The following is a 69,140-nucleotide window of genomic DNA, read 5'->3' as shown; positions in this document are numbered from 1 at the left end:
TGTGCCGAACAAAAACACACCTGCAATGCATTTATTCTAGGTTATAACCTCTACGCCAACTGGAATAAGGAACTATAGCATTGATACAACAGGACTATAACATACAATATATAACTGAACCAATACAGACGCCATTGGCACAAACGATCAGACAGGCCAGTCTGGGGAACATCCATGTGTGTCGCTGGAAGTACTCCCATCAAATAAAAGTATAAGGACATTGTCTTACCCAGATCCCTACAGCCACGTTGAGCATGAAATACGCCACAATCACGATAATATCAGATATGTTGAACTGCTGCAATGGTTCCTGGGACGTGGTAGAGTTTGGTTCCATGGCTCCCGTCCTCTTACTTTCCCTGTACTGAGTGGAGAATCTCCTGGATGTGGAGGGGTCAGTGCCAGAACTGCTGACTACAAGGAACTTATTAGCAGGTTGGGGTAATTGATCATTAATCCAGCTGAACAGCCGCTGCTGATGGAGGCTTTCAAGCAGACATAAGTGACCCAAAGTACAAGTCTCACATTTATCACCCGGCCCACGGCAGCATCTAAACAAATAGTTGGATTCTTCCGGCCAATCAGGAAGCTGAACTCTTCAATATCCCTTTTCCATTCAAGGGAAGAATTGAGACGTGACGCTGAGCATCCTAGGGCCATAAAAAGGGGGTAAGAGCAGTGCTGTGGCACAGGGATTTATTGGCGGCACTGCCCCACAGCCCTGGCTTCTGGCTAGCCTGGAACAACACCTTGCTGTCAGGATCGCTGCTGTTCTTGGTTCTGATTGGTGAATAGCTCCATCCAAACGTCAACCAATCAGCATGCTGACAGACATTCACTGTCTGGTTGCAGACTGAGAGGCAGGTAGAGAATGGTGCACTGGGATTGGTGGATAGTTCCAGCCATTAACCAATCAACATGCTGACAGCCATGCAGAGCGCACGCTCCCAAAAAGGGGGCGCGGCCTCAAGAAAAGGGGACGTGGCCTCACGGGATGCTGTGAACTCCGGCCACGCCCCGTTTTCGCCGCTGAATAGACGCTGTGCGCATGTCTATTCTTGGCAGGCTGGGGGGGCTCCCAACTGTCCCCCCCCACCGCGGGACTATGACGGCCCCGGGCGGGACGCAGGAACGTCCCCGAATATCGGGACATTCCCACGGTAAGCGGGACAGTTGGGAGGTATGTGATAAGCACCAGCCGTTGGGAACGGATTTTCATCGGAAATTAACATTGAACGGAGACTTTCCACCATATTCCTGATGAACGTTTAGTGTTTTTAGGTGGTTGTAGATTTCCTCTGTCACAATGCTGGATGCTAGACATGAATAAATAGTTGCTAGGGGAAACGTCTCCACTGGTCCACTTCTCCACTCTTTTCATTACTAGATGTACATCAACCCCCAGATTTTAGCCCATGAACTCGCCTTGCATCTCATGCCTCAAAAAACTGAGCACCTCACAAGTCCCTCTTCATCCCAAGCCGAGAACTGATTCTTCTTCCAAAAACCTTCTAACGTTAAATATGGAACAACCTGTCCACATATTGCACAACACGTACGGATCCATCACTATTTTATATTTAGCTACGTAAGCACAGAATGAACACAATACCTTGAAGGTGGCCTCCCTTCCATCAGGGCCTCGATGATGATGTCACTCGATGATGTCAGATGACGTAAAAAGGCCCACATCATCTACCCAGCATGGAACTCAGTTAAGCTTGGATGACACTGGCCGATATGTTGCCCTTTCGATTAAACGGTTGATACATCGTAAGCCCGTCAGCAGGAGTGTACCCCCAATATGCAATGAAGTTCCACTGACCTGGGTCTGCTGGAGGGGCCCTGGGCCCGCTCCCCCCTCAGTGCCGTGTGCTGATCTAGGGAGACATCTGCAGTATCAGCCTGTTATTGCTCTCCCTCTTGTTTATTTTTTTTTTCACTGGGTGTGGCCATGACCCCAGAGGGCCCGCCTCCACCTGGTGGCCACACCCCCTCCCTTCTTACCGGGCCCCGCTGACCTCTCGGCGCCCCTGACTGCCTGTACAACCTGAGAGAATCTAACCAAGAGAGCAAGAAGTAACTCCGCCCCCTCCACCATTTAAAAAAGAAATTGTAAATAGCTGGAAGTTCAGTGTCCCCCGTGGATTCAGAGAAAGGCTTTACGTATACAAGGTATATGTAGCTATGTTTCTTTTCCCTGGGTTGGGAATTTGCCAGCAAGAGGTGTTTAATGTGATTAAACAGTAACCAATTCCAGTCCTGGAGCACTTGCTTTTGGGAAGTAGGAGAAATGTCACCCATTGCAGACAGCACCATAGAGCCAGGCGGCAGCCGGGTGCTGTGAACAGGCCTGGATAGCGCCACATAAAAGCAGGGTTGCCTACTTTTAAAGTGTCCTCCCCAGGAGAAGCCGGGCACCGGTATCCGGGAGGGACCCGATTTTCAGGAGCCTCCTGGCCATTTCAGGAGGGTAGGCAACCCTGTATAAAACGTCATTTGTTCAATAGGATATCATTCAGCCAAGTTCATGCAAACAGGACTGGGCTGTCCCACAGGGGGTGCAGTGGTGATGGGATTGGGGGGGGGGTATTCATACCTGATTACTTGATGTGCCAATTTTTGCATGTAATAAATCACATGCGATTTATCACATGCAGTTCCCGGCGAGCTGTAGGCAGAGGGAGCAGTGAGCCACGCGGGAGGCTTTTTGCGGAGAGCAGGGCAGGGGACGCAGAGGGCGGTGATGGGACCAGAGAGCCAGGTAGGGGAAGCTGGGTGGTGGGCACGCATAGAAAATAAACCCTATACAAATGAATGGTCAGCCAACGATTGGCTGAGAGCTCTCAGCCAATCATTGGCTGCGCATTCATTTGTATGGGTATTTACCCACCCACTGCCTCTCTGCGTCCCCTGCCCGCCTCCAGGCTGCACATAAGATTTACCAATCCGTCCGACCTCCCGACTTGATGCGCACGGGACTGGACGGCACTGAATTGGGCCCAAATCGCATAGTGAATAGGGGTGATCGTTTTGAATGTTCCGATTTTTGAAAACCTAACCGTTTTTGGCTTTTAAATAAAATAATTTGTGTATTCATCTATTTCACTCATTAAAATAAAATCGCCAGTTAAGTTGTTAATATCACAATCTGACAAATTCACTGTGATAATTTATCGCCTTGTCCGGTTTGTTTGAATTTATTTATTAGTTTTATATTGAATTGATTGTGTACACCTGGGGTAGCCAACCCTAGTCCTCGAGAGCTACCAACAGTGCATGTTTTGCAGGTCTCCTCACAGAGGACCTTATTCTGGTTCAGGCTGCCAAAACGTATGTACGTTCCGTATCAGCGTACGTTTCCCGTACGCGGACGGTGAGCGAAAGTCCACCCACAAAACATCCGCATACGGACGGCCACAAACACCGACAAAGGGGAGTGGCGTACACTTGAGCATACGCCACCGTACACGGACGGATCACCTCTTAGACACCGACAACTGGCGTACAACAGAGTGTACGCCACCGTTTACGGACGTCTCTCGTCCGTTTTCCCACCGACATCTTGCGGCAATCTGAGCGTACGCCACTGTGCACGGACGGGTCTCCCCTGTTTTCAATGGAAAACTCAGCGTATGACACCGATCGTGAGAGTGAGCGTACGTCCGTGCACGCTGGCATACCCTTCACATAATGGACCTGCTAATCTAGCCTTTCAACTATGATTAAGACAATTAAAATAATTATTCAATTATTGTTTTCTATTACCTCAATTGTCTACCTTCATGAACAGCCTAATAAAAATACATTTTAACCCTCCTTACATGTATATTTATTATGTTCTAATGTTGCATTTTATTCACTATCTATGTGTCCCCACATTGCTGTTACTTTTAAATCAAGTTATGTTGGTGTTTCTGTGTATGTACTAAATTATGTCCATAATTAGTTTGATCCGAATTTTTACTATGTATACCTACCCTGATGTTATGTGTGATGTTTTAATCTAACAACATTAAACATTCATGCCTTTTCACTATGTGTTCTTTAACTCAAAAACACACACATTCACACAGCAATCGTTACCCCTCACCTCAAATTACAAATATAAATGACATTACACATCTGTATGTACCTGCCCGTACAAACCCTCTAACATATTTATGAGTAACAACACATACAACTTCTAACTGTACAAAAACTTTTATTTTTTTTAACGAAAATATAAAACTTCAACAAAAAATTAAACGAGGGCCTCCAGTTGGCCAAAGAGAATGGACAAATATAGGAGGGTCAGGAAGATTTCCCTCATTATCCGGGCCACCTCATCCTGGTGCTGTTCAGTGTCTGTAGTGAAGGGAAAAATGAACATTATAATTAATATAGAATATACCCAAATCTTTGCTGTATTTTAACATAATAATAAGTTGTGAGTTAAGTGTGAAGGCCACATACATTTTTCTACTACACTGAAGATGGGTATGCTGTAAACACGGTACAAAAGACTATGTTTTCACACACATACTGTACATATTACATACCATGAAATAAATTCCTCCTTTTTGGATGAATGTATGCCGTATCACAATTGGGAGGTTTGTGCTGGGGGTTACTCACCTGTAACCTCACAATTAACCAGTGCTAATTAAGGGTTATGTAATTGTTGTGGCTTAACCACTCCTTACTTGTTGGCCATTGCTGTACAAATTATAGGCCTACACCTAAGTTCGAAAAGCATGCATCCGCATGGCCTCACACACTATTAACAAACCAATCTATAAATTAATGTTGCACATCATGCTGGGAAGTGTAGTTACACAACAGCTGGGCCTACATAACTTGAACACCACTACTGTAGGATATGTCATTGGATGTACTGTTATGTCAATTACTCAAGGGGTGAGGCGTGCCCACCCTCAAAAAATACACCAAGGGGACCCTTGTTCCTGGAGGAGGACAGGCCACACCTCAGGGTCGCACTGCAGTGATATGTTGCAACGAATGATGATGTTGGATACACATATGTGGGTGTTGTGATTGTTTATGTGTAGAAATGTGTATGTCAACATTAGGCACATTATTTACTTACGGCTAGTTGTGCCATCCTGGTCTCCGCTGGATGGGTGTCCTGTGGTTCTGGATGGGGGGGTCAGGAGCAAGGGGGATGGGATGGGAGTTGGGATAGAGGTAGTGGGTTGGAGTGGGGATTGGTAAGGCTTGGGGGTGGGTGGTGGGGAGTTGTAGGGGGGTTGAAAATGGGGTGGGGAGGGGATGGGGGTAGGGGAGTGGGTGGGGTAGGGGAGTGGCTGGTGGAAGGTGAGGTGGATATGGGGTGGGCACCAGCAGGCCCCAATGTCTCCTCCTCTTCCTGGAGCATTTCGGCCTCCTGCCGGGCTGCCTCCTCCCGGGCTGCCTCCTGTTGGGCTGCCATGCGTGCCCTGGCACGTGCTGAAATGTTCATGTTGATGGTATAGAAATTGAAGGTTGGGTTTCATGAAAATGGGGGAAAGAATAATTCACATTAGTCATGCTCATAACATTCCAAATGAACATTTAAGATATATTTAATACATTTATCATGCTAATCAATAGATATGCTACACACAAAATCAGACCGTATACATATACCCCCCTATACACCCACATACTCATGCACATATTTATAAAAACTACAGAAATCATTGCTAACAAACGCAGACATATTTGTAGATATATACTTACATCGCCCAACGTGGTGCCGAATTGTGCTTGGCAGCACTGGCTGCCGCCGCCACAGGTCAGACGAGCGCCGCTCCACCTGCCCCAGGCTTCTGCGCACGGCGGTCCGGGCGTAGATTAAGCGGCGGGCAGCGTTATACGCCCGCCGCTTCTCAGCATTTGATACATATGGGCCCGTACCCAAGGCCCCATCCAAAAAGGGGAAAAAAGGGCCAAAATCACACCTGGGTCACTTCCTCTGTAATTGGACCCCAAATTTGTAATTTGCACTGGGGATCCACTTCCTGAGTTGGCCATCTATCCATTTTCGTGCGAAGGGCAGTAAACTGCTTATTTTGACCTCTTGAACTGCAGGTTTTATTTTTGGTGGTGTGTATCGCGCTTAGTATTCTGCCTGGTTGTTGCAGGTCGTATTCTGGTGTCCACATTTCTTTCACCATTGCAGTTGCAGGGTAACACATGTTTGGAGATAGCAACCTCTTGTTCTGGCTGATTGTTATTTTTGTAAATATTTCATATTTTAATTTTATTCATGAAATAAAATTTTCTAATAAGCTGTGATGCTAAACAATAAATAAATTTTATTTCACCATTACAAAACAATTGTTGTATGTGTAATTTCTTGTGTGAAACAAATACTACATTTATGTGTACTTACTGACCAGTGTATTTTTGTGCATTTATTGAAGTGTTGTAGAAGTTTCCCATGTGTAACCCTCTCCATGGCCATTCACATGTTCATATCCAACTTTTCCCAGCTAATTTGTTTGTGTCTTCACATGTGCAGACCAACTTAATAGGTGAGAAAGCAGTTTCTGTGCAGGTGAGGTAACTCCTACATTAGTAGGTAAAACCAGGTCCAGTACAATGATTTCGACATGGAGTGGGTGAGGTAGGCAAACAAGGCGCAAAAGGGACATTTGTGTAGGAATGCAAATGTGTCCTCCCTAAAAAACCAGTCAGGTCTTGGTACAGGTATGTTAAATATGTGTAAGTCGACCAAACATGATAAAATTGCTTGTGAACAAACATGTTTAAATATTGTAACATATATGAGTTTTCAGTGTCATAAGCAGATGTAGGAATCCTTTGTTAGAGAGATGTGATTGCAATAATGTGATTGGTGGCATTTTACATCCAGAGTGTAGTAAAATCCAATTCATAGCAGATCAGAGTGGTACAGTTCTGTATTTTGGGTACAATACAAAGATTGTGTGCAAAATAGTGGCCATGGCCTTAAAACATTGCTGAAACATCCTTGTAGCTGTTAGATGTGGTTTATGTATTTGTATCATAAATACAAAAAAAAAATTGTATTAGAGTGAAAAGGTTGACACATGTCGACTTGTGTAGATTGAGTGTGCTGCTGTTTAAAGTATATGAAAACACTTACTGAATGTGTGTAAATGGTTTCCAAATACCTACCTTAGCATATATAAGCAGGTCTTAAAAAGAATCTTAACTAAAATTAAACTAACCTTTACATGTAGAGAAGTATAGAAAGATAAGCTTCCAAGGTGTTTGAGTGCTGTGTGTGGCTTGCAGGTAGTGAAATCATGGTTTGGACTTAATAGACTGCAGCATTGGTTATTACATTCAGGTGTATGTGTTTGAGTAGTAATCAGCGTTAATTAGCAGACCCAGGCGTCCGCTCTCATGTGGTATCTGTAGGGGTGATCTGGAGGTGGCGGCCGCCTGTTTTGTGTCCGAAATGCACAGTGCTTTCGCCGATGGAGCGGTAGTAGCACCGTACATTGTGCACACCCCCGTGTACGCCCATGTTTACGCCCAGTTTCCATCATTATATCGGCCGCTCCCCTCAACACGCCCATATGCCGCCCACAATGACCGTACTCTTGCGGACAGGTTTTTTCGCACGGAAAGAACCGTCCGTGAGCATTGTGGAGTCGTCGCGCCTGCGCATTGCGGAAGGTACGCATGCGCAGATCAAAAAAAATCCCGGAACGTACGCGTACGGCCCAGCCGCCCGAACCAGAATCACAAGTGAGCTAATTAGCTCCATCTGTGTATCTTTTAAAATGTGTCAGTGATTAATGAGTGCAGCAGCTAGGTTGTCTGGAAATTGTGAACTGTTGGTAGCTCTCGAGGGCTAGGGTTGGCTACCACTGGTGTACACGACGGATTAATGTCTGCTCTATTATCTGTGGAGAGCTGCATACACACGATGTGCAATATTTACCCGCGTAATCCGGTCCTCTAAGGGTGCGTTGTTTCTTTACCAGAACTTGCACAATATTGGGAGAGAAACAGGTAGGAGGGAAAAACATAATTTGCTGACAGCTCTACAAACAGCAGAGATAAGAGAGTGTATGTCTGTGCTGTGGTGGTTACTCACTTCTAATGATGCAGATACATTAGAGGCCAGTAAGCATGCATGTGATGAATGCTGTAAATGGGTGTAATGGAGCAGAGGTCAGGAAAACACGTACGCAGCCCTCCCCCTTTGTACCCCAGACCTGTACACTCAGCATAAAGGATGGACATCTGTGCACGAGGAAGTTTATCAGTGTGTACAGGACCCTTCTCAGCAATTACCAGCTTCCTGCGCAGATAGGAGCTGCCAGCTTGTTGGATGGGATTTGCTTTAGGTGTTTTGGTGAGGTATGTATGTCAGCAAAGGCCCAGCAATGACGTCTCCTCTAACCGTAGAAGGTTTTCCTGGACCATAGGCCAGGCATGGCCAAACGATGGCCCTCCAACTGTTGTGAAACTACAAGTCCCATCATGCCTTGCCACAGTTTTGCTATTAGGGAATGCTAAGGCATGCTGGGATGTGTAGTTTCACAACACAGTTGGCCATGCCTGCCCTAGGCAAAACGTCAGCTTATCCGACTTTCCAGAACCTCAGGTGAACCCGTGGAGTTAGCGTCTTATGTAGGGTACACACCAGGACGACCCGCTCACGATGAACATCGCGAGCGGGTAGTCAGTGTCTTGTCCGACCCGCTCACGGTGACGCGCGGGGGGGGGGGGGCACGACCCGCTCACGATGTGCACTATGAGCGGGTCCGATCCGATGGCGATCGGCACCCGGCTGTATGGTCGTCATTGAGATCCTACCTGCAGCAGGTAGGATCTCAATAACGACCGACCCACGGGACCGCGCATCGGATCGGTATCGGTCCACACCAGGACAGAAAAGGGCCCAATCAGCACACAATCTACATCCAATTGGTCGGAATTGGATCTAGATTGAGGGGATCGGGCCCTAGTCGTCCTGGTGTGTACCCAGCATTAGAAGCTCATCTCCGGCCATTTGCACCAAGTTCAACAAGGATGCCTCTTTTAGGGGCATATTTACTAAGATGGAGTTTTTTTTTTTTTTAAAGATGGGATGTTGCCAATAGCAACCAGATTCTATGATCTTCTAAATAAATAAGTAGAATTTGATTGGTTCCCATAGCAGGGTAAATGTACCCCTAATGGGTTTATTTACTAAGATCGGCTTTCTATTTCACATGGGATGTTGCTATGGGTAACCAATTAGAATCTACTTATTTATTTAGCACCTTCTGGAAGATAATAGATAGAATCTGATTGGTTGCCCGTAGCAACATCACTTCTGAAATAGAACTCCCATTTTAGTAAATTTACCCCATCAAGAGTCATTTTAAATTGTGTGATAGACCCTAGGGGCACCTCCCGGATTCTGGAGCCCCTGTGCAGCTGGCTGAAGGTAAAGGCGGCCCTACATAACCTACAACTATTACACACCGGCAGCGTAATAAAGCACTGGTACAGTATAGCAAGTTGCTGGGTTCCTGTAATCCACAGCTGTATCCATGAAATCCATTATAGTTCCCATTGCAGTATATTCAGAGCTGGATATAATCTGTGTGAGAGCCGACCACCCTACACTCCAGGATACACGAGCTCCAGGACAAGTCCAGGACCACACCAGCCTCGGGCCAGTTTTAGGACCAGGCCACCCAGTAATGACCATTCGGTGTACGCCACATCCAAATGGAGACTGAAAGCTTGCAACAATTTGGAATAAGCCAATAGACAATATAGGCCAGCCTTAGTCCTCACGGCACACCAACAGTGCAGGTTTTCGTGATATCCAGCCTTCAGCACAGGTGGTTAAATCAATATAGCTGAAGTACTAATAAAATCACCTGTGCTTAAGCAGGTATGGATCGGAAGGTCGTCAGGGTCCTTAGATCGACCGCCAGAAGGTCGACAATACAGAAGGTCGACATGTATCCCTAGTGGCTGTTAGGGCATGAACTACTGCCTGTTCTTGGACCACAGTGGGGAAAAATAAAAAACCCGTGTCAATCTTCCATCGGTCAACCTAAGGACCCTGTCGACCTAACGACGCATCCCACTTAAGCATGGATATCACTAAAACCTGGACATTGATACCCCTTTCACACTGACAAAAATTTCCAGGGTTATTGCACATGCATCAACCCGGGAAATTGGTCAGTGTGAAAGGGTCCTGGTAGATTATGCCGGGTCCAGCGTTCCGGGATTTCAATCCAGGTCTGAGCAGGGTTGGACCCTGGACCCTCGCGGGTACTGGCACATTGTGAACGGGTATCCCAGGTCAATGTGACCCGGGTCCCTTTCACTGCAATGTAAAGGAGCCTCTGGGAGATGCCCAGCACCGCCCCGGACCCGCCTCCAGATGATGTCACCCACCCGGCTTTATGCCGTGTCGGGCGGCTAGTGTGAAAGCGCTTGCAAACCAGGTCGCGCCCATGATTTTGTACCGGGCCTGGTGTAGAGTGTAGCAACAGACTGCTCACTTCTTTAAAATGGCCTGTAGAGCATAAGCTAGTCTCCCTTCTGTACCCCATTGGTAGCCTGGGACCTTCACTACTTCTACACGCTGAACAGAGGTGGGCATTTGTTCCTGGCTGTCATGTATTTTCTCTAAATTATTCGATTATTAAAAAAAGAGATGCGATTCCCCTTGCAAGCTGCAGCCACTGAGACAGGACCATAAAGGTAGGTGGTTGTACACGCCACCAGAGGGACATCCTGCAAGCCTGAGAATTGCTTAGCACAGCGTGCGAAAAATAGCTGGATCGACAACTCGCTGCAAATCCATTCCCAAGCTGCTCACCATGGAATGATCCACCAGTGTGTGCAGCCCAGGACTTACTCAGCGGCTGCCATAGAAACAGGCTGATTGGGGCCTGAGCTGACGTCACATGACTTCCCCTCACACACCTGCGTTTTCCCTGACACTCCCAGAAAACAGCCGGTTACCGCCCCCCAAACGCCGGCTTCCTGTCTATAAACCTGACAGAAAATTACAGGATATTATCAAAGGGAGGCCTTAAATAGACTGTGCAGGCAAGACTATATAGTACAGATCTGTACAATAGATGCTGCACTACACATCTGTACTATAGATGCTGCACTACAGGTCTGTGCAATAGATGCTGCACTACAGATCTGTACTATAGATGCTGCACTACAGGTCTGTACAATAGATGCTGCACTACAGATCTGTACAATAGATGCTGCACTACACATCTGTACTATAGATGCTGCACTACAGATCTGTACAATAGATGCTGCACTACAGATCTGTGCAATAGATGCTGCACTACACATCTGTACTATAGATGCTGCACTACAGGTCTGTACAATAGATGCTGCACTACACATCTGTACTATAGATGCTGCACTACAGGTCTGTACAATAGATGCTGCACTACAGGTCTGTACTATAGATGCTGCACTACAGGTCTGTACTATAGATGCTGCACTACACATCTGTACTATAGATGCTGCACTACACATCTGTGCTATAGATGCTGCACTACAGGTCTGTACAATAGATGCTGCACTACACATCTGTACTATAGATGCTGCACTACAGGTCTGTACAATAGACGCTGCACTACACATCTGTACTATAGATGCTGCACTACAGATCTGTACTATAGATGCTGCACTACAGGTCTGTACAATAGATGCTGCATTACAGATCTGTACAATAGATGCTGCACTACAGATCTGTACTATAGATGCTGCACTACAGGTCTGTACAATAGATGCTGCATTACAGATCTGTACAATAGATGCTGCACTACAGATCTGTACTATAGATGCTGCACTACAGGTCTGTACAATAGATGCTGCACTACACATCTGTACTATAAAGTCAAAATCAAATGCATTGTGCCTGTCGTGCAAGTCAATCCTGATTGATCGAATCGGGATCTAATCGCAAGACAGCCGCACCGTTTGTACACCCCATAAAACGGATCACACTGCTCCAGGAGCCTCCCCTACAGCCCGGCTTTGGCTAAAGGGTAATTAGGGTAGTGGAGAGGTGGCCCCAATAACTGGTAGAGGGTCTGGAATCTAGGTTGGGCTAGACTGTCAGCCTTGGCATGCCAGTGTCCCTGGCATTAGACTATGTACTATGCTGTAACCTGCGATTACATCATAGTACATGGAGGAGGTGGTGCAGAGGAAGCGGCATTTGGTGGGAGCAGTATTTGGAAGGGGGGGTGTCCTGTATATTTTATTTATTAATTAACAGTTTCTTATATAGCGCATACAAATTACGCAGCGCTTTACAAAGCATAGTTTTGAGCAAAAACACATAACGAATTACATTACAAGACAGTTTAGGACAAGTACATGGTTAATATGGATAGTTGCATCAGGGGACAGGACACTGAAGCAAGCATCAGGGTGGCAGTGGTTTATACTGTATATTAAAAAAAAAAGCACATAAGGAGAGAGGGCCCTGCTCGTGAGAGCTTACATTCTAAACTGAAAGTAGCTAGCCTAGGAGGCGGGGTAGAGGAGGGGAGGAGCCAGGGCTGTCTCTAGGCAGTCAGAAGTTTTATCCTTTCTGGTGCTGGAAAGGTCGTGACCTCACTCTCTACCCATAGGTTACACTATATTTGGGGATGCCGTCAGCATCCTGGCGGATAGGATGTCGGCATTCAGTATACCGACATCCACATGCCAGCTGACATCAGTAGGGATGGCCATCGATGGTGTTAAAATATGCTATGGATGACCATCAATATTTTTATCTATCAGTGGTCATCCATTTTGGTTGACTGACTGGCCTGTGGGCCAATTAAAACATGGGGGTGGGTGCTGGGGGGGCAGAGCTATGCTCCGTCTCCCGGCACTTTGAAAAAATAAATAAAACAAAAAAAATCGGTGTTGCTGTGCCATCGATGGAGGGAAACCATTTGTTTCTCCCCCATTGATGGCAAAAGTATTCAACATCGGATAAACTATCCATGATTTCAAATCATTGATGGTCATCCCTAGCTGTCAGTACACTGGTACTGGAACTTCAAAGTGGTCAGGATGCCCACCTGCAATATCAGCCAGCATCCCATTAGTATGCCAGGGCAGGTTAGGGTCAGGCTGGGGTTAAGGTTTAGGCACAGGTGAGGGGCCTGAAGGTTAGGCTGCAGGGGGAGGGAGGGTTAGAGGTCAGGGTACAGGAGTTAGGTATAGGCATTGGTGGTGAGGGTAAAGGTCAGGCTGTGGGGAGGTTAGGCTGCTACAAGCTAGGGTTAGGTCACTTTGGATTCGCCATATCGGGATGCCGGTAGAAGATCTCTGGGATATCGCATGTTCACATATAGAGGTGCATGAGGGTGCAGAGTGTATATAGTGGGGGGGTGCAGAATATGAAAGAGGATATAGGTGTAGTGTATATAGGGGCAGTATATGGCAGTGGTGGTGTGCAATGTCCGTGTGACAAACTGCTTCATTGGGCGCCCTCCAGTGGTCCCCAGCGGTACCACAGAGGTGAGAGACAGCCATTTATACTGTGTGTATATAGATGCAGATGAAATGAATCCTTTATAGTTGATGTAACATTGGATCCCACTTACCAAGGCTACAATAAGGTGTTTCTGAATGACTCATTCCATGACAGACATGAGAAAGACATGAGAAAGACATAATAGTTTGGCGATACTAAGATCCCCAGACTTCTGCCTTTGTTGGCACAGCAGATACCACCTGTGTGAATTCCAATTCCATAGTGGAGGCTGCATCACAATGAAAAACGCTGACTCATTCCTAAAACAGAGATTGAAGAACAGGCGTGTACGCAACGCAAATGCACCAGCGTCATGGAAGGACAATCTCATACAGGTAAGGGGGGTTCACTCCAAATAGATTCTGCAGTTATCAAAGGACAAAAACTCTACCTTACGGGGACAAACATGCATTACCAAAAAGTAACCTAATATACAGTTTAAGACTTCATTGTGCTCAATGAGAATGCCCAGCTGGGACTGGACAATAGGGGATATCTACTAGGTTAGCAAGCCTTCACTCTTAAGCCATGATAACAGTCCTTGTCCTACAGTGGGGGACAAGTCAAAGCCCAGAACGTTCTTCAACGCTCCGGTCAGCAAACTACAGTTCTTGCAAGGAAGGACCATCAAACATCAGACAATGCTATGGCTATGGCTGGGGCTTACCCAGTTCACCAAGGGAACCCCAAGAGCTAAAAGTTCTAACCACCGCAATAAACTTTTCTCCTGATGGAAGAAAACCAGGATAAAGGATATCAGTGAACAAAGCCATCACCTCTGTGCTATGTTCGCATCATTGTCTGTCTGCGGACTGTGGGCAGGTAGGGATGACCAAATGTTGCCTTATGCATCATTGAAGAGGCCAAGTTCATTCTGCTCCAGGAAGAGGGATCCACGTTAATGTCTAGAAATCTGCAACCGCTTCTTTAGGGTCATATTTAATTGTGCCATCATTGCTTAAAAAAAAAAAAAAAAAAATCACTTGCGGCACAGGCCATTGTGTTTCTCATATACATTTGAAGGTGAGATGAGACGCGATTTCTTTTTATCACCCCTACCCCCTTGCCTCTGGAATCCTTGCAGCACATTCCCCCCCCCCCCCCCAATGACAAATTAAGCAACTGGAAATTCCTTATTAGCTGAATTTGTGACCCTCTGAAGTGCGCACTTCTTTCTCCAGTTTTCTGGGTGATGATGTTCTGCAGTAGCAGGGTATGAGCGTGTGACTCCCCCCATTTGGGCCCGGGGGCATCAGCAGGAAGAACTACATCTCCCAGCAGCCACATAGACCACTAGCCCGGCCAGAACCGAAAGAAGTACTTATTGTAGTAGTAGTACGTTTATTTATAAGGCGCCGCAAAGTGTCCGCAGCGCCGTACATAGCAAACAAAAAACAAATGACAAGGTAACGTACAGGGTGTGTTGAAAAATACAGTATGAATAGGGGTATAGCTGGTAGAAATAAAATCAGCATCAGTTCAGAAGTAGGTGTCAAAATTGTCGAGGAGACTGAAGAAGAAATAGAGGAAGGGAAGAACAGGACAGGAGGACAGGTGAGGTAAAGAGGTAGGGTGAGTACGTGAGGCAGGAGGACCCTACTCATAAGAGTTAACATACTAAAAATAGGTGGGTGGACGAACGAAAAACAACAGGATAAGTAGGAACGGAGGCAGGATAGGAGGATCAAAAGAGGTTAGAAGGGATAGGCTAGTCGAAAAAAGTGGGTTTTGAGGGAGCGCTTGAAGGAGGTAAGGGAATCAGACAGCCTGATGGGTGGCAGGAGGTTGTTCCAGTGCAGGGGGGCAGTGCGAGAGAAGTCTTGGGACACGTGAGTGGGAGGAGGTGATTAGGTGAGAGGTCAGTCGGCGGTCAGCGATGGAGCGAAGAGGACGGGAGGGAGTGTGGATAGAGATCAGTGAAGAGAGGTAAGGAGCGGTGGAGGAGAGAGCCTTGTAGGTGGTGGTGAGGAGTTTAAAGAGAACTCGGAAAGGAATGGGGAGCCAGTGAAGAGATAGACAGAGGGGGGAGGCGGAGGTAGAGCGGCGGGAGAGGAAGATGAGCCTAGCGGCAGCGTTAAGAATGGTTTGGAGAGGTGCGAGGCGGGTGAGAGGTAGCCCAGAGAGAAGGATGTTGCAGTAGTCAAGGCGGGAGATGACAAGAGAGTGAATGAGAATTTTGGTTGCGTCAAGAGAGGAATGGTCTGATGCGTGAGATGTTGCATAGGTGAAAGCGGCAAGACTGTGAGAGAGCACGAATGTGGGGGTGAAAGAGAGGGAGGAGTCAAAGATGACACCGAGGCAGCGCGTTTGGTCGGTGGAGGTGATCTCGGTTTCACCAATGCTGATGGAGATAGTTGGAGAAGAGGGGATGTTCGGGGGATGGAAGATTAGAAGTTCAGTTTTAGCCATGTTTAGTTTCAGGGAGCGTTGGGTCATCCAGGCTGACAAGCTCACATACTCACAGTAAAAAGTTTTTTTTTTTATTGTGGCCAATTGGGTACCCCCCCCTTAAACATTAATTTCCTTTGTGTGTTCCCTTCAAATAGTGAGGATTCCATAAGGGCTGAAGAAGGTAAAAATTAGACGTTAGACTCTGATTAGGTCCACCCACCGTATCCAAGTGCCCATCATCATCAGGTGGGTCGTGAGCACTAAGATCTTAATGTTAGTAATGCACCTGATGAGGTCACCGTGACGCAGTGGCGAACAAAAGTTTTGATTGTGAAATTGCAACATTTACTATCTTTACTAGTGGTGCTTGGTAACTACGGCGTGCATCTGAAGTGTTTCTTCTTTCTGTGTGGAACTACAAGTCTCAGCATGGTAACAACTTTTATTTTTGTAATTAGACTGCAAAGTCTCTCCCACCCACCAGACTTACATTGGCGCAGAGCTACCTTGGCATATTGGAGGCTGTTCCAATATTGGAGGCTGTTCCAATAAAATATCAGTTATTTCCCAATTTATGAGCATTTTACTAGTTTAACGTGAGCCGCATTAAGCAACAGAAGTGACCAAGCGCAATATACTAATATATCACTTTGTATCTTCTATGCTAAAGAAAAGCTTTTATTTTTTTTAATTATAAATTCCTTTATCCAATAACAGGAATTTGATGCGTTTGTTTGATGCCACTAACATATGAATTTATAATACATTGGAATAGATTATTTATTACCAGTTATTAATATTGCACACATATTTTCCAGCACCTTCCAGAGACTGTGGGGTAGATTTATTAAGCTAGGTGAAGTGATAAACTGTCTGGTTTTTATCACCGGCCAATCAGCTCCTACCTGTCATTTTTCAAACCAAGCTCTGCATAGCACCTACCTCAGTGCACCACACCTTCTGGATGTACCGTTCCTGCTCCGTCCTTGGATAGTAAGATACTAGGCCTCCAGCAGCTGATGCAGCACAAAAGGGGGAGGAGCTGTGCTCTAAACCGTGACTTTAACCCTTTGAGTGAAAAAATTTCTGTGCGAGATGTGCAAAATATCCGCTAAAAAAACTGCCAGCGTAGGTTCACATTTGTTATATAAATTCAAACAACAAATGATATAATTTTTTTTACATATCATTTGTTGTTTGAATTTATATAACAAATGTGAACTACGCTGGCAGTTTTTTTAGCGGATATTTTGCACATCTCGCACAGAAATTTTTTCACTCAAAGGGTTAAAGTGCCCAAACTCACTCAGCAACTCTCTTTCCCAGGATATCCAGAGTCCCCTGTACTACTGATAAAAGGATTTGACGGAAGCACAAAAATATAACAGCAAATTATCTACAGCCAAGCCTCAGCTGCAGGGAACCTTGTCGTACTTCAGTTCCCGGTACTCTTTACCTAGTACGGCGCCCGTCGCGGGCATCGCGGGTACATTTATGTATGGCCGCGACGCGACCGACGCGATGCCCGCGATTTCCCATTGAAACCAATGTTAAACATGGAAATCGTGTCGGTCGCGTCGCGGCCGGCCATAAATGTACCCGCGATGCCCGCGACGCGATGCTCCCGATTTCCCATAGGAATCAATGTTAAAAGCCGCGATGGACCCGATTTTACTGTTAAATGCCTCAATCCACCCGATTTGGCCATAGGAATCAATGTTAAATGGGCCACAGAGCCCATTAACCCTTAAATGTCCCCCCAAATTTTTAACGCCACCCCACGATCCACGCCAACCCGAAGCGTGGCGAGCGCAGCGAGCCCGCGAGGGGCGGCGGTACGCGTCCTCCGACCTTTTCATGCCCTACTATCCACGTCGGCGTGGTGTGAGAATAGAATAGTGTGGCGAGCGCAGCGAGCCACCGAGCCCGAAGCGTGGCGAGCGCAGCGAGCCCCGCGAGGGGACGCGGATACCTTCACAGTTATACGCGTCCCCTCGCGGGCTTCACAGGTGTCCGTGGCGACCCGGACACCTGTGAAGCCCGCGAGGGGACGCGTCTACCTGTGAAGGTATCCGCGTCCCCTCGCCACGCTTCGGGCTCGGTGGCTCGCCACACTATTCTATTCTCACACCACGCCGACGTGGATAGTAGGGCATGAAAAGGTCGGAGGACGCGGGCTCGCTGCGCTCGCCACGCTTCGGGTTGGCGTGGATCGTGGGGTGGCGTTAAAAATTTGGGGGGACATTTAACAGTTCATTGGCCCTATTTGGGCTGTGTGGCCCATTTTACATTGATTTCTATGCCCAAATCGGGTCCATTGAGGCATTTAAGTGTAAAATCGCGGTCAATCAGGCTTTTTAACATTGTTCCCTATGGGAAAATCGCGGTGATCGCGGGCATCGCGGCCATCCCGATTTACCCGCGATGACCGCGATTTTTACCCCCGACGCCCGCGATTTCAATCGTGGGCGCCGTTCTAGGTAAAGAGTACCCAGTTCCCCTATCAGAGTGTAAGCGCAGTGTAAATGGGTGCTTGCAGCTTCACTATGTCCAGAGTAAGGAAGGGAGAAGTCGCATACGATCCCCTTTAAATTTCCCAGCTGCCTCCTGGGTGTCAGGATTGCCTACGATACATCGCACGAGGTCCTTTGGCATATGATGTATCGTATACGATCCTAGCAAGGGCTGCGGGACCCGATAAATCTACACGAATACGACGCAACACTTTTCATCCGATTTCTCTGCCTACTTCGTCGGAAACTTATTAAAAGCGCACCAGTGTATGGACAGCTTTAAACTTAAAGGTTGTACCGATTCTTCCTATTGGACGTATGAGTACAAGGGTCGTATGCGCTTCACATTACGTATTCAAAACAGGATTCACACAAACAATTATTTTATTACATGTTCCCTCTTCTTTTGCAGAAAATAAATACAAGTGCATATTTCCCATGTGCTCTCCTAGGAAGAGCATCAGTACACGGCCCCTACCCGCAGACACTGCATACAGCTGCTTCTCTTCCTCTAGCAGCAGTTACCCACACCAGCGCAGGGGGCAGAGCCAAAGACAAATAGTTCCACAGTTTAACCCATTACACACTATCGTGCTGCTCAAGGAGCCTGCAGTATATTGATCAACACATACTACACCGCTCAGCAATGCTTTACAGGCCCCCAGACCATGGTTGAAGCAGCTGAAATATCCCCCCCCCCCATCCCTCCTCTCACCACCTCCTGCAGCTTAACGTTTTAAAGGGCAAAAGCAGCAATACTAGGTACACTAACAAAAATAAAAGCACAAGGTGACCCATAGAAGCCAAGCCGAAGGTAAGGGGGAGCTGCATTAATGCCGGCACTTCTTTAAAGTATATCCTACCGAGAGACACAATGGAGGCAGCCACTCTGTGGAGTGAACCAATTAATAACGCAGCCTATCAAACCACTAAGAAAATGTGACATCACTGCAGCGAATTCATAGGTCAAGCATTGGTTCATACAATGGCTAGAGGCTAGAGGACATTGCTCTAGTGTAAGAAGTCCTACCCAGACTCTCAGTGGCCAGTGACTCTCCCATCTTCCTCGAAAAAAAAAATTAAGACTTGCATTGTGACGACGATTAAGAGGCTGTACGTTAAAATGTGATTACCCGCCTTTTGCCACGGCTAAATGGAGTGTTCATCACACATATGACTGTTTAAAAACACTTTTGCAGCTCTTTCGGATGCAACTAAACAGGTACAACTCCTCAGACAGGTAAAGACATCTAACTGGTCACTGTAGGTTTATAGCTGGGGGCACGGGGGGGGGGGGGGGGGGGGGGGGAATACGTACGGATCAGACTGTAGTAAATTAGCTGCAACTAGTAATGCTGCTTTAAGCACCCCCCCAACTGCATGTAACAAAGGCAGTTTTCTTTGTGTGTGTGACATTTTGTTCACAAAAAAATTTAGCAAAAAAGACAAGCAAAATAACTTGATTGATTGGTGAATTTACGGTCAGGCAGGTCAGCCTGAAAAAAAAACAACAACAAAAAAAAAAAACAGTTAGGCAGGTCAGCCTAAAAAAAATAAATAAAAAAAAATACGGCCTCGTTTGACATATTAAGGTAAACGCTTGTACGGCACAGAGACACTGCACCATTCCAGTTTTGGCCCTTGGTATAATTCCTAAAAATATATATATATATTTATATAGACAAATGGAAAGGATTAATCATCCACTCCTATATTTCTAAAAAGGTATGACATGGACTCCCCGTTGTGAATTCGACGGATCGCTTCAGCCAGGATCATACTGATGTCGACCGTCTTGATTTTTGGGCACTGTAGTTTTTGCATTTCGTGAGGGATTGTGTTGCTGACAATGACCTGGGCGTGAAAAAAAAAAAAAATGAGGAAAAACACACAGTGATTAAGAAATGTAAAAAAAAAAAAGTGCAAAGTTTAAAAAGCGACAGTATTAGTCACGCGTACGGATGAAAGGATTAAATACACAAGTGTAGGGACTGGCGGTTTAAAAAATCAATACTGGTAAACCAGGAGGACATTGGGAGATTGTTTAGTCCATGAGTAAAACATGATCATACAGTATTCTATGTAAAATACACCGACTCAGATAGATGAAGATACAGCATCACGAAATGGGAAACTCTACACAACCAATGCCAATAGTAACCAATGAACATTAAAATATGTTCTCTTATTATTGTTTTGGGGGAACAAAATGATAAAAATTATTTATACTCCTATAAATTTGTTCCAATTCATAGCATCACTTTTTCATGCTAATTAGTGTTTCAATGCTAGAATGGGCTGCGGCTTGCCATCTCCTGTACAACTACAAAGGCCAGCATGCTGTACCAGCCAAAAAGTTACCTAACACTTGAGTGTAATAAAGCCGTTATAATTAAATGTGGGGGATTGTATCACTGGCCTACGGACATGGACTACCAACGAGCTCAGTTGTTTGATGACTGATAATACTTTAGTCTTCAGTAAGCAGACGGCTTAAAACAGAGTTTAATCTTAGTACTACTTGCTTACAAACACTAGCTGGGCAGCCGTCTACATAGAACGCACTCAGGAAGTGCGGGGTGACAGGAAACGGCTTCTAGCAAAAATATACAAACTTAACCCTCTCTAGTCCTGCTCCATGTAAGCTGCTGATAGTCGTCTGTCCACATTCACTTAAACATGGATAAGTACAAATATATATATATATATATATATATATATATACACACATGTATGGTCCGGCACTCCCAAACAACCGGTAGTAGAGATGTCGGTGCCTCCGCAGCAGAATTTAGCAGTATAGCGATGTAAATGGCGCGGCACTCTTAACTGTTTCAAAGGAAACCAAATGAAATTATTTGGTTTCCTTTGAAACAGTTAAGAGTGCCGCGCCATTTACATCGCTATATATATATATATATATATATATATATATATATATATATATATATATATATATATATATAAAATTGTACTTATCCAAGTTTAAATGAATGTGGAAAGACGGCTATCGGCAGCATACATGGAGCAGGACTAGAGAGGGTTAAGTTTGTATATTTTTGCTAGAAGCCGTTTCCTGTCACCCCGCACTTCCTTTTTTTTTTAATATAGCAAAACCCAGGTTATCCACTGTTTCTTAACAGACAGAAAAACCTGCAAAACAAAACCAACACAAAAAGGTCAATTTCTTTCACCTCGTCAATACAGGATTCCTCTATTAACCTGGGCGCGTCCGATGACAGGAGACCGTGAGTGGCCATAACAAAGATTTTATAGGCTCCTCGTTCTTTCAGCGTTTCGGCTGCGGCGACGAAGCTGTCTACGTCATCGATGATGTCATCCTGGGGAAAGAACAAGACGCGTGCATGTATCAGATACAGTTACAGTCAGCAGCCGATGCGCGTTCGATGCTTAGCTGGAAAGCCCTGCGATTGGAACGGATAGAAAAAAGGCCTATTGCCACCATGCATTTAAGAGATCTGTTCTAAGATTCTCGTTTAACGAGACACCAACATGCAACAGCTGGCGAGATAAAGCCAAATTGGGTATTTTAAATAGTCTGTCATTCATTATGTATCTTTATTTAAGAAAAACAATCCAGATTAGATCAACCTACCCTTTGTACGTTTTGAGTTGTAGTAAATGTTCTATGGATCTTACAAAACTATGCCACCTAGTGGTCACACTATAGAAGAAGCGAGCAGACAGCCACACTTACCACTATTATGGCTATCCTTCCACCAACATCGCCAACTACAGAAATGGGGGGCTTCTCTTTAGGGAACATCACTGCAAATAAGCACAAGCATCAAGTCTACGCAAATAAAATAACGTTACTTTTCGGCAGTACTTTATTTGCTACATGTAATCTAGAACAAAAATAAATAAAATAAAAACACTCAGTGTACTTCTGGCCTTCAGTTTATAGAGGCCATAAACAATTCTACATGAATGAACTAGAAGTGATAATCTGCAGACAACAGACAGGTTGCGGACTGGGAATAAAGAGAGTCATATTAAAGAAGTGTAAAAATTGATGCACGCTGTATTACAAGCAGCCTAGGCTGCAAGGACTGGCTGATCCTGACTGCATCTTTACAGTTACATCCAGTACAATGCACCTCCCAGACTACACATGTAGTATAAGGGTTAAATAACTACGTAAACCAGCTCTACAAGACTTCCTTCCCGAAAATCTAACGTAAACACTTCATACAGAAAAACAAGGAAGTAAAACCACCTCGCAGACTGTAATCCTCATTCTGTAAACCATTATTTCAATCTCAAGGATTATGGTCTAATCTTTCATTTTCCAAGGAGTATACAGATAACCAGAACTGCTGAGTCAGCCAGCTGCTCCAGCCAGGACCAAAGTGGACAGAAGGCCGCGGGAGGGGCAGCTAGAGGCCAGAGAAGGCCGAGGGAGGGGCAGCTAGAGGCCAGAGAAGGCCGCGGGAGGGGCAGCTAGAGGCCAGAGATGGCCGCGGGAGGGGCAGCTAGAGGCCAGAGATGGCCGCGGGAGGGGCAGCTAGAGGCCAGAGATGGCCGTGGGAGGGGCAGCTAGAGGCCAGAGAAGGCCGCGGGAGGCGCAGCTAGAGGACAGCGAAGGCCGCGGGAGGCGCAGCTAGAGGACAGCGAAGGCCGCGGGAGGCGCAGCTAGAGGCCAGAGAAGGCCGCGGGAGGCGCAGCTAGAGGCCAGAGAAGGCCGCGGGAGGGGCAGCTAGAGGCCAGAGAAGGCAGCGGGAGGGGCAGCTAGAGGCCAGAGAAGGCCGCGGGAGGGGCAGCTAGAGGCCAGAGAAGGCCGCGGGAGGGGCAGCTAGAGGACAGAGAAGGCAGCGGGAGGGGCAGCTAGAGGCCAGAAAAGGCCGCGGGAGGGGCAGCTAGAGGCCAGAGAAGGCCGCGGGAGGCTCGTCTCCAATTTCCAGATGATGTTTTAAAGACCAGATTCTGCAGTTTCTAGTCACTGGAAAAGGGATTTCGCATCAAGTCAACGGATTTAGTGAGGGTCTGTCCAGTGAGTTCTGACTGACAAAATGAGAGGCACAAACTCCAGTCCAGTAAAAGTACCAGATTGCAGCATGGTCTCTGCCTGATCATCCAGCCAGATGTGCACGCGAGCAAATGACCCAGCAGAAAAGGGCAATCCTCCCCTCTAATTACAGATACGGTTGTTATCTGCCCCCCCCCCATACCCCGCTAGAGTATCTATGAGGAGAGGATGAGTGTTATTGCAGAGCTTCTGGGAAGCTGGACAGTTGTAGGAAATATTAGACCACTGACTGCTCGGCATTAACGCTGCATCTCACTCGGACAGTTTCCCAGCAGCAAATCCTCCCTCCATAGGTACATGACGAGGTTGCACACAGAACAGCAAAGCTGAGGATACGTGGACCGATGGGCATATAGTGTACCTCTCAAGGAGGGCTATTGTCAGCGGCCCCAGCATGCAAATAAAGGAAAAATACTAAGCAGGCCTTCCATAAGTGTCGGGTACTGTTGGTCACAACAATTACACACATTCTAGAAAGACAGCAATGTATGTTACTTGTGAGCAACTCTGTGCTGCGGTCATCAAGTTACAGTAGAGGGAAGGGGGGGGGGGTGGATTCAGAGAGACTTTGGAATTAGGAACAAGGAATTTAGTTTATTTTGAAGCATTTAGTTCAGTTTCACTTCCCTTCCTTCTTCCGTCACACAGACACCACCGTTACAGGTGTCTGGCCAGGGGTACTGCACCCACCTCTATCACGGTTAGCAGCCATAGGACACTGAGCGGATTTGTAGCATATCAGATACACGTTGGAACTTTGCTAGTAACAGCCAAAGCTTACTGCAGATCAGACGGGATCATATCATAAGCCAGGATTTCCCAACGCTCCTCACACCCAGTGCACACTAGCAGTGCTTGCTCTCCATAGCCCATTGCTGGTGCACAGGTGTATTCATATATAGGTGGGGGGGGAGAAAGAGAAGACGCTGATTTTGGCGCATCTGGGGGGTAAAACCAAGAGGGGGGGGGGAATGGAACCGCGGAAAGGAAAAGATGCCAGCGCCACGGCGGGGAAGGGGTCGCACCAGGAGAGTCTCACTGACAGAGGTGCTGTGATGGGTCAACGATGCGCAGTCTTACAGCTGACCACACATACCTCACGAGTCACATATTTGGGGGGGGGGGGGGTGAGAAGCAGTCAGCTTGCCATTTCTGATAAAACCGTTACATGTTGAAAAAAAAAAACAGGCCGAAACCAACAGCCTTCAAGGCTGTCAGAAACAGCAGCAGTGAAGAGGCGAGCGGCAATAATTTAAAAATAAAAAATATATAGATTTGTTTTTAAAGGGCGAGGCTCCAGAGAACATTGCTGCACCCAGCAGATCAACTGTTGTCTACACATCTGAAACCACAAATAGTCACTCCTATGTGAAAACTAAAAAAAAAGAAAAAAAGAAAAAAGAAGGGCTTTTCCCGTAAGCATACTTACAGGGTATTTCCAGAGAGGGATGAATGGCAGCAGGATTTTTGGCAGCTGGTGGTGAATGTCGCCCGTCGACCAAATCTGATTCTGCGTCCTGAGCTTCTCCATGGATGACAGCAATTCCTAGCCGTAACCTTTCAGCGAAAGACTGGGCTCTGTGAAAGGTAAACAATGTTCTTAAATTGGTAGGATCTTCATTGTCGTCTTCCTCCACTAAAGAGGTAGGAATCAGCATCTATAGGAGGGGTTTCTCGGGTTTATGTAAACGTTCTTGGATGGAAAGGGGACGGCAGTGGGGGAGGGTGCCTGCGACCAGAGAGCCAGATTGAGGGAGCAAGGTGGGGACGGCACAGGGAATCGAGCTGGGCAGTGGCGGGAGCAGTGTAGAACTTAAAAAAAAAAAATGAAAAAAGCCCATACAAATGAATGGGCAACCACAGAGAGGTCTCAGCCAATCAGTGGCTGCCCATTTATTTGTATGGGCTTTTTTATTTTTTTTCTAAATGCTCCACTGCTCCCGCCACTGGCACGCTGCCCGGCTGCGGCTTTCCCTGCCCGGCTCCCTGCACCGCCCCCCCCTGCACCCTGGTAGCCAACATCCCCTGCCCGCTGCCATTCCCCAACCGGCTCCAGGCTGCACATGAGATTTAGCAAATCTTATGTGCAGCCCGCCCGACCTCCCTACTCCGATGCGCACGGTACTTGCAATCCTTTCTATTGGAAATTATTTCTTAATGGGAGCAATGGCCAATGGCTGTGTAATACTATATTGCCCACTGTTTTACCCCTGATATACTTCTAATATACTACTGAGGGGAGGGGGGGCAGAATTGTTGATATTGTGTGTAATAAACTACATCATACATTATAGACCATTAAATCTACACTCACCTTTTTGCTGATGAAGGCGATTTGGCGACTATGACGGCATTTCTGTAGTCAGGAATCTGACAATGACAAAAAAATATCGTTTTTTCCAACAGGATAATGGACGCGTGACTCCTCATAGTGGTGCAGAGAAATACATTCTGCCTAGCAACAGAGACTTTTAAAAAGTTTGCCCATTTTTCTAGCAATCCTCCCTCTGCAACCAAACCAGCAGTCTAACGGTGGTGTCCAACAGGTGGGAGAGCGAGCACTGGAGGACTGAACCCTTCCCAGCGACTGGGACAGAAGCATGGAAGGGGTGATGTTAATGTGGCACCGGACTGAACGTTTAACCTAATGCAGGAGGCATCGCCTAGGCTGGTTTTAAATTCACTTCAAAACTTTGGCTTGGATCTGAAATCCACCAAGGGTTAGACGATGGGGCCTTCCCTAAATAGGGGACAGTTTTGATCACCGGCAAATACCCGACACAGCTCTATCGGGCTTTTTAAGCAATTATAACCAAAAAAGGTTTCTGGGTACGGCCGTTTTGCTTTACAAAGAGCGAAGTCACCGCTGGCAGACTGAACTGTATTACCAGCTCCGTGGCATTAACCTTTTCATCAGGGACATGTGATAGTAGGGAGATGATCGCTCTCCGTACACTTCTCAGGAGGGATATCCCTGCTCACCTGGACAAAAGCTAAACCAAGACTTATAAATATGCAGCTAAATGATAGGTTACACCTGCGGCTCTGGGCCAGACGTGGCTCCCGCCCCCAGCAAATGTAATGCATGCTCATTGTTCGGCCGGAAATGTGATCGGTCTGTGGCGTGCCAGGGAGAACATTTAAAATGCATGGCTTCCCATATCTGTGCTGTAATTATGCTGCGGAAGGATCATCTGTCATTGTAGGGACAGGCAAGCAGTAACCAGAGGCAGCATGTGGACTGCACTTGTGGCTATGGATTCACCGGTATCCCTGCCTGGGACAGGTGATCTCCACATATAAACTATGGAGCTCCACATACAGGATGTGTGGGTTAATTGGGTATGGGTCATTGGATCGACAGGGTTGGAAAGTCGACACACGCATTACGTCGATAGTCAAAGGGATGACAAAGTGCACACAATGCTTCGGGGACACTGTCCACCTTCCCATTGTCGACCTAATGCTTGGGTCGACCCAGTTTAATGTACAGAGGGCAGGGAAGTTATATCTACTGCCTGTCTGGTCAATGCCATATGTTGTGGACACGGGACAGCACGGATGGTGTAGTGGTTAGCATTGCTCCCTCACAGCGCTGAGGTCATGGGTTCTGTTCCCACCATGGTCCTGACTGTGCGGCGTTTGTATATACTCCCCGTACTTCATGGGTTTCCTCCGGGTACTCCGGTTTCCCCCCACAATCCAAAAATATACTGGTGATTGAATCGTCTCCTGACATAAGTGTGTGTGTACATATGTGTAGGGCAGACTAGCTGGGCCGTGTGCACCTTATCTGCTGTATATATTCCAGTTTATCCCCGAACCCTGCAGAGGTCGCCTTACAGCAGTGAGACCAGCAGTCATAACAACTAGGATCACCCGTTCCGTACAGTCAGCACGGAACAGCCTTTTACACCAGCTTTTAATTCGGTTCCCAGCAAGACTTTGTTTAGGGGAAAATGAGATAAATCCTCCAAGTGAACATTCAGCTGTGTTCAGCGGTGATATTAGGGGCAGGAAATTCTCCAACACATTTACGTGTAATATATTTACACAGTAAGAATGTGATACAGCAAATACCGAAGGATAACTATTCGCAAACAATGAGCCTAATTCAACAGCTAATCAGAGAATTCACAATGCATTTGATTATGGAACTACTGCACATGTGTAGCGTGCACATTGCACGCCCACAATTAGTGAATATCTATACGCGTAGGAGCTGCAGTTTGATTGACGGGAAGCCGACGTTTAGGGGCAGAATAAAAAACAACAACAACTGCTCGATGGGTCGCTTTTTTTTGCGAATGGCTCGCTATTTGCCATGCATTCGCTATTTCTGATCACACCTCTGATTAATGATCCGCGCTTAATTAGGCCTAATAACAAGGCTCACATTCAGTTATACAAAACGGGTAATGAAAACCGATCAAATGGTAATGTATCACCAATGGCCCACACTGTATAACCGAACCCCTGAACACAGAGCAACAGACTAGTTAGCACTCTCCCTACATATGTTCCCATCATGCCTCTCAGCCCCAACAACAGGATCAGCTTCCACCTATGCATCCTGTGCGGGGTGTAGCTGACCAAGCTGGCTTTATACCGTGTACTAGGGCTTAGTGGGCCAGGCTGGACCCCACTCTACTCTGTGGGGATTATTCTGGGTCACTCGCAAAGGCACAATCACTGTTTAATGGACAAAACCATGGGCTTTATTCTAGTTCACTCTTTCTGACAAAATCCTTCTTAGATGGACAAAACCATATGCACTGCAGGGGGGCAGATGTAAAATGTGCAGAGAGAATTCGCTTTGGGTGAGTTATATGTCTCTGTGCAGGGTAAATACTGACTGCTTTATTTTTACACTGCAATATAGATCTCACCTTGAAGTAAAACCCCACCCAAATCTAATTCTCTCTGCACAAGTTACATCTGCCCCACCTGCAGTGCACATGGTTTTGTCCATCTAAGAAGGAATTTGTCAGAAAGAGTGAACTAGAATAACCCCCTATGTGCACTGCAGGTGGGGCTGATGTAACCTGTGCAGAGAGAGTTAGATTTGGGTGTTTTATTGTTTCTGTGCAGGGTATGCTTTATTTTTACTTTAATTTGAAGTACAAACCCACCCAAATCTAACTCTCTGCACATGTTACATCTGCCCCACCTGCAGTGCATATGGGTTTTGTCCATTAGAGAGTGATTGTGCCTTTGCGAGAATCATGCACCAGAATCACCCCCAGTGTGTAGACCTTTTCCACTGTCACGTCAACCTTATTACTGTCTGTCTAGATGTAGTGTAGATCTTCTGTAACACACCCACTTGTACTGGAGTAATACGTCACGCATGGGGTGCGGAAAAGCTTCATCGTGAATTTATGAGATACAGTACTAAATGCGGAGCAGGAAACCAATTAGTCACGGTTTAGAATGAATGAATGAATGAAGAAACATCTCACCTCTTCCTGGATGTACTGTAAAAGGAACGGGGAGGCCCGCAGGTTGTCCACGGGAATATTGAAAAAACCCTGAATTTCTTTCTGATGCAAATCCATGGTGATTAAGTGAGTTAATCCTTTGGGGGAGAAGAAGGGAAAGTCGCACAGTGACACAGAGTGATAGAAAACACAAAAGGTCATACACATTCTGCACTAAACTCTTCCCCGTCAGAAATGAGTTTTACCCGGTGACTGTTTGGTTAAACTGCTTCTTAAATTACATAAAGTCCGGGAGCCAAGTTTACACAGAGAATAGACTGCCTGAATAAACACAACTAATAGCTTTCTGTACAGAGGCCGAGATGGAAAATCCCCAACGGTCTACTTGAACGGACTCCAAACATGATGTTGGGGGGGGTGGGTGGATGGGTGGCGCAGGTGTATAGGTGTGTGAGGTATATACAAAAATTACAATGGCACAAAACTGTGGCAGAGTTCCTAGAAAGCATACAACAGAGCACTGGGCACATTCCGATGGATGTAATCAAACACAGATCAATCTAAGTCTGACCAGTGAACCGCTGCGACACAACGCCCCCGACGTCAACATAAAGAGCGCAGGTTGCTTATAAACAACTACGGCAGCCTCAGCGATGTCACTATGGCCCAGTGAATGGAGAGCCTGCAGTGTCAGGAATACCGGTTTAAGCCCCACAGTAGGCCTGTCAAAATATTTCACCAACATGCCTCCTCAAGTACCATATGTGCAAGGGGTGCAGCTGCTATGGGGCCCAGAGCTGAAGGGGGCCCATATTTGCTGTCTAAGTAATATGTTTTACATACATTTATCACCATCAATTGCTAAATAGGGGGCCCACGAATATCTAGGTGCGCCTCTGCTCCTCGTGTGGCTGCTGGACACCACCTTTTCTCTGGAAGGTCTGCACCACAATGCGCATGACCACCACCTTTAAAACAGAGTAGTGTAGGGGGACTCCCATCACAAGGTGCAAGCTCATGGTGAGTTCCCCACACTCCCCAGTGTTTTCAGCTAAGGCAGCGACAGAAACAGAGGGGAGGAATGTGGCCGTACGCTGCAACACACAGGTCACCCGCTAGGTGCGTGGAGAGCATCTGGGAAATGTTCTCTTTGCTGGAAAACGTTACTTCCCTGTAAATAGCTAAAAATAGCATACTGTATGTACACATGCGACCATGGTGGCAATACTGCTGCGTGTCAGTCATTCATGTGTACCGTGTACTAGCAGATGACTTGTTATTACAACAGGTCCTGCTCGCTGTGTGTTAGTCTCATGCAGTGATGTCATCAAAAGCGACTAATCTGCAGCTCATCTGCTGCGTGTACGAAGAAGCACAATCTACGGACATAACGGATGAACCAAATAAAAATAAATACAGGAGGACTTTCATCACCATCGGTATGCTTACCGGATGTCTCGGCGCACCAACATCAAAGCCGAGTACACACTGGAGCAATGTCGCTACGACTTGAGACTGCGTAAGGACAAATTGTCTAGCTCACTACAACCCCTTTCTGTGCAATGAGAAGGGCCTATTTCAATTTCCCAGGTCCAGCAACCCGCCATTAGGAACCAGGTTGACAGCCGGGCTAATCACGGGACAGGGGTTGGACCCTTGTTGCTGTGCAGTGTGACCCGGGTCCCGTTCACACGATGGAGGACGCAGCACTTGGAGACCGCATCAGCTCAAAGCACTGCCTCCTACCCCGCCACCGAGGACACGCCGCCGCAGGCTACAAAACATCGCAAATGCCAGGTCGCTCCCGGGACAGAATCCTGACTAAATCCCTGGTGCGACCCGGAGTTTGTGATGTGAACGGGGATTATTGAAGGTGGGATGTTGCTCATAGCAAGCAATCAAAATCTGTTTATTTAGCACCTTCTAGGGGATGCGGTCAATTTCCCGGCAGTCGGAATCCCGACACTTCTCCCTCCAGGGGGTGTCCACGACACCCATAGAGGGAGAATAAATTAGCGAGCCCACAAGGTGGGGAGATCCACGCCCCCCCTTGTCGGGATTCCGCCATTGGGATTTTGACCGCTGGGATTCCATACCGAATCCCCTTCTGGAATATAATAGATACAATCTGATTGGTTGCCCATAGCAACATCCCATCTTAGTAAAACTCTCGGAGTCACATGCGACGCCGTCCGGTTGGCCGTGCAGCAGGGACGCAGACGATGTGAATGAAAGATGGAACAGTGATCGTTTTGGCGTGCGCGGGCAATCGGACGAGGGGAGTTCCCCCAATCACGGTCACTCCAGTGTGTACCCGGCTGAAGAGCTGCTCTTAAGGTCATGTCCCCTGGTGAGCTGTACAGAGAATAGGTGGCTCCACAACAACTCGGTGAGAATGACGGAAGTGTATGTACCGTAAGCAACGCTTGCCCTAACAGGCATTCACAGAAAACGTTCCCACCGGCTACCAAACCTCATCAAGCACATTGTTTATCCCTGATTCCTTGTGTAATAATAAGAAGGCAGAAGTACACAACGAACATGTGTCTAGAAATGGACATTGGACTGTGCTGGGGTGGGGATCTGCGAGAAAGAACACCCAGGCTGCATAACATCAACACCAGAGGAAGCGTAATGTGTCTGTGCAGCAGGGGGCGCTGTGATATAACAGACCCCTGCCACCTTGGGATTCCATCTAGAATGAACTTGCCTTACCAGCTTTGCACATCATGGAGGCTAATAGCTTGGAGACAATGGAGCCCCGCTTCCTCATCTTGCACTGCTTGCTGTAGGGGAAGTAGGGAACGACGCCACTAATGGTCTTAGCACAAGAGGTCCGGCACGCGTACACCATGATTAAAAGCTCCATGATTGTGGTGTTCACATCCCTGGAAATATGGGAGAAATCCAACTGGAACGAGGTTTCGCTGACCCAAATGCAAAGTGCTTATACATTATCTAAACAAACATGTATGCAATGAGAGGGCGGCCTGTGCTTCGCCAGTCACCGGAGCGGGTGTCGCCTGTTGCTGGGTAAGCACAGGCCGTCCAAATCTAGGGAATGACATCACACGACAGGAGGACCAGATTAGGGGCCCCTTCCTTCTCCAGGATCAGGTGACGAGGCTGCTAAATGACAGCACGGTCACATCAGGTCAATAGTCAGGTGTAGGGGCCTTTGTTGGCATCTCTGGGGGTACCGTGCTGTATTTGAGCTTTTCTCGCCTCCACATTCATCCAGAATGGCCTGAACCTAACATTTCTATATCTGTTCCAGTGCCATAAAGTTAAAGCGCTCCCACGTGCTGTCCAAAGAACACTCCTAGATAATGCAGTCTTGCTTTAAACTTTGTCATCAGCCAACAAGATCACGACTGGACGAAGCCTCGGAGGCAGGGAACTATTCCCATAGAACTGCACGAGGTTGTATCATGCCCTGAACTGGGAGATATGGGGATTGCAATAGCGACTGACTAACTCTGAGGGCTGCAGGATCCTTGGCTGGTGGGGGTTGGAAGGTTTATAAAACTGCCATCATCAGGAAGAGGATACCGAGGGAGGAAACGTAACCTTTCATATAGACCAGGGGTGGCCAAACTGGTCCCCGATATCTAACAACGGTCCACGTTTACCCAAATAACCTAGCTGGTGCACAGGTGCAGTCATTACTAACTGTCACATTTCCCAGACTCCCTAGCTGGTGCACAGGTGCAGTCATTACTAACGGTCACATTTCCCAGACTCCCTAGCTGGTGCACAGGTGCAGTCATTACTAACGGTCACATTTCCCAGACTCCCTAGCTGGTGCACAGGTGCAGTCATTACTAACGGTCACATTTCCCAGACTTCCTAGCTGGTGCACAGCTGTAGTCATTACTAACTGTCACATTTTCAAACCTGCTGCATCATTCCTACTATAGATCCACAGGTTGCATTAAAGACATGAACTGTTGGTAGATCTGAAGGACAGGTTTGGCCACCCCTGATATAGACTTATCGGATCCGGTGGCCCTTTAACCCCCTGGACTAGATCTCAGTCCAGTAGCGTGTTATCCCGGTGGTATTTCACGTAACATGGTCCACTCCAGCATATCCCTATATAAGGCTGTCTCTGTGCAGTTATCCTGAATATTGCACAATATATTCCGGCATGTGCTCAAATAGTGTTTTCCAATTTTGGCTCAGCCAAGATTCTTGCTAAAATGTTAACCCTTCACCATTATATAGACCTGTAAGTCCATTTATTTGGAGAAAAAGTAGTCTGCCCGGGGACTAAGTTATGTCATAGTATTACAGGGCTGCAGATCCTTAAATAACCAATGATGACGTACACAGAAACATATCCCCATCGATAAGGAGTACTAAGGGGCCGTACCCAACCTCCCATCATTACGTCTCCTCTACCAGGACAACTATTTACACCACTGGAAAACTGCATTCATGGTATTTAAATATAAGGGTTTATTCATTTTATAAATATGTACTGCAGCTCCATTCTTCTTATCCGATGTTGGTTCTTCTTGAAGAGGAACTAAACCCAATGTTCCAAAAAAAAAAAATCAAATTGCAGGTCCGGTGATTACAGACCGGAACAGGCGCTGTATTACGGCTATGGATATTAGGAATTAGACCTGGGGTAGCCAAGGCCAGTCCTCGAGAGCTGCCAACAGTTATTGTTTTCCAGATCTCCTCACAGAATCGCAAGTCAAGTAATTAGCTCCACCTGTGGATCACTTATAATGTGTCAGTCAGTAATGATTACACCTGTGCACCTGTGAGGTAGGCTGGAAAATGTGAACTGTTGGTAGCTCTCGAGGACCGAAGTTGGCTACCACTGAATTAGTCTGATGGAACTGTTATTACACAAAACCAATCCACAATTTTATATTGGGGGGGGGGGGGGGGAGAGAGAGATAAGACATTTCCAGATGCTGCACATGGGTGGAATAATCCCTAACCACAGATCAAATTCAGCTTCATTACCCAACAAGCGAAAAACAGTACTCATGGATTGTTGCTACAGGTTACGGCATATTAACACCTTTGGCCGATGTTGAGATCCAATCCCAGCTACTTTCTCCTTTATCTCCACCCTTACCCTGTCGTCCAGCCTACCTTCCTCACCACTGCATCACAGCTGGGACACGGGGCTATCAATGTTTTCATGAACAGATATCTGATGAGAGATTAAAGCAGTGGGGAAGGGGGGGGTAATGATAAACCATGGGCTCATGTACAGTTAAACAGCCCATTTAAAGCGCCACAATTGCTCTGGTCTTTCTAGGGATGATCTCGGCGTAGGTGCCTTTAACACTCTCCAACTCCATCAGTCTACTGCCCAACTGCAGGCACACAGATAGATTGGTTCTACTTCCTTATCAGATAGATGCTCAACCGGAAGGGGAGCACTGATCGCTTGGTACTACCCATAAGCAGACAGTCTCCTACAGACAGAGCACCTATCTCCACACGGCAACGGCATTACATCTTCTGTAGACATTCAAAAGCAAGAACAACAGGTCAGTGTCACTTACATAGCTTCGTCACAGCAGTCAGTCATTTAGCTTGTAATGAATTAGATGCCAAGTATGATGCGGTGCATTGTTACAGCCAGAAATAGACCTCTACACAGAAGCAGGATTGTCCTCTGCAGGGCTGCGCTTCTGTGCATTGTGTAATGCACCGGAAGCTGCACATGTCTTTTTAGAACCCATCAGACTGCGGAAACCATGAGCTCGGCGATGCAGCCTACCAGAATACGGGGAACTAGGGGCATCACTGAGGCTCGAGGCAACCCCATGATTCAGTGATGTCACAAGATCCCAATGAGTTGTCTGGGCTAAGGAGTCCTCTGGGCTAATGAGCTGGCTGTGCCGACTCTAGATCACTGGTCGTCAGATCTTGGAATCATAACTGCTAGTACGGTGATTGAGAACCTTGGTGGCACTCCGGCTGTGCTTGAACTACACATCCCAGCATGCCCTGCAACAGTTTCGCTTTTTGACCGTGCTAAAACTGTTGCAGAGCATGCTGGGATGTGTAGTTTAACAAAGGCTGGAGTGCCGAGGTTTTCCATCACTGAGCTGGCATAACCACTTCATTATAAATAAATCAGGAATAATGTGGATTTTAAGATACACAGCAAGAGAAACCATCCCGCGAGCTAGTGACATACTTGGAAACGGTCTGAATGATGAACACGTCCTTCCCTCGCACAGACTCCTGAATCTGAACGCGCGTTTCTGCGGAATGATGAGAGGAATAAAAACAATATCAGTTTAAGAAAACATTATGCCAAAAAGAACTACATCAAAATAAATACAGGACGTAGTTAAGTGATGGTAAACATAAGCTGGGTACACAGCGGAGAGATCTCGGGCCTACAAAGCTAAGGGGATAGTTGTGCGAATTCACAATCCTATGGATTATCGAATGCGTATAGATCGTAGCGTGCATACGCGAGGCAAACCGGGCCAAAAATCAGCGGTGACTTGTTTTGCAATCCCCTCGCACCTTGACTGACAGGAAGCCGATGTTTGTGGGTGGTAATCGGTACGTTTTCTCGGGGATGGGGTGCCCAGGCATTTCAAGGTAGGCTGTAACATCAGCCAGTCTCTGTCGCACAGTTGTGGAAGGGTCAGTTACGCACATACATCGGCACAGACTGGAGAAATCATTAGATGGGGAGCGAGTTGCTTATGGATTTGCAGATGGCCGCCGATCAGCGATCCATTCGCAAGCCATTGCCAGACCTGCGATTCAGCGAGGTCTGAATCAGGCCCAGAGTGTGTACGAGTAATTGCGCGCTCCCGCAGTTGCTAGCGAAGGATGCTTGGATTGATGTGTTGCGCATCAAACCTTGTTCAAACCGGTTTATGTTGTTTACACAACGTGTTTGTTCTACCCTCCATTAGTCGTTCCAGGGTGTTCACAGAATCTGGGGTTAAGGGCATTGGTGCCATGTTAAAATGAATGCCCCTCGCTCTACTGGGTACCCAGCTTCAGCAATATTTCCACGTGTTAAGTCCTAATATACAAGGCTCAGTAAACGTCATCCCATAAGAGAACAGACACATTAAAAAATATTCCACCCCAATATCTACTCTTCGCTCTTGGTGCGGGACAGACTTTATGGATATTGGCCCTTATTCTGGTTGATTCGGCCGGGCGTGAATTTGCACCGGGACCGATGTTTTGTGTACGCGCGCAGCAGCATTTCTGCGCAATACAATCGGAGCGTGCGAACTCGGCGTAAAATCTGTTTGCCAAGTGCACGCTCCCTGCCTTTCGTGCGGGGGGATGAAGCGGGGCGTGGGGTGCTGGCCTGGGCCAGTAGCATATGTGAACGCCCAGCGTTCCCATAAAAACACCGGGCATGCTAATGCGTTCGCGACGCACATTAGCGGGGTGGACAGCTGACATAACTGGATGCGAGTCAACCAGAATAAGGGCCATTGTACCTTACTTACTGGCTTTATACAGAAGCTTTGTACAACCAGTCAGTGATGGGCTCTGCAGGAACTTTCTTGTGACAGTGGGCCGGGAATAAAATTAAATTTTTTCAAAGGGTTTATGGTTTTTTTTTTCCAATGAGTCATCACGACTATAGGATGTGGGCTAGACTTTTAGCAAAATATGGTAGCAGCACCCAGTAACTTCGGAATAACCGAGTAAGCAAATATTCTAATATCTTCGGGGAAAAAAACAAAACAAAAAAAAGTACAGTTGACCTCTCTCTCTCTCTCTCTGCAGCATATACAAATATTTTTTCAGGTCCTTGTTAAAGAATACACTAAAAAAAAAAATCAGTAGGCAGGATGAGTTTGCTTAGCGCAGACTGACTTTGTCCTTGCGGTGTTCTTGGACCGGTTACAGACAGAGAAAATGAAAATATAGCAGAGTTAGAGGAGTGCCAAAAAGATTAGCGAGGATGAGAGTCTCTGGCAGGGAACCGTGCAGCCACAACATTCAGACGCAGGGAGCTAAGACAACAAGTAGCCGGCACTGCTGAAGGGCAAAAATACTTCTTCCTACCGAGGTCAGAGGACCAGGCGGACACCGTTATCACAATACAACATCACAATAGATAGCACAGCTTTATCCGGCACAAGGAGCGAAGAGGGATGGGGCTGGAGGAGAAGCACCATTTCATTTACTAATGAGCCCGGCCGTAAGCCTCGTTATCCAAATTAAAAATATCTAGTGGACAGCTGTTCTGCGGTGAACGCCAGGACATGACAGGATGAGGACTGTTATATATTGAATGCATTACAGAATTCGGTGCTCTGTATCCCCCATCGTGCTGATGGGTAAAATAAAGATTTCTGTTACCATCCCTCCGACTCTTTCAGGCAACAAAACGATTGTGACACCGTCATAAAGACTACAGCATGGTAGAACAGAATTCACCCCACACAAAACAAACAGTGGCTTCTCCTCGGTTTCTTAAACCCTCCCCCTAACCCGCCCATTTGACTGTTTGTGGCCCCAAATAAATCCCAGCATGGAACTGATCTGATTTCCATGCTGATCATGGATCTGATCTGATTGGCAGGTGACCCCTCAATTAACACTCACCTCTGTTTGGCTCCTGGTAGACCAGAACCTTGCCAAGTTCAACTCCCAGGCGTCTGGAAAAGGAAAGAATTACATTTGGCTAGGCAATGCAGGCAGTATCTTCATCCCACAAGCTGGGGCAAAGCAGTGTAACATTCAATCAGAAGCTGGGATATAGGTGACAAGGGGACATTCATTAGCTGTATAAACAGTCCAAGCATTATCTTCAGGCGTGATTTGAGTCAACTACGAGATTAAATCAGGAGAAACAGTTATTATACTTATTATTGGCTGTGCTTTAAGCCCAATAAGCACATTAGTGTTTTCTTACGATGGGATTGCTGAGCATCTTTGAGACATTTGCTACTGACTGCACTATTGATGCATGTATCCATAACACTGATCACATAAACCTGGGATTGCTGCGATTACATTTATTTTTAACATCGCCACTGAAAGTAGCAAACTTTTTTTCGTAAATCGCTTTAAAAATAGCTACAGAACAGGAGGATGGGTGAAAACCCATCACAGCCCCTCCAAAACAGCCCTGGGTTTTGCTAATGTAGTTAAGATACTAAGGGGGGGATTCAATTAGGTGCCGATTTTTTTTACCATTGAAAAAAAATCGTCACTTTGACGTTTTCACAATGCAATTAAAGTGCAGATTTTATTCAACGACAATTAATTATTTGCCGAACCACGCTTTTGGGTTCATTTTCAACCATGCCGTTTCATGCCCCCCCCCCCAAAAAAAGTATGGGCGAAAGTGCCCGCAACCTAGCCGAATAGGGTTTACCCTGTGGATAATTGCTGGCAAACATCCTTGCGGCGCGGGGAATGAAATACGTTTTTTATCCTGTGCTGTAAAATCGAGATTCAGGCGCAGAAACCCACTGAATCCGCAGCAGTTGTGGAATACAATGTTTTTTATTCTCACACGTGAAACTTCCATGGGCTGTGAGGTTCAGACCAACTGCGGGGAATCGCAGTGGTTTGGGGGCCACTATTGAGGGGGGGGGGGGGGGGGGACGGACGGACCAGGTGCATCTCTTGATGGCCTTGTTCTAGAAGCTGTAGGAGGACATAGAGGGCAATGTTTTAGGTGGCATTGAAAGCCAGCTGGATGCAGTTGTTTTCTAATTCTTTCGCATATCACACACCTCTGCCAACAATATCAATGCATGGGAAGAGATTAGGAAGATGCCCACAAAGCACAATCAGCCACCCCCCCAAGGTCAGGCAGGCAGAGAGACAGGACAGCACAAATCCAGGCATACAGTACGTACTCTCCGATCTTCTTGGCCACCTCTACGCAGGATGCATTGGAATTAGCCGAGAACAGCACCAGGCCACCCTTGGTAACATTCATCTTGGAAGCGTCTGGCTGCGTCACGTAACTGGCAGGACCTTCTGCCCTCCTTAAAGAGAGAACACAAAGAGGCAGAGTTCTTTAACAACACAACTCATGTTAAATGGCAGCAGAGCACATGTGGAAGTGTCAATAATGAGTATCCACAGCCTACGCAAGGCAGCCTGTAAGTAAGAATGGGAGGCAGCCTTCCGGCAGCTGATCCACCTTCTAGATTTGGAGGAAAAAAAAAAGTGTCAAAAGATCACACCCACAATCTGCTTGGACCGCACTCTGAGCGGTTCCGCCCTTAAATCAACCCCCCCCCCTCCAGCTACACAAATCAGGAGTCTCCTCTACAAGCTGCAGTGGTGAGTAGTAGCACCTGGTCAGTACGGACAAGACCGATCTGATCAGCTACAATCTCAGCAATAGGCATCACACTCTCTGCATGTCAGTAACACCAGTGAGCTTACGCATCTGCTCTTCCTTCACCTGTGCTACGGCATTGCTCTTTATATGGCAGGTGGGGTTAACGCAGTCTGATAACAAATAAGGTGTAACCCAAACACTCACATTGAAAAAGGAACTTTAGAACCTGTGTTTAAAAGATAGCAACTGTAAATATTATCCCTGGGCTAAAGTGGGCATAAAACACAGGCGACTGCAGGCAGGCGAGATCCAGTCTGTGTCATGGTTTACGGAGCATATAAACACTGTGCCGCAAGCACCCGACATTTCCGTATATAACTACATGCGATACAAGGACAATTATTAGAAAAAAAATAATAAAAAAATATGTTTGAAATAAACTAAGCAGGGATGCAAGTAAACTGTTGGGAGGGATGGGGGGGGGGGGGGGGGGGCAGACGTTGCAGGACGACACCAAAATAAGTATCAGTGCAGCAAGAACCCACATGGTTTAAGTATGAGAAGGAAAAGCACACGAGGGAAGAGGGCCCTGCTCGTGGGAGCTTACATTCTACCGCTACACAGACAGCAGACGTGATTCCATACCCAATACACACTGAGGTTCTTACACCCTGCGACGGATTGCCAGCCGCGTCCTGTTATTCCAGAGCAAGGAACAAAGTGCAGTTTATGAGGACTTGAGTCAGACTTTCCAGCGAGCATGATACATCAGGTGGAGCTGAGGCAGAAAGCTCCCCCTCTCCTCGCCTTACACACACCGCTGCGAGAGCAACAGACTACTCGCACGCCGGATGGAAACATCTGCAATGTAAAGTTCACACAGGGTTTTGTTTTGGGCCTTCAGCCAACACGTTCTATATATATATATTTCCCTGGCTTGTAAATAACAGCAGCACCCTCAGTCGTTAGGCCGCACACATCGTGTCACTATCACAATACAGTCCTTGCGTGAGATTGTCAGCACTGGGAACGGTTTTCTTACAGACCCAGCTGGACGTCCTCCCCCCTGTCTATAGCAAGTACATCAGCGTCTGACCAGCCCTTAGCACTGAAGCGTTGTTATACCACATTCAGATGCACTTTCCGAGAGGTCTAGAACTTTAGCAAGAAGCTTGCAGTGGAATCATTTCGCAATAAAAGGAAAAGCCAACAGAGCAGCACTAATGTGAATCTCAAATGTAAGACCAGTAGGTCACAGGGGTCAAATTAGTCCCAATAAGCCTTTTGTATGGCTGACAGTGATGGGTACATAAAGGACGCCAGTAACGTGCAAACAATATGCATTGTCCTGGATTCAAATGTGCCCTAAAGACTTCTGGGAAAAGCAGTTAGAACCATTCAGATAAAGGCACTTGTTTTATTTTCCGCACTTTGTGCCCATTCAATCCTGCAAGGCAAATTGGTTCTAAAGAAATGCAGCCGATGGAGGAAGATAAGCACAGGGCTGGGTTAATATATTACTGGTCACCTTCATCCACAGACAAGGGGGGAAATACTTCAAATGGAGCAATATATAAAGGGACACTAATCCAGGATCACACTCTGTACTAGTGATGGCCATTGACGATTCGTAATCATCAATAATTTATGACCGATGCAGAACAGTTTTGCCATCGATGAGGGAGAACCAGATGGTTTCCCTCCATCGATGGCTTAGCATAAACTAAGAGATCCCCCCCCCCCCTGCCCCCAAGGTGCTGGGACACTGAGCATAGCCCCACCCCCAACACCTGTGAAGCCAAGCCTACTGGTTCTGATTGGCTCACAGGCCAGTCAGTCAAAAAGAAGTGATGGCTATTGATAGCCATCGATGTCGCGTCCCTCCGCACGCCCACAATATTTTGTGGGTCATCGATAAAGTGCAAGTGGTTCGCTACAAAGCCAGACACAGATGGCCACCTTTGGGGTCGTTTATTTTTGCAGATCTGCGAAGTAAATTGAATTAGCCCCTAGAAAATAGGTTATTGCATGTAGGACAGGTAGATGTTTGACTAGAACAGGTGTTTATAAGATAGCAGGTGGGTGGTAGAGATGTTTATAAAGGTTATTCAGAAGTGGCTTAGAATGACATAAAAATAGACAGGGATTACGCACATCGACATGGGGTTTTTGCTGTGTGTGAACACATACGACCCAGGCATTAGTACCAGATCCACAATACTGGGTTTTTTTCGGCTGGGTCGCCTCTACAGTGAACGTATTTTCTGACCTGGGTTGTCTGACTGGCTGTTCGCTAATGGCTATAACATATCCCAGCAAAGTTTGCGCTATTACACACAAGAAGGGCAGATCTGAGGAATGGAAACTCTGATATCTGGCTGGGAATGGGAGTAGGAGCACTTTACAAGAAAAAATGATTCAAGTAGCCGCAGCTTTAAAGCAGAATAAATTTAAATAGAAATAAAAAAAAACATATAATACAGATGAAAGCATCCAGGGCAGGCACGGGTTCAGCGTAAACGAATATGACCTGGGAATTTCCCTAGATTTTGGTGTAGTGTGAATGGGTGGGGGGGGGGGGCGTTTCTCAGAATGAGGCCTGGGAAATTTCTGGAGGATATTCTGATTGACTTGCAGCGATGCGTGTCTTTTTTAGCCCGCCCGCCGTTCACACAGACCCCCGCCCCCTTCACAGGGCGAATTTGCATAAACATCCATTCGCAGCCTATAGGGCGACACCCACATCATTCGATGGTCGCCGCGCAAATCTAAGACACTCTTAGGCTTGCGTGTGTCCAAGGCGAGGACGGCTGACATCCGGTGAGGTCCAGCTGCCCGCCCCCGGGACCCGCGTCAGTGGGGCATTAGCATGAGTACGTTCCAATGGGCCTGCCGCCCCATGCCCGCACTGACTTGTGCAAGCACTCGGCGAACGCTCTGTTCACCGCGGCCTCTCGCACACAGCGCACGCGCGGTTAGGAAATATTGCGCTCCTGCGCCAATTTGCATGGGAGCGCAAGGACCCGAATAAGGTCCTCTGTGTGCTCAGGTCCTCGACCCTGGTCGCTACCATTCTAAAGGTGCCCACACACTAGAAAGATCTGCGATCTTAAGATGTGCGCATAAATTTGCCTTCAAATCTTTTGTCCGATCTGGACAAAAGATTTCAGGCAAGCGCACATCTTTACCAAAGATTTTTCTTAAGATCCCGTGTGCGTTCCTATGGATCTTTTGTTAAATCTTCTGATCTTTTGTGCAGCACGTAAGATCAGAAGATTTAGCAAAAGATCCACGGGAGCGAGCATCGGCCGATTTTTGACCGATTATCGGTAAATATCGGCCGATATATCGGCCGATTTATCGAAAATCGGCCAATCGGCCCAAAAATCGTTCTAGTGTGTGGGCACCTTTAGTCTGACCCCTGTTGCCTGGGGTGTGACAGGTTCAGTCAGGTTTACCTTTCGAAGCTACTGATTGCTTTGTATGAGGAGACCCGCCTCAAGGGAGTGACTACACTGACATGAAGGCAGACACAGGCTCAGGGTGAAAGGGGTCAATAGAGGAATATCCTGGGGGGGGGCGGACGGAAGCTCCAGCTTTGGCCTGAAGGCCGTATCAGCGTAGGTCTGGTCACGTGCAATCAGTAACATTAGGCCATGGTGGTTTCTGGTTCTGCAATTAGCTTGTACAGCAGAGATCTGGTCGGCTTAGCTCCCACATAAATCAGTCTAATGTAGGGTACACACCAGGACGACCTGCTCACGATGCACATCGTGAGCGGGTCGTCAGTGTCTCGTCCGACCCGCTCACGATGACGCGGGAGGGCACGACCCGCTCACGATGTGCACCGTGAGCGGGTCCGATCCGATGGCGACCCGCACCCGGTTGTATGGTCGTCATTGAGATCCTACCTGCAGCAGGTAGGATCTCAATAACGACCGACCGACCCGCGGGACCGCGCATCGGATCGGAATCGCTCCACACCAGCTCAGAAAAGGGCCCAATCAGCACACAATCTGCATCCAATTGATCGGAATCGGATCTAGATTGTGCTGATCGGGCCCTAGTCGTCCTGGTGTGTACCCAGCATAATACCATGAAGTGTAATGTAGGGTACACACCAGGACGACCTGCTCACGATGCACATCGTGAGCGGGTCGTCAGTGTCTCGTCCGACCCGCTCACGATGACGCGGGAGGGCACGACCCGCTCACGATGTGCACCGTGAGCGGGTCCGATCCGATGGCGACCCGCACCCGGTTGTATGGTCGTCATTGAGATCCTACCTGCAGCAGGTAGGATCTCAATAACGACCGACCGACCCGCGGGACCGCGCATCGGATCGGAATCGCTCCACACCAGCTCAGAAAAGGGCCCAATCAGCACACAATCTGCATCCAATTGATCGGAATCGGATCTAGATTGTGCTGATCGGGCCCTAGTCGTCCTGGTGTGTACCCAGCATTAAACAGAAACGGCATTTCCAAGAAGCAGCATAAAATAGCAACTGAAGTAAAGAGGAACACAAGGGGGGGGGGGGGGGGGGGACATAGGCATGTGTGCGATGGATCATCTGATATGCCACTAACGAGAGACCCATGTGTGGCCCTATCATGCCCTTTATAGGTTACAGGCAGCCATTGCTATCCTTACAAAATGATGAGTCATTATCTAATCCAGGGGTAATGTGCAGTGCTCCAGCTGCTGTGGAACTACACAGCCCAGCACTGCCTGTCACTTATCGCTGTTAGGGCTTGTTGGGATTTGTAGTTCCACAGCAGCTAGAGGTTGCCTGACCGTGATCTAATCTTCACATTCTTCTCATGATGCCCCTAAAACACCTACACACCTGTAATGTCATTAGTACCCCTTTTACACCAAAACGCCAGGTCGCACCCAGGACCTGACTACAACCCGGGTTCTACCCAGCATTTGATACCGCGTCCCCACCCAGCATAATGCCGGGCAGGTGACATCGGCAGAGGCAGGTCCTAAACCGGCACTTGGAGATGACATCATTTCCAAACACCGGGAAATCAGCCAGCCGCGACGCCAACCAACACACTGGCGGCAAGACCAGCACCCGGGAAAGCTGCTGGGCTGCTCCATCCCCCGTCCACACAGAGGCATCCATTCACCTCCTGCCCGGCTCCGCTGCTGTCTGCATAGTACAGCAGGCAGAAGCTGAGGCTGCTTGCAGATCCCTTCTGCAGCCGGTGCATCTCGCAGACTTTGATGCGATGCTCATCTCATCGGACCTGATCTCAATCACATGCAATTTGGATGCTTTTCATTCGATTTATCGCCGCAATCGCATGAGAAGTGACCAAATCGCCCTAGTGTATATGCACCTGTAGAATCATGTTAGCAGTCACCTGTCTAGGCAGTAAATGCAAATTGTCTCCCTGCATTCATTGTAATTTGCATAGCTATTCAATTACATGCTCCAACCTACAGTGATCAGGTGTCGGCTGTCATTAGTCAAAAATGGCACTAAGCAATCGAATCGATGAGTGACCCAGAGCAACACAACTTTGCTACGTGTCAGCCTGGCAAAGACACGCGGAAACAAGGGTCTCATGCAAAGCCGGATGCTAAATGGATCAATCTGTGGACCTCCATGGATCAATCTGTGGACCTCCATGTCACCAGGATCAGCTGACGAACAGCAATAATAGTCACGGTGTAAGAAAAGCGCCAGTGTCTGTTAGCTGCTTGTCAATGATCACTAGTGCAAGCTCTCGCACGGATACGTCCATGCCCACTGTACGCCTATTTCATACTTGAAGCAATATCTATTCCAGTAATTGAGCGAGTCATATTGCAAGTACCGGTATGATAACACAGCTCAACTATTTATTGGACACAGGAAAGAGATAGAAGTCACAATGCACCGTCCCTAAAGAGTGTGCATACCGGTCACATATTTTGCATTACACACACTGAATAATGTGGAGGTTTAATGCAGGCATGTCCAACGTTGGCCCTCCAGATGTTTTGAAACTACACATCCCAGCATGCTTTGCAATAGTTTTAGCATTCCCTAATAGCAAAACTGTGGCAAAGCATGCTGGGATGTGTAGTTTCACAACATCTGGAGGGCCAACGTTGGACATGCCTGGTTTAATGCAATGTGTCTGCAAAGTAATGGCTGTCAGCCTAACTGAATTATGGCCTTCGCAAAGTGCGAAACCAAATCCAAAGACAGAAACTATCTCAGACTACACTTATTAATGGAAGCGTCTCAGAATACGCTATAAAGTGCGATCGGGAACACAACAGTAACAAACAAACTATAGTTACCACCAGGACGGAAGTGTAAATGAGCAAATTATAAGTATGGATTAGGTCAATGCGTAATCCTCAGTGTTTTTCTAAATTGCAGGATTAAGATCAGCAAGATTACAGCAGGAATTAATAGCAATAACGAGAAATTGCCCAAAATATCCTAATCTTTTTACATTTGCTTATATATTTTACAGCGAAGTGTAATGGTTAGCATTACTGCCTCACAGCGATGAGGTCATGGGTTCCATACCCACCATGGCCCTAACTGTGTGGGGTGCCGGATAGGTTCCCGACAGTCATACCCGACGTCGGCATCCCGACTGTCAAAATGCCGGCATAGAGGGAGAATAGAATAGGTGGCTCGCGTAGCGAGCCACCTTGCCCGCAGCGTGGCGAGCGCAGCGAGCCCGCAAGGGGCTTTTTTGCACTCGCCATGCTGTCTGACTCCGGGCAGTCGGGATCCCGACTGTCAGAGTCCCATACCACACCCAACTGTGTGGAGTTTGTATATTCTATCTGTGCTTGCGTGGGCTTCCTCCGGGTACTCCGGTTTCCTCCTACAATCCAAAAAATATACTAGTAGGTTAGTTGGGTCAGAACAAAACTTAACCCTAGAATGTCTATGTGTGCGTGTACATGTGGTATCGATGGGAACGACCAATCATTAAAATCGTTCCGTTAAAGATGCACATACCCACCGCAGTGTTCCTTCTAGGAACTCTTCTGGGCAGGGCGCTGCTGCATGGGGGCAGCCGAACAGGAGGGGGGGGGGGGAGGTGGACCGGGCCCAGAGATGTCACAGTTGTGGGCGGTCCCGGACTGCCGATGTCACAAAAGCCCGAGCCGCAATGTCATGAAAAGGGGTGGGCCCGGCCGCCACTGTCACTAATGGGGGCTGGCCCGGCCCCGGCGAAGTCGCTGCCGAGGAAGCGCCAGGCATCACCATCTACGGCGGCGCTGGGCTTCACCGGCGGGGCAGGCAGCAGGCTCTCTTAGCGGGCAGGGCGCAGTGCCCCGCTAAAACAGCCTAGCGGGAACTACCAACAATCCATAACTCTGGTATAGGATCTTCCTACAAGCACGTATCAAATTGATCCGTGTGTATGCAACTTTAGTATCCAGGATCATGTGTTACTGTTAATGTTTTGTTTTCCACTGAGAATACAAAAGCCTTACTAGTAGTTTTATGGCATGAAATGACTTCCCTTTAATGCACAGCACAATATACAACGGAGGTTGAAACCGGGTTATTATGCAAATCCGGGCACATACAGCCTGACACAGATGAAAGCTAACCACTCTCAGATCACTTAACCTTTGGCCTTTTCATGTAGCAAGAACCTTATCTATATTGCACAATAATAACCTACACTCTCCTTCAAGCACCAGGCTGCATACCACCTCTACAGGGCAGGGCTAAGGGAGTACCAGCAATGGTACAGCGTCATATCAACTCAACAGGAGGGGCAACAGCAACAGAAGCAGCCTCTGGAAACAGATGACACTTATCTAAACAGGAGGGAGATTGCTTATGGAAGAAACAGAATTTGTAGTGTGCGTGACATCCGATATATTCAGTATGCGGTGTATACACACAATGACATGAGCTGCATGTACTACGCAGGACATTAGACAGCACACATATAGGGGGTTATTCGCAAGGCTGCGAATTCGCATCCTTGCGAGTCCACCAAACCCCGCTTTACAAATTGTGGCCTGGCCGTCACCCATTCGCACGCACTGGCTGCGAATAGATGTTTTACATAAATATCCACTCGCAGCCTGCGGGGGGAACACCCACATCATTCGATGGTCGCTGACTGAAGGAAATGGGCGGGCATCTGACATGCGGTGATATCAGCTGACCGACCCCCACATCATCGGGCCATTAGCATGAGGGGCATTTTCATGGGAACGCCCATGAAACGCTGGACGTTCCCATATGCGAATGGGTCAGCCCACTGCCCCACGCCCCGTGAACAATCTGTTCACCGTGTACGTACATACCCTGCGTATGCACATGCGCCCACCATCGATGCCCTTGCAAATATTGTGGACTGTGCGAACAGTCCAGAATAAGGGCCATAATACAGCATGTGGTAGGGAATATAGATCGTATAAGCTCCCACGCATGGATAGACCACGCATGTAGTATGCAAGCTCCCACATGTACTATGCAAGCTCCCACGCATGGATAGACCACGCATGTAGTATGCAAGCTCCCACATGTACTATGCAAGCTCCCACGCATGGATAGACCACGCATGTAGTATGCAAGCTCCCACATGTACTATGCAAGCTCCCACGCATGTAGTATGCAAGCTCCCACATGTACTATGCAAGCTCCCACGCATGGATAGACCACGCATGTAGTATGCAAGCTCCCACATGTACTATGCAAGCTCCCACGCATGTAGTATGCAAGCTCCCACATGTACTATGCAAGCTCCCACGCATGTAGTATGCACGCTCCCACGCATGGATAGATCACACATGTGCTATGCAAGCTCCCACTACTGGACGTATGTAATATGTAAAGCTTCCTGCACTAGATATAAGATTGCAAGTTATATGTGCAGTTATTATGTCTCTATATGTAAATGTGTAATGACATGACAGGATATATCACACACATAATATGTAAGCTTCCATGATAGTATATGCAAACACAGGATGACATAGCTGTAATACGTATATAAATATTGCATGTGTGTGCAATAATATATATATATATATATATATATATATATATATATATATATATATATATATATATATATATTACACACACACTCTCTCACATACACACACACACTGTATGGTCACGCCTGTACAATGTGTAAACTTGCCTACATGTCACAAATGGACGTGTCCCACACATATACCAGCTCCCATGTGGTACACACGCTGCCATGACTGGATACACCATACATGTGATGATACAGATGTGCCAGACTTGCTACACATGTAACGGTCACCACACATATATATGAATGAACGCCCGTGCAGTGCACACGTGTGTGCCCGGGGCACGGCTGCCCCACCTCTGTATAAGCCCCATCAGTCCCCCCTGTTACCTGCCCGTGGCGGCGCCGCTGCTCCCGGCTCCCTCTCCCCCTCTCTCTCCCTCACAGACGCTGAAGATGGCGGCGCCGCGGAGCCTGCGGAACACCGATCACATCAATGTGGGCACAGATTTCCCCTCAGCGGCTACGTGTGTGACGTCACCGGGCACACAGCCTGCCACACTGCTGCCACTGGCTGCCCAGGAGCGCCGAGCGCATCGATCTGACAGCGGCGGCGGCAGCAGCAGCAGCAGCAGCAGCAGCACATGACAGAACAAAGAGGAGTGACCAGGCAAGCCTAAACAATGGCCCTGACACACAGGCAGTGCCTGCACACACGTAGTAGCCCCATTGTACAGTGTACTCCTCAGCAGCCTGGGGGGCTATAGGTAATGACACCCCCCCCCCCCAAATGTATGTACAATACAGAGGAGTGACCAGGCAAGCCTAAACTATGGTTTCATACATAGAGACAGATTTGTAGGTCCTGGTTCTGATCCATAGCAACAAACATATAGGGGTAAATGTACTAAAATGGGAGTTCTATTGAAGATGGGGTGTTGCCTATAGCAACCAATCCGATTCTACTGATTTATTTTGCACCGCGGGTGTCGGGGAGCCGTGCTCCGTGTCCCGGCACTTTGGGAAAAAAAAGCACAACATCGTTTTGCTGTTCCATCGATGGAGGGAAACCATCTGGTTCTCCCCCATCGATGGCAAAAGTATTCAACATCGGTCGATGGCTATCCCTACAATGTATGTCTCTATGTCTCCACATTGCATGGGTCTATGCAAGGAGGCGGGCAGGAGAACGCCCAGTGTTTTATTGGTGTCCCCATAAAATCGCCGGGCATTCCCCTGGGTATGCAGGCGGGTCGATGCCTGCTCAGGCTGGGCGGCTGGTGTCCCATGACGTCAGACCTGCCCCGAATTGGTCCATCAGTAATAAAAGTCAGTACGGACTTACCTGTTCGCTGGGCTGCGAGTATACACAAACTAGCAAATACGTCTGAATCAGGCCCTTAATGTGTCCACAGGCCGTTTGACACTGTGAATCCCCATACACACTAGACGCGAATGGGCTACATAGCGCACAGTGCGGTCAGCTGGCGTCAGCGCTAACCAAAGATATCACCCTTCTAACCCGTATCTGCATCTAGTGTGTAGACTCAGTATCGCTTGCAGGAGAGATCAAAGGGAAGCACTGCCGAAATTCAGACCTGTGTGCAGATTGTGATTTTCGGACATCTGCGTGCGCGCCAGTGTGCGCAGATGTGTCATCCCCCCCCCCCCCCCGCAAACTTCCAATGCCTAAAGTACAAGTGGCTCTGAATCAGGCCCATAGCCTTAGGATCCATAGCATCTCTGCTAGGGTGTCAGGGGTAATGGTTCGGGCGACTTTAAGCTGACACCGGTGCTTATTTACCACCCTGACAACCCGCAGGCTCTTAATTGTTTTTACAAAGCATATTTCCTGTTACCTGGAGGACGATAGAAGGCCGGGTGACCCGTGACATCTGTGACAACTGGTCCGGCCACTACTTCTGTCCGACTGTCAAAGATTAATGTGTTCGGAATAACCTTGCACACAAGGCTTGCCCACAGCGCTCCAGGGCATCCCACCCGTGGCACCAAGAGGGGGGGGGTGAGTATTAATCCATGGGGTATGTTGGAGGGACCCCACCTTCCTGTTGTGGTTGCTCCCACTGAGATGGAGAAGTCTCCATTGCCTGCATAATGGGGGTTATTCTAGTTCACTCGCAAAGACACAATCATTCTCTAATGGACAAAACCATGTGCACTGCAGGTGGGGCTGATGTAACATGTGCAGAGAGAGTTACATTTGGGTGTTTAATTGTTTCTGTGCAGGGTAAATACTGCTGCTTTATTTTTACACTGCAATATAGATATCAGTTTGCATACCTCCCAACATGACCCTGTCCAGGAGGGACACAATGCTCTGTTGCTGGACTTTCCACTTAGTGTATGATTACATCACCTGTGATAAAACACCTTTCTTTTCAATTAACCAGTCCCACACAGGTGAAGGCAATCCATAAATTAAGAGGGAAGTCCACGAACAGAGCATTGTGTCCCTCCTGGAAAGGGTCATGTTGGGATGTACAAACCCTGCCCAAATCTAACACTCTATGCACATGTAACATCAGCCCCACCTGCAGTGCACATGGTTTTGTCCATTAGAGAGTGATTGTGCCTTTGCGAGTAAACTAGAATAACCCCCAATGTGAGGCAGGGGCAGCGATAGCACTGATTAACTCATGCAGCCCACACACGCGCCGATGCCGGCGGTGCGATGCTGTACGATGGGGTGCGCGCTCCCGCGGCACCTCATCGTACAGTACAAAAAGTATGTGCTGCACATACTTTTTGTACTAGCTTTTTCTAGCACAGCATCGCATGCACATCGTATGCACAAGGCATACGATGCGATGCTGTGTGTGCTAGTTAAGCCCACAACGCACGCTGGAATCGGTGCGTGTGTGGGCTGCATGAGAACCACTCACACGATGCCATGTTCAGACGGAGAAACTGCGCTTGCCATAGGGGAGAATCTGCGCTTGCCATAGGGCTGGTGCATCAGATAGTGGAACAAAAGATGCACCCCAGACGGATATATCAATATTGGGCAGCATCGCAGTGGGGCCCGGGGCGATGCCCCCAAACCCCCGATATTTCACTCCACGGAAGATGAGCTCCATCCGCTGAGCCCGGAGCATGAGCCCCACAGTATGCACCAGTATACGGCAATACAGCCGTCTCACACATTACAAATAGCCATATTTTTATCTAATATTTTTATTTTGTGGCAAATGTTAGTTTTGAGCTGTTGAATCTTAATGTTACTCTCAGGCGGGACAGCAGTGGCCCGCGGCGCGACAAACAGTATAACAAACAAACCAAACACAACAAAGCCCAGAAATGCAGAGGCCACTTGACACTGTTGGTGGTAATGGTTCAGGAGACAGTAAGCTGACACCGGTGCTTATTTACCGCCCTGACAACCCACAGGCTCACAAAGGTTTTTCGAACATATTTGTCCTGTTACCTGAAGGAGCGATAGAAGGCCGGGTGACCTGCAACATCTTTGAAAACTGGTTCAGCCACTACTTCTGTCTGACTGTCAAGGATTAATGTGCACAGAATAACCTTGCACACAAAGCACCAATGCTTCCTGCCAGTGCGGCAGGAAAACCCACCAGCCTCCGCCCACCACACTACTAAGGGTCTGATTCGGACATGATTGCTGAGCTGCAAATTCGCATCCTGAGTGATTTTCGAACAACCGTGCATGCGCATGGCAAGCTGTTCGCATGCACGTAGGGTGCGAAGGTGTGAATGGATTGTGTATTGCAATCCACTCGCAAATCCATACCCAAGTCCTGAACCATCGAACAGTTTTGCTGTATGTAAAAATGGGAGTAGGTCAGGCTTGCCTAATGCCTACCCTCACGGAATGGTCGGTAGGCTCCCAAAAATCGGGCCCGCCTCCTGGGACACTGGAAAGATGGGCAAGTCTTCTGCTTGCTACCCAGAGCCCCTGCTCCTCCTTTCTGCGGATTTAATTACCGCAAATTGCGGGTCCGTTGAGAGGGGGCAGAGCTAAATTGATGTGCTAGCTGCAATTTGCTTCATTTAAGCCCCGCCCCCTTCCAGCGGACCTGCAAATCAAAGAGTTTTGCAGGGCCTAGTAATGCCAGCCTTGTCCCCACCCCCCTGACATGTTGCCTCTCTGGGCTTGACTGGGGGGGGGGGGGGTGGTGATTGACAGCGTTACCTTTGGCACCGGTTAGCTTACCTTACCCCGCAGCTTTCAAAAGGGTGGGAGGCAGCCTGCAGCGTGCATCCCCTCACTGGCAGCCTGCATTGACATGGGGTGGTAGTGGCGCGGGGAAGGGACCGCTTTCAGGGCTCCACCGCTCCGGATGACGTGATGACGTCAACCAAGAGCGACCAACGGCCAGCCGCGGCCATCTTACAACTGGACAAAGCCGCGGCCGGCCGCGGCCATATTGACTGTGGGTTGAACAGCGGCGGCCCAGGGGGGAAGGTGGCGGCCCGGCCACGGGGGATAATTGGACAAATCTGGACCGGCCCAACGGGTTATGGCTCGGTTTCCAGACGGAACAATCCGCCTCTGGCAGAAATAAATCGCTGATGGCACAGCTTCTCTTCAAAAACACCTGGACACACCTGCATTTTTCCAACCAGTCCCAGAAAACGTCAGGTTTCCAACCCAAAATGGTGGCTTCCTGTCAGTCAAACAGCGGCTCCTTTGTGTTTACGAACCATATGCATTTTCTGTCGCTATTTCACTTCATGCAGGGCTGGATTATAATGGGGGCACAAGAGGTCAGTGCCCCTGGGCCCCCCTCTAGCTAGGGGCCGCTAATACGAATTTTTCTAGCAGTCTGCACGGATCAGTCAGATCCGTGCAGGCTGCAGAGTGTAAAAAAAATCGGAAAAAATAAATAAATATTAAAAAAAAACAGCGTGGGGTCCCCCCCACAGCCGAAACCAGCGCCAGGCTGACAGAGCCTGGAGCCGGTAATTAAAAATCAGGGAACCCGACAAATAGGGGTTCCCTGATTTTTAACAACCAGCCCCAGGCTCCTGCTCTGGGGCTGGTTCCCAAAATACGGGGGACAAAATGAGTAGGGGTCCCCCGTATTTTAAGAACCAGCCCCAGGCAAAACCAGCCAGCAGGGTAATGCCACAGCCGGGGGGAGACTTTTTATACAAGTCCCCCCGGCCAAAGCATTCATCCCTACCGACCAGTCAGCCTGGCCAAGGGCCCTGGGGGAGAGTGGACCCCCCCAATGAAGGGGTCCCCCCCCCTCCAGGACTTACCTGACCAGGCTGAAGCCTGGTACTGTCCCCGATGCCCCTGGGCGGTGGGCATCGGGCTGATTCAAGTGTAAAAAAAAAATTAAACTATTGTTTTTTACTGTGGCACTACAAGTGCCAGCAAGCCTCCCCAGCAAGCTGGGACTTGGAGAACCACAAGTCCCAGCCTGCTGGGCATTAAAGTGCCCGCTGGCACTTGTAGTTACACGGTTAAAAAAATAGTACACAAAACACACTGACACAAATTTTAAATAAAAGTTTAATACACACATCACACACACACTGATACTTACCTATCTTGATCCCGTTGGTAGGTCGCTGGCTCCGGTGTCGGTGGCTCCGAGGTCGGCGTCCTGTCTGAAGAAAATCCATGATGGACCTGTGGAAGGAAATCCTACTCACCAGGTCCTCCATGGATGGTCTTGTGTCTTCTTTTCCAGGGCTTATTTCTTTATCTTCTTTCTTCTTTCTTTACGCTGCCGGGACTTTCAGAGCTTCAGAGATGTTTCCTCCTCGACGTCTGGACTAAGAATGAATTCTAGCCAATCAGGAGCCAGTAAAGTCGGCTCCTGATTGGCTAGAATTCATTCTTAGTCCAGACGTCGAGGAGGAAACATCTCTGAAGCTCTGAAAGTCCCGGGAGCTGCCGGCAGCGTAAAGAAAGAAGATAAAGAAATAAGCCCTGGAAAAGAAGACACAAGACACAAGACCATCCATGGAGGACCTGGTGAGTAGGATTTCCTTCCACAGGTCCACCATGGATTTTCTTCAGACAGGACGCCGACCCCGGAGCCGCCGACACCGGAGCCGCCGACACCAGAGCCAGCGACCTACCAACGGGATCAAGATAGGTAAGTATCAGTGTGTGTGTGATGTGTGTATTAAACTTTTATTTAAAATTTGTGTCAGTGTGTTTTGTGTACTATTTTTTTAACTGTGGAACTACAAGTGCCAGCGGGCCCTTTAATGCCCAGCAGGCTGGGACTTGTGGTTCTCCAAGTCCCAGCTTGCTGGCACTTGTAGTGCCACAGTAAAAAACAATAGTTTAATCTCTTTTTACACTTGAATCAGCCCGATGTCCACCGCCCAGGGGCATCGGGGACAGTACCAGGCTTCAGCCTGGTCAGGTAAGTCCTGGAGGGGGGGGACCCCTTCATTGGGGGGGTCCACACTCCCCCAGGGCCCTTGGCCAGGCTGACTGGTCGGTAGGGATGAATGCTTTGGCCGGGGGGACTTGTATAAAAAGTATCCCCCCGGCTGTGGCATTACCCTGCTGGCTGGTTTTGCCTGGGGCTGGTTCTTAAAATACGGGGGACCCCTACTCATTTTGTCCCCCGTATTTTGGGAACCAGCCCCAGAGCAGGAGCCTGGGGCTGGTTGTTAAAAATCAGGGAACCCCTATTTGTCGGGTTCCCTGATTTTTAATTACCGGCTCCAGGCTCTGTCAGCCTGGTGCTGGTTTCGGCTGTGGGGGGGACCCCACGCCGTTTTTTTATTTATTTATTTGATTTATTTTTACACCGCAGCCTGCACGGATCTGACTGATCCGTGCAGGCTAAAACGAGAATACGACAGGAAAATGATGTTCTATTTTTCTGCCGTATTTTCGTGGACAAAATCAACCGTATTTTCTATACGGCTTAGTAAATCAGGAACCACCATTCTTTTGAATGGTGATTTCTGTCGTATCCTATCGATGGTGTAGACATTCGTATTTGTAAATACAAATACGAATGTTCCATCCCTAGGACTACGAATTGTTGTATTTTGGGGATAGAAAATCCCGAAAATACAAATTCGTAAAAAAAAGGTGTATTTCTCCCTACAAATACACCTTTTTTCTACGAATCCATTTTGGTCAATTTCCCCCTTGATGGGGTGCGATTATTAGTAAGGCTCTGAATTCGCCAGTTCAGAATGTGCGAATTTGCAGTAAAAAGTGCGACAGCACAATTCGCATCCCATTAAGTTGGCGATTTCGGGAAAAAGTGTGAATTCAGACTTTTTGGACTAGAAATCACAAAAAAAATAATAATTTGCATCTTAATAAATGTCCCCCGTGATCAGGCAATAGAGAAGACTGAGGAGGAAAATGCTCCAACACTTTTTGCTGCGATATTGGTAAATATGTGCCATAACTCGTATGAGCTTCCCAGGTATATGGTAATTATGTCGACTGTATTAAGGTTGACATGCATTGGGTCAACATGGGTAAGGTTGACATGATCTGAAGGTTGACAAAAGCATTAGGTAGACCAGTGGCGTAACTATAGCACCGCAGCCCCCGCCACCGCTGGGGGGGGGCGCTGTGCATGTGGGGGCGCCGGGGGCTGCGGTGCTATAGTTAAACCCCCCCCTCAATCCCCCGCAGACTTACCTATCGCGCTGGTCCCGGCGGCTCCGTTCTTCTGCTGAGGACCACCACAAAATGGCCGCCCCCATATAGCACACACTTCTCTGAAACTGTCTGCTGTATGGGGGCGGCCATTTTCTGGTGGTCCTCAGCAGAAGAACGGAGCCGCCGGGACCAGCGCGATAGGTAAGGCTGCGGGGGATTGAGGGGGGTTTGCATGGGCGGCCGGGCGGGGGCGTAGGGGTGCTTGGCGGGGCGGCGACGGGGGGGGGGGGGCGCCCCCCCCCCTAATGGCGGGGGGGCGCCCAAAATGTAGCTACGCCACTGAGGTAGACAATGGGAAGGTTGACAGTCAAAAGGTCTACATGATTTTTTTGTAGCCGACAGCTGGCATTTCCTGCCCTACCATCCACTACGATGTTGTGGGAGAATAAAATAGTGCCCGAAGCATGGCGAGCGCAGCGATCCATGCCAGGGGAGGTGGTACACTTAGACAGTGTCCATGTAGACTGTGTCGACTTTCGATACAAAAACCTCATGTTGACTTGACCTTCAGATCCTGTCGACCTTACCGTTGACCTATTTGAGGTGTCAACCTGTCGGCATGTCAGCCTTGAGTGGTCGGTCCAATGCATGTCCACCTAAAGTTGGTCGACCCGATGACCCATACCCCTGGGAACATGGGTGAGCATTGCACTGATATAGGGTATGCCGAGATAATCTTGTGCAGCATCTTATAAAGAACCCACTATGGGGATATTACAGACTGTGGGGGTTATTCTGGTTCATTCGCTGGGATGTGAATTTGCACCCTTGCGACAGAACCAGATCCCACCCTGTGAAGGGTGGTACGCCGGGCCACCATTCGCAAGGTGCGTACGTTCGCAGTGGATGCGAATGGATTTGTTACCTAAACAACCATTCCCATGCCGCTGGGACCGGCCCACATCTTTGGATGGTCACTGACCATCCAAAGATGTGGAAGGTGCACACATATCACGGCCACATTAGCAGGAGAGTGCCCAGCGTTCTAATGGGAACGACCATGAAACGCTGGGCGTTTCCATATGCTAATAGACAGCCCGGCACCCCACGCCCACCCTTGCCCTCCGTTCGCAAAGATGGGTCACCAGAAATGACCAACGAACAGATCTGAATAATGTTGTGTGTGTGTGTGTGTGTGTGTGTGTGTGTGTGTGTGTTTATATTACCAAATGACTTGTTAAATGGAGGGGTGGCTGCTAAATCAGAAATACCTCCTGGCAGGATATCAGTGTAGGGCAGGGTTTCCGACCCTCCCGGAATTTCCGGGAGTCTCCCGAAAATTGGGTACCCCTCCCGGCCCCCCCGGAAGGGTGGGCCACCCTCCCGGATTCAGGGGGGACCCCCGCTGTCCCCCGGATCGTGGCATTAAAATGCCGCAATACTCGGGTCTCAGAGGAGGGGGCGGAGCTAAAACGGCACAATCGTGTCATTTTAGCCCCGCCCCCTCCATGGAGATCCGTGAATTAGCTGCTTTAACAGCATGGGGGTGGGGCTTAGTGATGTCACTCGCAAGCCCCGCCCCCTGAGTGGCTGCTGAATCTCTCCTCTCCGGGCTTCTCCCGGAGAGGAGAATCTTAAAGTCGGCAACCCTGGTGTAGGACCTAAATGTCAGCAGACCAAGCGAATCCAATGTCAGCTCTATTCTGGAGAAGGCACAGTGCACAGATAAGCACCAGCTATTAGATGGCTGCTGTCTTGTCCCCACTTGGAAACAGTGAGCTGCTAGATTGGTTTTCCTGTAACAACGTAAATATTTACCTCACACCGTTCAATAAACATATTCAGACCTGATTGCACAACTGCAAATTCGCAGCCCGGGTGATTATCGATAGATTGCGCATGGGCGTATGGGCTGCAGTATGCATGCGCGAGACCTAGCTGCGATAAAATCCTGCTACTTTTTTTAATCGCTTAGCAGTTTACTGGGAGTGTCAGGGAAAATGGAGGTGTGGCCAGGCGTCTGAGGGGAAGTCATGTGACGTCAGCTCCGGCCCCAATCAGCTTGTTTCTATGGCAGCCGCTGAGTAAGTCCTGGGCTGCACACACACACTGAGCACACTGGGGGATCATTCGCTGGTGAGCGGCTGCGAATGGATTTGCAGCTAACCGCAATGGATTTAGCCCCGCCCCTCTCCGCGGACCCGCGATTTGCGGTATATGAATCAGCGGGGAAGGGGGGAGCAAGGGCTCTGGCCAGCAAGCGGGAGACTTGCCCAACTCCCAGGAGGGCCAGGAGACGGACCCAATTTTCGGGAGCCTCCTGGACGTTCCGGGAGAGTAGGCAAGCCTGCAGCAGTCTACTCTAATAATCCCCACCCACAAAATGTGCTGCTGAATGTGAACATTCTGTCACGTCACCTGGCCTTGCACCCAGCGCAGATGACATGTAAAGACCACCCGGATCAGACAGTGACATACAGAGCCGGCCTTAGGCATAGGCACACTAGGCAATTGCCTAGGGCATTTAGAATGCCTATGGGGCATCAGCAGCTTCTGCTGAATAAAATGATATGCAGCATGCCTATATTCTGTGTGTGAGTGAGGCTGTATCTGCATATGAAATAGTGCATTCATGGAAATCACTAACATAGCATTCTGTAATGCAGGTACAGCCACACACAGAATATAGGCATGCCACATATCATTTTAATCATTGGAAGCTCCTTGTGTGCATTAATAATGTGCAACATATGTGTAAGGGGCATTATGTGTGTCATTGTGTGTATGAAGGGCATTAATAAAGGTTGGCATAATGTGTAAGGGGCATTATGGTTATAAGGCTATTAATAATGTGTCATGTGTAAGGGGCAATACTGTGTGGTATTATCAGGGGTGCCGAGAGAAAGGGGTAGGGGGTACAAATTACCTAGGCCAAAGTCTGAAGAAAGGGCCCAGTGGGGGCCCCGGGCCCCCTCCCTTTAAGTGACAGCAGCAGCTGCAGCTCTTCTCCTCTGCCCAGCACACACTGCTTTGTGCTGGGTTGCAGTGTGGCCATGGAGGTGCTTAAAATACATTATTTTCTCAGGATTTTTTTCTAAGGGTATAATGTCAATAATGTGAGGAGTAATGTACATAAGGTAACTTGTGTGATGTAACGTGAATAAGGGACACCATCGCATGATATAATGTGAATAAATTTGCACTACTGTGTGGCATAATTTTAATTGGGGGTACTATTGTGTGGCCATGCCCCTTCCCAGCAAGAACACACCCCTGTTTGGGCTGCGCACCGAATGTGTGCACTGTTTCTATTTAAAATATTGTGGGTAGGAGCACCAAAATGATGACTGCTATGATGAGGGTTGATCGTGCTGGGAAAGGGGAGCAGGGTCAGATGCGGAACTAGTGGTGGTGCTAGGGGGCACCAGCCAAAATCTTGCCTAGGGCATCATTTAGGCTAGGGCCGGCTCTGGTGACATACCATAGCCATGTCTGAATGACAACCCTTTCGGATCGGCTTCTACTGTCTTGTCATTAGTCTATACACAATGTACAAGTATGAACACCCTGCAGGGGATCATGCACTTATGTGCCACATAAGATTCCTGTACATTATCACAGATAATCACCTCGCTGCTGCAAATACCCTGTACTCTGACACCTGTCAGCAAGCCCTCCCAGCATTGGGCTGTACATAGCATGCAGTGATAGGTATGCAGCATGGTGTATGTGGGGGGCGAGCTTGGGCCTCTGATGTGGGTCCGCACCAGACCACTCTGAGGCTTCTGCCCAGCTGTGCTTAGTGAGTTTCCAGCCAGCAGCAGATCATGTATCAGGAGCACAGGTGCACTTATTACTGACTGCCTCATACGCACAGTAATCCATCTGCTACACAGATATCCGTCAGCAGCAGAAAATAGAGATCAGTAGGATATAATATCTGATACCCGCTGCTGCCTGACCGCAGCACGTAGCATTCATCACACTAATGGTTTCTGTTCGGGGGTGGTATATTTAGCTGACACATGATTCAGCATGTCGACATGGTCTGAATGTTGACTATTGGAATGTCGACAAGTGCATGACATTGACATGCCAAATGAACACATTTACAGTGTCGACACGCTTTGAATGTCATCAGTCGGCATGTAGACAATGTGATTTACCATGAACCTGAAAAGGAACCAGCAGAGGTTCCTTTTCATCAGCGACCATCTCTGGTCGCTGATGAAAAGGAGACACTGGACAATATATTGCTCAGTAATATATTGCTAGCAATATATTGCTGAGCAATATATCTCCCCCGTGTGTACGGGGCTTAACTACAGTCTAACCCCAATCTATTACTTACCCTAACTGCAGCCTAACCCCAATCTATAACTTACCCTACGTGCAGCCTAACCCCAATCTATAACTTACCCTACGTGCAGCCTAACCCCAATCTATTACTAACCCTACGTGCAGCCTAACCCCAATCTATTACTTACCCTACCTGCAGCCTGACCCCAATCTATTACTTACCCTAATTACAGCCTAAACCCAATCTATTACTTACCCTACGTGCAGCCTCACCCCAATCTATTACTTACCCTACCTGCAGCCTAACCCCAATCTATTACTTACCCTACGTGCAGTCTAACCCCAATCTATTACTTACCCTACCTGCAGCCTGACCCCAATCTATTACTTACCCTAATTACAGCCTAAACACAATCTATTACTTACCCTACGTGCAGCCTAACCCCAATCTATTAGTTACCCTAATTACAGCCTAAACCCAATCTATTACTTACCCTACGTGCAGCCTAACCCCAATCTATTACTTACCCTAATTACAGCCTAAACCCAATCTATTACTTACCCTACGTGCAGCCTAACCCCAATCTATTACTTACCCTACCTGCAGCCTAACCCCAATCTATTACTTACCCTACGTGCAGTCTAACCCCAATCTATTACTTACCCTACGTGTAGCCTAACCCCAATCTATTACTTACCCTACGTGCAGCCTGACCCCAATCTATTACTTACCCTAATTACAGCCTAACCCCAATCTATTACTTACCCTACGTGCAGCCTGACCCCAATCTATTACTTACCCTACGTGCAGCCTAACCCCAATCTATTACTTACCCTACGTGCAGCCTAACCCCAATCTATTACCCTACCTGCAGCCTAACCCCAATCTATTACTTACCCTACCTGCAGCCTAACCCCAATCTATTACTTACCCTACGTGCAGTCTAACCCCAATCTATTACTTACCCTATGTGCAGCCTGACCCCAATCTATTACTTACCCTACCTGCAGCCTAACCCCAATCTATTACTTACCCTACGTGCAGTCTAACCCCAATCTATTACTTACCCTACCTGCAGCCTGACCCCAATCTATTACTTACCCTAATTACAGCCTAAACACAATCTATTACTTACCCTACGTGCAGCCTAACCCCAATCTATTAGTTACCCTAATTACAGCCTAAACCCAATCTATTACTTACCCTACGTGCAGCCTAACCCCAATCTATTACTTACCCTAATTACAGCCTAAACCCAATCTATTACTTACCCTACGTGCAGCCTAACCCCAATCTATTACTTACCCTACCTGCAGCCTAACCCCAATCTATTACTTACCCTACGTGCAGTCTAACCCCAATCTATTACTTACCCTACGTGTAGCCTAACCCCAATCTATTACTTACCCTACGTGCAGCCTGACCCCAATCTATTACTTACCCTAATTACAGCCTAACCCCAATCTATTACTTACCCTACGTGCAGCCTGACCCCAATCTATTACTTACCCTACGTGCAGCCTAACCCCAATCTATTACTTACCCTACGTGCAGCCTAACCCCAATCTATTACCCTACCTGCAGCCTAACCCCAATCTATTACTTACCCTACCTGCAGCCTAACCCCAATCTATTACTTACCCTACGTGCAGTCTAACCCCAATCTATTACTTACCCTATGTGCAGCCTGACCCCAATCTATTACTTACCCTACGTGCAGCCTAACCCCAATCTATTACTTACCCTACCTGCAGCCTAACCCCAATCTATTACTTACCCTACGTGCAGCCTAACCCCAATCTATTACTTACCCTAAGTGCAGCCTAACCCCAATCTATTACTTACCCTACGTGCAGTCTAACCCCAATCTATAACTTACCCTACGTGCAGCCTAACCCCAATCTATTACTTACCCTACGTGCAGCCTAACCCCAATCTATTACTTACCCTAATTACAGCCTAAACCCAATCTATTACTTACCCTACGTGCAGCCTAACCCCAATCTATTACTTACCCTACCTGCAGCCTAACCCCAATCTATTACTTACCCTACGTGCAGTCTAACCCCAATCTATTACTTACCCTACGTGCAGCCTAACCCCAATCTATTACTTACCCTACCTGTAGCCTGACCCCAATCTATTACTTACCCTAATTACAGCCTAAACCCAATCTATTACTTACCCTACGTGCAGCCTAACCCCAATCTATTACTTACCCTAATTACAGCCTAAACCCAATCTATTACTTACCCTACGTGCAGCCTAACCCCAATCTATTACTTACCCTAATTACAGCCTAAACCCAATCTATTACTTACCCTACGTGCAGCCTAACCCCAATCTATTACTTACCCTACCTGCAGCCTAACCCCAATCTATTACTTACCCTACGTGCAGTCTAACCCCAATCTATTACTTACCCTACGTGTAGCCTAAACCCAATCTATTACTTACCCTACCTGTAGCCTGACCCCAATCTATTACTTACCCTAATTACAGCCTAAACCCAATCTATTACTTACCCTACGTGCAGCCTAACCCCAATCTATTACTTACCCTAATTACAGCCTAAACCCAATCTATTACTTACCCTACGTGCAGCCTAACCCCAATCTATTACTTACCCTAATTACAGCCTAAACCCAATCTATTACTTACCCTACGTGCAGCCTAACCCCAATCTATTACTTACCCTACCTGCAGCCTAACCCCAATCTATTACTTACCCTACGTGCAGTCTAACCCCAATCTATTACTTACCCTACGTGTAGCCTAAACCCAATCTATTACTTACCCTACGTGCAGTCTAACCCCAATCTATTACTTACCCTACCTGCAGCCTAACCCCAATCTATTACTTACCCTACGTGCAGCCTGACCCCAATCTATTACTTACCCTAATTACAGCCTAACCCCAATCTATTACTTACCCTACGTGCAGCCTGACCCCAATCTATTACTTACCCTACGTGCAGCCTAACCCCAATCTATTACTTACCCTACGTGCAGCCTAACCCCAATCTATTACCCTACCTGCAGCCTAACCCCAATCTATTACTTACCCTACCTGCAGCCTGACCCCAATCTATTACTTACCCTACGTGCAGCCTAACCCCAATCTATTACTTACCCTAAGTGCAGCCTAACCCCAATCTATTACTTACCCTACGTGCAGTCTAACCCCAATCTATTACTTACCCTACGTGTAGCCTAACCCCAATCTATCTTTTACCCTAATTGCAGCCTGACCCTAATCTATTACTTACCCTAAGTGCAGCCTAACCCCAATCTATTACTTACCCTAAGTGCAGCCTAACCCCAATCTATTACTTACCCTACGTGCAGCCTAACCCCAATCTATCTTTTACCCTTATTGCAGCCTGACCCTAATCTAATTCTTACCCTACATGCAGCCTAACCCCAATCTATTACTTACCCTAACTGCAGCCTAACCCCGATCTATTACTTTCCCTACGTGTAGCCTAACCCCAATCTATTACTTACCCTACATGCAGCCTAACCCCGATCTATTACTTACCCTACGTGCAGCCTATCCCCAATCTAATACTTACCCTACGTGCAGCCTGACCCCAATCTATTACTTACCCTATGTGCAGCCTAACCCCAATCTATTACTTAACCTACGTGCAGCCTAACCCCAATCTATTACTTACCCTAATTACAGCCTGACCCTAATCTATTACTTACCCTAATTGCAGCCTGACCCCAATCTATTACTTACCCTACGTGCAGCCTAACCCCAATCTATTACTTACCCTACGTGCAGCCTAACCCCAATCTATTACTTACCCTAATTACAGCCTGACCCTAATCTATTACTTACCCTAATTGCAGCCTAACCCCAATCTATTACTTACCCTAACTGCAGCCTAACCCCAATCTATTACTTACCCTAACTGCAGCCTAACCCCAATCTATTACTTACCCTAATTACAAAAGGAGGGATGTGGTTGGACCCGCACAGACAAAAACAATATTTGGGTATTAATTTGAAGTAACCAATATAGTAGACTATCTGTAGTTGATTCTAATAGTCGTTGATTGGTGGTGCACCCCAAAATTCAGTATATTAACTGAGTAGAGGGTTTTGTTTGCTTGAGAGAAGCAAAACAGAGAAAGAAAAAAGCTTTGTGGGCGCACTCTTATTTGTGTAAATTTGATATTAATTTAAAATTTAACTTTTATTCAGATCTTTTAAGATGAAGTAACAAGAGCTGTTTACATAGAAGAAGAGAAAGAGAAAGAATTTTTTAAAGAGAAAAATCTATAAAATGTGGTGTGATAGCTCTAGATTGCTTTTCACACATTACTCTCCATTCAGCGCATCAATTCCTTGTCATCATTGGTATATATACACAGGGTAAAACAGCTTTTACCCTAATTACAGCCTGACCCTAATCTATTACTTACCCTACGTGCAGCCTAACCCCAATCTATTACTTACCCTAACTGCACCCTAACCCCAATCTATAACTACATGCAGCCTAACCTTACCTACCCTACATGCAGCCTAACCTTACCTACCCCTACATGCAGCCTAACCTTACCTACCCCTACATGCAGCCTAACCTTACCTACCCCTACATGCAGCCTAACCTTACCTACCCCTACATGCAGCCTAACCTTACCTACCCCTACATGCAGCCTAACCCTACCTACCCTACGTGCAGCCTAACCTTACCTACCCTACATGCAGCCTAACCTTACCTACCCTACATGCAGCCTAACCTTACCTACCCTACATGCAGCCTAAACTTACCTAACCTACATGCAGCCTAACCTTACCTACCCTACATGCAGCCTAACCTTACCTAACCCTACATGCAGCCTAACCTTACCTACCCCTACGTGCAGCCTAACCTTACCTAACCCTACTTGCAGCCTAACCTTACCTAACCCTACGTGCAGCCTAACCTTACCTACCCCCTACATGCAGCCTACCCTTACCTAACCCTACGTGCAGCCTAACCTTACCTAACCCTACATGCAGCCTAACCTTACCTAACCCTACGTGCAGCCTACCCTTACCTACCCCTACGTGCAGCCTACCCTTACCGAACCCTATGTGCAGCCTAACCTTACCTAACCCTACGTGCAGGCTAACCTTACCTAACCCTTCGTGCAGCCTAACCTTACCTAACCCTACGTGCAGCCTAACCTTACCTAACCCTACGTGCAGGCTAACCTTACCTAACCCTTCGTGCAGCCTAACCTTACCTATCCCTACGTGCAGCCTAACCTTATGCCTTGGAGACCAGGAAGTGGCCGGAAGATTACTCTGACACGCATCCACACGGGGAGGAAGGGGAGCTCCAGGAAACAAGCTGCACGTTTCCGAACACAGCTGCATCCCCGCGGAGAACTTCCACCTAAGAACCGTGAGTGACACTTTTTGCAACAGGCTGCGATGCGGGACGCCGCTAGCAGCATCCTTAACTGAGACACCAACATATCTGGACAGTGTTCAGCAGAGAGGGCATAGGCAACCAGCCTATGAGATTGTAAGGGGGTTCATTAGAATCGCCCGAAGCCCATAAGGCACCTCCCTGCTGGAAACACAGACATCCCCACCATTCACCCAGACTCTATTCCTGGGACAAATCACGAGGAGAGACCGTAGGCTCTGTTGCAGGGCCTACGGTAGCCAAAGAAGTCTAGTACAGACTTTCTGAAACACCCGTTTGGGAACACTCTCCTGGTGACACTTGCCACAGGAATCCCCACTCGGGGGACCCCTTATAGGTGTAATTAAAACACCATTTAAATACCCACAGAGGTATCCCACCCCCACTTACCCTTAGGGTAAGCACCACTCAATCACCCCTATATCAGAGTCTGGTATAAGCACATAACAAGGAGATCACATTCCTGGCTGCCTACTCAGGAGTACACTCCTCAATTATTGATCTCTAAATAAATCTTACATATATTTTATACAATCTAGCTATCTATCTTTATTTCTCTGTGCATATATACACCTACATAGCAACATCACAAATAGGATAGCGCTGTCTCACCCCAAACTATCTTCGTATCTAATTTAAAAGGGACCGGGATACCCTTTATGAGACTAGCAGCACCTGGACCCAATCTAGAGCACACACAAGCTGAGCGCAGTTGTGTTAATCTATCTTCTATATATAACCTTATGCCTGGTCTACCCCTAGCCCTGTTTGTGGGTAGTATACTTAGCAGACATTCCTTGCTATAGGTGCTACCTTTTCCACAGTGTCACACTGTTTCAGCTTTTCTAATTAATTTTACGTTAGAATGACTAATGCCAATTTACTTAATGTTGAAGTTCTGCCAAGCTGGCTCCTTCCCTCCATGCGATGATCCTCCGTCACTGCTGTTCCCAGAATAAATGTTATTCAATCAATGCACTTACTGCATGACACACACTGTGGAGGAGGGAGAGGGATCTGCTCAGATCTCTCTTCACAGCCCAAGACCTCCTTCCTTTAGCAGATCTTGAAATCAGTCATGCATGGGCCTTTTACTAATAAATATGTAACATATATAACGGACTGATCAGTGATGATGAGCAGGCCTCTGACAGGAATACGGATGTCAGCAGTCACAATACCGATGCCAGCATCCTGACTGTCTGCAGGAGACAGATGCTGGAATGCCGACATCGATGAGCATACTGTTGTCAGAATCCCAATAGCTGGCATTCAGATCGTATGTATGTGAGGCAGGCTATGGACAGGGGCACCGACACGGTAAAATGGAGGAGGCATGGCCACCGGACTGGGGCGGGCCTCCGGAAGGGGGTGCGGCCACGCCCCCGTGGAAAAATAATAAATGAGAGGGAGACAGAGGACAGGCTGCCGCTTCAGCTCTCTCTCACCAGCTCAGCTCACAGCAGTGAGCAGCATGTGCTGAGCTGCGGAGAGAGGCTGTGCTGCGGCAGCAGTCTGTCATCTCTCTCTCCCCACTGCCCAGCTCCCTGCAACGGGGGAGGGGGAGCAGGACCCGGCCCCCTACAGCAGATCCAGGCTGGGTAAAAAGTATCCGACCTCCCCTCCCCACTCTCGACGCCACTGACTATGCTTAGGCCAGGGTGGGAAGGTTAGAGTTAGAGGGTTAGGCAGCGGTCAGGGGGATAGGTACTTAGAAGCAGGGGTTAGGTTGAGGTGGCAGGGTACGAGGGTTAAGGTGAGGCTGTGTGTGTGGGGGATGGTTTGTTGGGGCAGGGGTAAGGCACGTATACTTACCAGACCCCTGTTGGTATTACCACCATTGTGATGCCTCCGTAGTTATTCTAACCGCCGGCATCCCCACCAATGGACATTAGACACACAAGCTGATTGCAGTGTAAAATAAATAATATTCTCTGTCCTAGGTTCCGCAGATCGGTGCCCCGGTGAAGCCTGCCATTGATCGGAGCTCTGCTCTTTGCAGAGCCCTGCGATCCGGCCTGCATTTCCCCTGACACTCCCAGAAAACGTCCAGTTACCACCCTCAAACGCGGCTTCCTGTCAATCTTGCGGACGGCTTGAAAAGATGCTGGATTTTTTAGTTGCATGTCCTTGCCCATGAGTGGCATGATCCATACGCATGTGCAATTGTTCTATAACCGTTAGCATGCAAAATTGCAGCTATGAATTATCCTCTATATCATCGGTCCTCAAACTGCGGCCCTCCAGATGTTGTGAAACTACAATTCCCAGCATGCCTTGCCACAGTTTTAACACTCCCTTATAAGAAAACTGTGGCAAGGCATGCTGGGATTTGTAGTTTCACCACATCTGGATGGCCGCAGTTTGAGGACCCATGCCCTATATGCTTACACCACATTTTGGTCCTGGGAATCCTGGGTCTTTGCATATCACCCGGTACCCATATGCCCTATTGGTCAGACTCATAACTATGCAACATTACTGTTACGGCAATCTATTCCCAACGCGGTTCTTGGGCCATAACATAACAGACAATCTATAGAGTGTACATACCTCATATATGTTAACTGGATGCTGGTTGCCATAGCAACTTCACTTGTTGGAACACTTCTCCTTGTACTTGGAGATTTTTGTCCCTGCTAATCCGTGTGCAACTGTCACTAGTCTGATCCTATAGGTGCGGCTATGTAATATGTATTGATGTGTCATAATTAAAATGTTAAATAAACACACCATGACAGCATTGCATCAGCGCATAATGATGGGAACTGTAGTGCGTCTGGACGTGCTGTGTATGACGTGCAGCGTCACCTGTCACCTGTCCCCGGAGGCCAGCTGTACAGCGGCACTGACTCCTTGTAACCTAGGTACCAGTGTCTGCTTAACACCTGTGGTCAGCTACGTGCTGAGCCGTTCACAGGAAATTGTGACACTACATTCCCTGTCATTATACACACATGCACACACGCAAACGCACACACACACACGCAATATGACAGTATTCTTTGTTTTCTACATTAAGGTGGTGATTCAGGTTGGTTTGCAAAGCACATTTGGTGCCTAATTCTAATTAATTCGGAATGGGGTGAATAATTCCTCCTGCAGTGAAGGCATGTGATTGGATGAGTTCTCATTACACATCCCTTAGCATGGTACCAAGGGGAATCAGCAGTGGTGGGGGTGGTGGGGGTAGGGCATTCGGGCAGGCGGCATCCTAGGCACTCGGTAAACTGCAATGTTTGCAGCTTACAGAGCCAACCTGAACCGGGCCCTTGGTGTGCTAGTGGCCAAAACCATGCTGCAGGTAGGGTAGATGTAACATGTGCAGAGAGTTACATTTGGGTGGGGTTTGTACTTCAAACTGAAATCTAAATTGCAGTGTAAAAATAGAGCAGCCAGTATTTACCCTGCACAGAAACAAAATAACTCACCCAAATCTAACTCTCTCTGCACCTGTTACATCTGCCCCACCTGCAGTGCAGCATGGTTTTTGTCATTGTGAGATTGTGAAAAGAGATTGTGAACGTGGCACCTAGAAGCGTGGGTGTGTACTGCTACATCTGAGAGCAATCTTTTAACATGACTTATATCCAGATTGTCGATGAGCCCCAAAGCAGTTAGTAAGAGATACTATACTCGGTAAAGTGCTGGGAAATGGTGCAGATGATTCACTGTAAAT

The 69,140-nt window shown here is 47.7% G+C and overlaps 1 protein-coding gene across 2 annotated transcripts; it reads right to left on the bottom strand.

The window, feature by feature from the left end:
• Nucleotides 1-18,774: 18,774 nt before the first annotated feature.
• On the bottom strand, nt 18,775-48,731 carry PRPSAP2 (phosphoribosyl pyrophosphate synthetase associated protein 2). Of its 2 annotated transcripts, none has more exons than XM_083152648.1 (11): nt 48,541-48,731; nt 38,742-38,873; nt 37,477-37,529; nt 35,075-35,141; nt 31,615-31,787; nt 28,921-29,036; nt 25,773-25,828; nt 24,888-25,036; nt 22,127-22,197; nt 21,603-21,749; nt 18,775-20,262 (listed from the first exon to the last, which is right to left on the bottom strand). In XM_083152648.1, the coding sequence occupies exons 2-11, from the start codon at nt 38,822-38,824 to the stop codon at nt 20,104-20,106; spliced, it is 1,074 nt and encodes a 357-aa protein (XP_083008774.1). In that variant the 5' UTR covers nt 38,825-38,873; nt 48,541-48,731; the 3' UTR covers nt 18,775-20,103. The 2 variants fall into 2 exon arrangements, with proteins under 2 accessions (XP_083008774.1, XP_083008775.1); XM_083152649.1 differs by lacking the exon at nt 48,541-48,731 and adding an exon at nt 39,189-39,209.
• Between the last annotated feature and the right edge of the window lie 20,409 nt (nt 48,732-69,140).

Source organism: Crinia signifera, chromosome 7, assembly GCF_055691185.1.
Source record: "Crinia signifera chromosome 7, ASM5569118v1, whole genome shotgun sequence".
In the NCBI taxonomy this organism is placed as follows: Eukaryota; Metazoa; Chordata; class Amphibia; order Anura; family Myobatrachidae; genus Crinia; species Crinia signifera.
This window is presented reverse-complemented; position numbering and strand designations above follow the sequence as displayed.

Excerpts from the sequence above, each read along its gene's own strand:
- PRPSAP2 (XM_083152648.1), bottom strand. The coding sequence starts at position 38,824 with ATGAATGTTACCAAGGGTGGCCTGGTGCTGTTCTCGGCTAATTCCAAT. Across the intron at positions 35,142-37,476 it reads CTACCAGGAGCCAAACAGAG|AAACGCGCGTTCAGATTCAG; the intron begins GTGAGTGTTAAT and ends ATCATTCCGCAG. Across the intron at positions 22,198-24,887 it reads TCCCTCTCTGGAAATACCCT|TGATGTTCCCTAAAGAGAAG; the intron begins GTAAGTATGCTT and ends GCTTATTTGCAG.